Source organism: Microtus oregoni, unplaced genomic scaffold, assembly GCF_018167655.1.
Source record: "Microtus oregoni isolate MIOR12 unplaced genomic scaffold, Mior012 000002F_ref0000024, whole genome shotgun sequence".
Lineage (NCBI taxonomy): Eukaryota > Metazoa > Chordata > Mammalia > Rodentia > Cricetidae > Microtus > Microtus oregoni.
Genome location: NW_024543061.1, coordinates 75,488,135 through 75,560,223, shown reverse-complemented (window position 1 = coordinate 75,560,223; position 72,089 = coordinate 75,488,135). Strand labels below are relative to the sequence as shown.

At 44.2% G+C, this 72,089-nt stretch overlaps 1 non-coding gene across 1 annotated transcript; it reads right to left on the bottom strand.

The window, feature by feature from the left end:
- Positions 1-53,033: 53,033 nt before the first annotated feature.
- On the bottom strand, positions 53,034-53,223 carry LOC121443702. Its single transcript, XR_005973688.1, has one exon. It is a non-coding gene; the product is annotated as a U2 spliceosomal RNA (small nuclear RNA).
- Positions 53,224-72,089: the final 18,866 nt, after the last annotated feature.

The following is a 72,089-nucleotide window of genomic DNA, read 5'->3' as shown; positions in this document are numbered from 1 at the left end:
TCAGCATTAGCTACAGAGTATCATGTGTGTACAGCCAGCATTAGCTACAGAGTACGTTCTAGGCCTTGACCGAGCTACTTTGTAAGCCTCCATCTCAGAAATAACAACAACAACAAATCATAAAACAAACAAAAAACCCCAAACCCTCAAACCATGCAAAAAAGAGCACTTTAATACCCACCCGTGACTAAGAAGGCGGCTATCAAGAAAAGGACTAAGAAAAGCAGTATCTTTCTTTTCATAGCTTTCCATCTTATTTGTTATTTATTTTCTCTCTGGTCTTGCATACGTGTGGAGGTCAGAGAAGAGCTTGAGTTGGTTCTCTTGGGTCGGTTCTCCTCTTTCACCATGTGGGTCCAGGGGATTGAACTCAGCTCTTCAGGTTTGGTGGGTGTCTGTACCTGATGACCCTTGCTTTAATTTTTTCAGTCAGGTTCGTGCATTGTAGCACAGGCTGACCTGAAACCCACACTTCTCCTGCCTCAGTCTTCTGAGTTCTGGGACGACAGGCCTCAGTACACCTGGCTACTTGCAATCTTTACTTTAGCTACAGCAAAGAAAGTGGGAGGAGAAAAAAAATTAAGGAGAAAGAACCAAAAGTAAAGAGGACACAGAAAACCGGTTTCGAGGGCCAGTGAACCTCAGCGAACCTCGGGGCAGGACTCCCTCCCAGACTTTCCTTCTCCACGGTGCCTTTATGTAATGAGAACAGGCTAATGCTGGGTAGTCAGAAAAATATCACTCAAGATTCAACTAAAGATAAGTAACAGCAAAGATGTATCTAGTCCCTCGGCAAGCTACTGGCGTTGCATAGCAACAACTGCCTGGTTTTATTTCTGTCACAGGATTGCCATAAGGAAGCTTTGAAATTAAGTTTCTTTTCTTTCTTTTCTTTTTTTTTATTTTAAGCAAACAAGGTAGCCCGCCTCACTGTACCCATTCAGTCACCTGTCTCCTTCTAAAATTAGCCAGGTGGCTTCAAAAGAAGAGATAACCAAGGCTGGAGCGGGGGCGGGTGACACTCGTTGTGAGCGAGCTCTCAGGTCTGATCTCCAGCAACGCTGGCAGTAACCACATCAGATAGGTTTTACTCCCTTTTACAGTTGGAGAAACATTCTAATCTCTTGGCCAAGGTCAACAGCCAATGCAGGAAGAGTCAGGACTGAATCACCCCATCCCTTCCCGTCACCCCATCCCATCCCACTGACATCTTGTTATCTGAACTTCATCCATATTCTACACCATAGTGAGATGTAGACCAGCAGTGGGCTGATGCAGCCACTCCCACCCCTGCCGGGGTGTCCAGGGTCTTATCTGTGACAGGCTAGTTGTTCTCTCTCTCTCTCTCTCTCTCTCTCTCTCTCTCTTTAGTTCGTGTGTGCACTTGTTTAATGTGTGCGCATAGGCCCACATCCAAATAGCAAGAAGCTAGAGGTTGAACTCATGCCTTCCCCGTGGCTCTCACCCCCTCACCCCTTTGAAAAATATCTATTTTTGTTATTTTTAGTTGTATGTATGCTTGTGTGTCTGTGTGGGGGTTCTGCATGTACCCGTAGGCTCCCGTGGAGGCCAGAGGCACTGAGTGCCCCTGGAGCTGGAGTTACAGTTGGTTTTAAGTTGCCCACTGTGAGTGCTTGGAACTGGAGCCATGTCCTCTGGGAGTGCTCTTAACTACTGAGTCGTTGCTCCAGCCTAGCCCACTTATTTTTTGAGACAGGATTTCTCAATAAACCTGGAGTTGACTGATTCAGCTAGATTGCCTGGCCACAAAGCCCCAGGGATCTTCCTGTCCCCATCTCCACAGCACTGGGGTTACAGGCATACCAGCTTTGACACAGGTACTGGAGATTTGAACTCAGGTCCTTACACTTGAGCAGCAAGCACTTTACTGACTGAGTCATATTCCAAGTTCCTAGGATGACTTGAAGAATTTGGTCCCCTTTCTGATACTATGGGCTTGTTGCTCCATGGCACAGATTTACCTGGAGAAATGTGCATTGTTAAGAAGTTTAGTTCAAGGAATTCCAAAACGGCTGGAGTCTGTTGGGGGCACAATAGCTCTTCACAGCTCCTGTGCCTGACCCTGTGAGCAGAGGGCCCCTCCCATAGTTTCCAGTACAGGGATTTACACTCAGAGACTTAGGAGCTAATCAACGAAAAAAAAAATTCCTGGCCTTGGGCTTAGCTCATGGAGGATCATTCGCTCAGTTTGTATGAGGCTCAGGGTTGGATCTTTCACTTTCCAGGGCTGGGAGAAACTGTATAGTTATTATAGACACCTATAAATCAAGACACCGGCTGGAATTTCTAGAATCCCTTCTGCCCTTGCTCTGTGGTTGTTACCTGGAGGGGGAATTCAGGACAGGAAAACACTGGGCACCTTCATGTGTTGGTCATCAAGGTGGGTACCAGGGATAGAGAATGATCAGCCATCACCACAAATGTCAAGAAATCTTAGCTGGGCACAGTGGCACATGCTTGTAATCCCAGCACGAGAGAGTCTGGGGCAGGAGGATCACCATAAGCTTGGGGTCAGCCTGGGCTACATAGACAAGATCCTTTCTGAAGAAAAAAATTAAAGGAGGGTGGGGAGGGGGAGATGGTTTAGCCAGTAAAGTGGCAGCAGCCATACAAGCAAGGAGACCCGAGTTCAGGCCACTAACACCCATCTAAAAGACATGTACTGTAACCCCACTGCTGGTGAAACAGGTAATCACTGTCTCTTGTTCTTTGGCCAGGCTGGCCAAAATAGCTCCAGATTCAGTGAGAGGCCTCATCTCAAAAAACGTGTGGAGGAGTGTAGAGACGGCCAGTGGGTAAAGGGTTGAACGACAAGAGTTTGGATCCCCCAACCCACGTAAAAAACTGGGCAGGAAGGGGGGTCCCTTTAGTCCCCACCCTCCAGAAGCAGAGAGGTGGGGCTCCTCAGGGCAAGCTGGATAGCTAGACTACTCAGAATTGATGAGCCCTTGTTCAATGAGAGACTCTTCTTCAATAAATAGAGAGGTGAGGGGTTGAAGAAGACACCTTTAGTGTGAACTCTTGGCCTTCATGTACACGGACACACATGTAAACCCCTGCACATACACACTTTAATTCACACCATGCTTGTTAAACAGACTAACGAAGCAACAAATCAGAAAAAGCATGGTGGAGAATGTTGTCGGAAGTTGCCTGGTGTTGATATCTGGTCTCTGCATGCACACAAATGTGCCTGTGCACCCCACACAAGGGTGCACACATGTATGATACGAACATGCACACACATTCCCTGACATAACGCCCAACCCCCTGTGGCTTAAACACTGGGATGAATACACATGTCACACAAAGCATTAATCCTGTTGAAGGGCTGACTGTTGGCTTTGTGCAAGAACGTAAAAGCAAGTGTGAGTGTCGTCACGAAGAGAATCTACTTGATTGTATTACTGTGGGCGAGCGCAGATAGGAGGCCACCAAGGGGCCACGAATCAGGCACCTGAGGAGGTCAGCGAGCCTGGGGCTCCGTTGCTGGAGACAGGAATGGTATGTGCATGTGTTGGAACCGGTTCCAAGTGTAAAGATTAGGAGACGTGGTCCTCCGGATAAAGGGGAGCTGCTGACAGATTTATAACCAGGAGAGTAACTTGCAAAGATTTAACTTGTAAAGATTTGTGCTTTGAGGAGTTATATATGGCTGCAATTAGGAAGTAGATGCAGCTGGGCAAGATTCAATTCAGAAAGATCAGGAAAACAGCCAGGAAAACAAACCCGAAGGGATGTCTCCTCCCTCCCCAGAGGTCTCTTAAAAACACTTGGTGTGCAAATGAGTGCAGGGGGATGTCTCTGGTAGGTAGGCTAGGCTTCCTTCTTCTTGTTACGTTCATCCCAAAGTAAGGTAAAACTAGCAGGTTCAGAGGACAGGAAGTCTGTGACCCACTCTGATTGGGCCTCGGGTTGCCTATGACTCTACCTGAGCCGACTTTACTAGGAGGTTCCTTTTCTCATTCATTATTAATTTTTCATTCTTCAACCCGACAAGTAAAAATTACCCATAATTGCAAGTATAACATGTTGTTTTGAAGTGTGTGTGCCTTGCATAAACCACAGTTGATACCTCCCAAGTTATTCTGTGATGGGAGCAGGTGACCCAGTTTCCATGGCTACAACTCATTCTGGGGTCCAGTTCTCTTTTCTTCCTGTTCCACCAGACCCAGTGAGCATAATAACTAACCGCTCCCTACAGATTAAGGGGGTGTCAACGTCCTTATCCGTTCCTTTCACCTGCCCAGATCCATGTGATAACCCTACCGACTAAGTGTCTTGAGTTAGTGACTCAGACGCAGTCCTGGCAAAACGCCTGTGCCCTGCAAGCATCCCGCCTCATCCAGGAGAGAGACAGAGATAACAGGACATGCACCAAGACTGGAACAGTAAAGATGAAAGGGAAGAACACTGCTTGGAGCTTTGCTCATGAGACAGCACACACAGTGCAGTGAATGACTGGGCTTGGGCACAGGGAGAAGAGGAACAGATAAGGTTGGCTCATCGCCTCTAGCTCAAGCAGGTTGGTGGTGGCATCATTCAGCCAGTCACAGAACAAAGCAGGAAGAAGCGATATCAAGGGTGGGGGGAGGAACAGATGACATAATGGGATGGTTGGTCTAGATTTCCAATTTGATAGATTTAGAATCACCATGGAAACAAAACTTGTGGGCCGATCTGTAAAGTGGTTTCTAGATTAAGTTAATGATATGGAAAGACCCACTGTAAATGTAGGCGGCACCACGCCATGGGCTGGGGTCTTGGGCTTAATAAACAGGAAAAAATGTGCCAAGCACCAGCCCTTATCTCTCTGCTTCCTGTGTGCTGGTGTTATGTGACCAGCTGCTTCACCTTCCTGCTGCTGTGCCTTCCTGGCCATGCAATACCTTTGAACTGCCTGCCAAAATAAACCCTATTTTCTAATTTATTTAAAAGATTTTTCAAGGGTGTGAGTGTATGTGTGTGTGTGTGTGTGTGTGTGTGTGTGTGTGTGTGTGAGAGAGAGAGAGAGAGAGAGAGAGAGAGAGAGAGAGAGAGAGAGAGATTCAGAGACACAGAAAGAGAGAGAGAGAGAGCTCTCAGAGACCAGAAGAGGGTGTTGGATTCCGTAGTACTGGACTTATGGCTGTTGTGATCTGCCCCACATGGTAGGTAGCTGTTAAGTAAACTCCAGTCCTCTTTAAGAGTAGTACTCAATACTCAAAACTTAGCTGTGGAGCCATCTCTTCAGCTCCAAAACCTTTCTTTCTTAAGCTATATTTAAGTTGCTTGTTTTTTGTGACTCATAGATGCACTTTGGGGCATCATAAATTCATAGTTCCTGTGGGCTTTCCAGGTGCAGAGACGGGCACTTGCCCATCTAGTGAACAGAAAAATATGCACAGCTGAAATGGTCTTTTTAAGAAAATGGTTTTGATTTTGAGATTATAATTGCAACATTTCTCCCTTCCCTTTTGTCCATCCAAACCCTCCCATATATCCTTCCCTGTTCTTCTTCAAATTCCTAGCCTCTTTTTCATTAACTGTTATTGCACGCATATATGTGTACATTCCTGAATATAGTGTGTTCACTCCCTATAATGCTACCTGTACATGTATGTGGTATTTCAAGAGAAAATGACTTCCAAAGTTAGTGACAATATAAGTAGGTGTGGTCTTGTTGGAGTAGGTGTGGTCTTGTTAGAGTAGGTGTGGTCTTGGAGTAAGCATGTTACTGTGGGGTTGGGCTTTGGGGTTTCTTTTCTCAAGCTTCACTCAGTGTGACATCAGTTGACTTCCTGCTGCCTTCTGGTCAAGATGTAACCAGCACCTCATTTGGCTGCACATTGCCATGCTCCCCATCATGGTGATAATGAACTGCACCTCTGAAGCTGTAGCCGTCACCTCAATTAAATGCTTTCTTTGCAAGAGTTGCCCTGATCATGGTGTCTCTTCACAGCAGTAAAAACCCTGACTAAGACAGAAGTGGTTACCAGGGACTGAGGCCTTGCTGTGATAGGCCTGACATCGCTTTTGCTTGGAGTAATATGGACTTCCGTACTTTGGGTTAGGAAAGCAGTGGAATGCTTTAAACACTGCTTACTGGGCCATGCTAGTAGGAGCACAGAAGACTGATAATGATTTGAAATGTCAGAACCTGGCTCAAGAGGTTTCAGAGAAGAATTTTTCGTATGTTGACTAGAAATCATTCTTGTGAGATTTGGTAAAGAGAGTGGCTGGCAGCCTTTTGCTCTTGTCTAAAGAGTCTGCCTGAGGCTAAAGCAAAGAGTTTTGTATTGATTCCATTAGCTAAAGAAATCTCAAAACAACCTAGTATTGACTCTGTCATGTGTGGATATTAGTGGTAACTCTAATGAAGATTTATTAATGAAAATGAGAAAGGTGAGCAGGGTAAATTTAGCAAAATTTACTAAATAAAAATTTTGAGGACAAAAAGAGTACCAGAAAATGGGATGGTACTGAATCCTGTGTTCAAAGAGATAAACAGATTGAGAAATAGAATACAGGACATGGTGACCTCAGGGCAAGATCCGACCCAGCTAAGTTTCCAACTTGTGGAAAGAAACTGAAGACAAATTTAGAGCCAGCTGTGGTAATTCACACTTTTAATTCCAGGATTGGGAAGGTAGAGTCAGGAGGGTCTCTGAATTTGAGGCCAGCCTGGTCTACAGAGCGAGCTTCAGGACACCCAAGCTTAGGCAATGAAAGACAGGAGGCTGGCGAAGATGTAATTGTGCAGCCCCAGTAAGGAACAGAACTTGACAGCTTTGGTCACATGGTTCTGGATTTAGAGTTGATAGGGAAAAAGGAAGTTATGGAATAAAGCCGCTAAGGCTAGGCATGTGTCAGGGGTATCCCTGAATGGAGGCCATTGTGTTAAGTTGTGAAGTTGAAGCATGAATTGCCTTGGAGAACCCAAGATATTAGAGACGCGAGAGCCATGGGATACCTGCCGAGGAGAGCTGCTAACGGAGAATGGAGCCAGCCCAAGAGAAAGAAGTGTATTGCAGTCAACAAAGCTGAACGGAGTTGGAGATCTGAAGAACATTTTGACATCAGACATGAAGATGCAGAGTTTGGAGTTTGCCTAGCTGTTTTTCTGTCTTGCTTTGGTCAAGTAATTCTTCTCTAAGTTCCCTTCCCTGCATTTTGTAATGGTAAAGTATATTCTGTGCCAGTATATGTTGGCAATATGTGATCTGCTTTTTGAATTTGATTTTACAGGGGATTACAGTTAAGAGATTACATAAATCTCAGAAGAGAATTTGAGAACGTTGGACTTTCTTTTTTTTTTTTTTTTCAAGACAGGATTTCTCTGTAGCTTTGGAGCCTGTTCTGGGACTCACTCTGTAGACCAGACTGGCCTTGAACTCACAGAGATCCACCTGCTTCTGCCTCCCAAGTGCTGGGATTAAAGTGTGTGTCACCACTGCCAGTCTGAAAAAAATATATTCTTAAACTGGACATGGTGGTACACACCTTTAATTCCAGCATTTGGGAGGCAGAGACAGGGCTAACCTCTCTGAGTTTAAGGACACACTAGTCTACATAGTGAGTTTCAAGACAGCCAGGACTACATAGAGAGACCCTGCCTGTAAACAATTCCTCCCCACAAACCAAAATTAAAACCAAATATTCTTTTCCACTGCTGTCTAGAATCTGCCCTATTTACCTCCACAGTTCTTTCCTTACAATCTTCCTTAAATACAGACATATGCTGGATTGGAGAAATGTAGAGTATCTGATATCTTTATTATGACTTCATGACAATGGAGTTAGATATCAAGAAACAACAAGAACCTGGGGCCTCACAGATATTAAAATGCCCACATCTGTTTCTCTGCCTCTTCACCAGCACGTAACAGGGTCCCTGGAAGTCAGCACTGTGGTTGGAGTACCATTTGTCCTCCTGAACTATGCAGGAATCTTTGTCTAGTTAAGACTTCCCTCTGGCTTTTGAAATAGGGTCTTGCTATGCAGACAGGCTGACCTGAAACTCCCTGCACAGATATTAAAATGCCCACATCTGTTTCTCTGCCTCTTCACCAGCACGTAACAGGGTCCCTGGAAGTCAGCACTGTGGTTGGAGTACCATTTGTCCTCCTGAACTATGCAGGAATCTTTGTCTAGTTAAGACTTCCCTCTGGCTTTTGAGATAGGGTCTTGCTATGCAGACAGGCTGACCTGAAACTCCCTGCATAGCTCAGGCTGCCCTCAAACTCTTGATCCTCCATCCTCAGTCTCCCAAGTGCTGGGATACAGCCATGGACCACCACACCCTAGAGTTAGCTCCTGGGTGTTGTATAGATGGTAGGAAGGGGATAGGCGTGCAATCCAGATAAGGCATGAAGACACAAGTCCTTTGGGGAGGTAACGCGGAGCCCTCATGTCTCTTTTTTTGTGACAAAAAGAGAGCTTATAGAGTTGTGTTTATGGGGGCCTCTAACTTGGGTGGAGCAGTTGGGGTCTTTCAGAGGCTGCATGATGCTGTTTATTTTCCCCTCCTCTGAAACAATGAGCCAAATAATTTTGCTTCATTCAAAGCATCCCGTCATAGGTATTTTACATATGATAATGAAAAGATGACCAAGCATAGCCATGCATTAAAAAAACCATCAGTTGCTAGTCATCAAGTCCTGCTAAGTGCTGAGGCCCTGTTCCTTCCTCATTCCCAGAACCCTGCATTCATGGGCTACCTCTTCTCCAAGGACTTAAGAGGACCAAGCTTGCTTAGCTTCCGAGATAAAAATGAGATGTTATTGGACACATGCAGGCCTGTATGATGGTAGATTAGTAGCCCAGTGTCCACTCCTCCAGTTCAGATGGTGCAGTATCCCTGACTGACACAGGCTCGAGCACTGCTCAGCAGATATGCTCCAGTGCCTGCTGACATTCATGCTGCCTCTGAAACTTCAATTCTTATTTCTAACATAGCCTGAGCTAAAAAAAAAAAAAAAAAGCAAAGCAGCTCTCAACAATAATGAAAATAGAATTTAAATTTCTTGACCTGACAACTAAGTTACAGCCAAAACAAAAAAGAAGAGGTGTCTCCTGGGCTTTGGTAGGAATTGCTAAGGTAATTCAGGGACATTAGGAGATAAAGTCGCTTTTGTAGGATGCGTTCCCTGGCCTGGATTACCTTTTCAAAGGGCAGAGTTGGAGCTGACCAGAGGCCACTGCATTTCCATTGGTGGATTTTCTTTATTCCTTTCATCTTTATTTCTGCCAAGGACTGTTTTCTACTGTTAATTCAGCAGTGATGTGCTTACTAATTTTATTATAGTTTTTATATTTTTGGTTTCTAATTACATTAGTAAACTCAAGCATTTTATATTCCCCACAACCTACAGGTTATGCTTCAATAAATGTTAAGAAAGAAGAAAAAATATCTGAGTCACCAATAGAGAGCTCTGCTTGACCAGAGAGGCCTGAGGAGCCGCACGACAGCACTTTACCCTTGAAGGACGGCCCTGCTCCTTTAAGTCTCCATTCATCTTATTACCTCAAGGTCAGTGATGCCCGAGAGTGAGAAAAGATGATTTAAGAGTCACTTTCCAAAGTTACCGCACAGGCTCGAGACTTGTTTATACAAGTTTAAGCAATTGCCAAACCCATTTGGATTTTATTTCTTTACCTGTGAAGTCACCCAGCCTGGGAGTCAGCCCAGAGCATCATGGGAAAAGATGTTGGTGCCTTATCTCCCTATTCGATGTGATATCATCTTAGCTCCCTTCAATTTTAGTCCTTAACTCAATGTATGTTAACTCTTAAATATCTCAAGCAAAAATTATGCATGTGCTGTGAATGTGCTACCTCAGAAACACGGATAGACACAAATTTGTCTTTCCATAACGTTAGAATTTATTGAATGGTGATGAATTTGTTAGGGATGCTTTTTTCTTTCTGACTGTAATTTGCCAAGTAGTTGAGATTTCTCTGGGTAGCTGGCCAAGGCAAACACAGATTCTTTTATTATGATCATAACTGTATATTTATTAACTCTTGGAGCCCACATTGCATATCACACAGTAATTGTAAATGTGTAGGTAACTGGGGTTAAAGAGTTCGAAGCAGATTTGAAGGAGTAACCAACAGTCCAAGTGGAAGGTTGACAGGGATGTATAGGGTACCTGGTAGGGTACTGGGAAAGGGACCTTGCTGGAGATCTGATACAGCCTCAGCTGTGGAGTCAAGCAGCAGGTGAGAGTTCAGGTGAGCCTCAGGGTTGAGTTGAGTGCCAGAAGGGAGCTGTGTGAATACTGAGCCCCAACATTTAAACCACGTTGGGCAAATGAGGGATGTGAGGTTGTGAAGGCTGTAGAGGTGCAGGATAAGACTGGGCCAGGCAGATGAATGGGTGGCCAGTCCAGATGGAGGAGTAGGTAGATGAATGGGTGGATGAATGTGTGGATAAATAGGTGGACAATGGGTGGATGAGTGGGTGGACAATGGGTGGATGAATGGGTGGATGAATGGGTGGATAAATGGATAGATTAATGGGTGGACAAATGGGTGGATGGTAGGTGGATGGTAAGTGGATGAATGGGTGGATGGTAGGTGGATGAATGGGTAGATGAATGGGTGGATGAATGGGTGGATGAATGGGTGGATGAATGGGTGGACAATGGGTGGATGGTAGGTGGATGAATGGGTGGACAATGAGTGGATGGTAGGTGGATGAATGGGTGGACAATGGGTGGATGAATAGGTGGATGAATGGGTGGACAATGGGTGGATGTTAGGTGGACGAATGGGTGGACAATGGGTGGATGAATAGGTGGATGAATGGGTGGATGAATAGGTGGATGAATGGGTAGATGAGTGGGTGGATGAATGGGTGGATGAATGGGTGGATGAATGGGTGGATGAATGGGTAGATGAATGGGTGGATGAATAGGTGGATGAATGGGTAGATGAATAGGTGGATGAATGGGTGGATGAATGGGTGGATGAATGGGTGGATGAATGGGTGGATGAATGGGTGGACAATGGGTGGATGGTAGGTGGATGAATGAGTGGACAATGAGTGGATGGTAGGTGGATGAATGGGTGGACAATGGGTGGATGAATAGGTGGATGAATGGGTGGACAATGGGTGGATGGTAGGTGGATGAATGGGTGGACAATGGGTGGATGAATAGGTGGATGAATGGGTGGATGAATAGGTGGATGAATGGGTAGATGAATGGGTGGATGAATGGGTGGATGAATGGGTGGATGAATGGGTAGATGAATGGGTGGATGAATAGGTGGATGAATGGGTAGATGAATAGGTGGATGAATGGGTGGATGAATGGGTGGATGAATAGGTGGATGAATAGGTGGATGAATGGGTGGATGAATAGGTAGATGAATGGGTGGATGAATGGGTGGATGAATGGGTGGATGAATGGGTGGGTGAATGGGTGACGAGTTTATATGGATGAATAGGCAAATGCACAGACAGCATTTCAAGTAGACTGAGTTAGGAAGTCAAGCTGAAGTCACAGGGACAGTGGGCAGGTCTCTGCTTGTAGGTTCTATGCCATACACTCCATGTCAGATGATGTGTCTACTGGGGCCATCAGCATCACAGGGTTAGCTGTCTTCTTTATGAAGTCCAGGCAAGAGTGTTGAGTCCTTTCAGTACAGTGTGTTTGCTAAGTTCACAGGCCTGCTTTTTCTGATATGATTTTAACATCTCTATGAGCTCATATGGTCAAAAATAACTTTGCTAGTTTCATAGTATAACCCTTTTTGCTTTTCAGATGTTACCCATCAGTCTGTGTGTCATCGAGTGCTGGGGAAATGGTGCAAACATTGCTTACTGGTTCTGAATTGCCCTGCCTCTGTGTTTGCACTCAAAATGTTTCAGGGACCCTTGTTCCAAAGACGATAGTAGGGACCACTGTTCTAAGGATGTTTGCAGAAAGCCCCACTACCTTGAGAGCTGTTTGCTTACGGAACCTGCCTCACATCCCAACTATCATGATAGCAGGGACCATTGTCCTAAGAATGTTTGCAGAGAACCCCCACATCCCAACTATCTTGAGAGCTGTTTGTTAGGAGCCACACAAAAGAATGTTTCTGCTTACACCAGGGGTGCTGACTGGTGACCTTTGCTGCCCCAGCAAAGTTCCTTGTTACCCCTACCTCACCACCCCAAGCCAAAGTCCTCATTCAAGGGCTATATAAGCCGCAACCATTACACTAATAAACGGAGGCCTTGACAAGTGAATTTTCCTTGGCCTCGTTTCTCTCTCCCTCCCATGTTCTTTCAGGCAGCACCTCTTCAAGACCCTGGAATAACTGGACCTGCCGGGCGGGTACAAAAATGGAGTTCAATGCTGTTTGTAAGATAGGGGTCTGGAAAATCACCATCTTATATACATGGAGTAATGGGGAGAGAGAGCGAGACAGAGAGAGACAGAGATAGAGAGACACAAAGAGACAGTAAGAGACAGAGACAGAGAGAGACAGAGGGACAGAGAGAGACCGTGAGAGACAAAGACAGAGAGAGACAGAGGGACAGACAGAGACACATGGAGAGCAAGGCACTGCCTGGAAAATCACTGTCTTATACACATGGAGTAGGAGAGAGAGAGAGAGAGAGAGAGAGAGAGAGAGAGAGAAACAGAAACTCACAGAGAGACACAGAGACACATTGAGAAACACAGAAACTATTCCTTTGTGACAGGTCTCACTGTGTAGCCCAGGATAGAGTCTCAAGTTCATGGCGATCTTCCTGGCTTAGTCTCCTGAGTGCTGGGATTAGAAGCATGTGCCAACAAACTTGGCTCTTTCTTTTTCTTCCCCCCTCCGGATGTGGAAGAGAACTTAAAAGGTCTGGGAGTATGCCTCATCTCTTTACAGACGAGAAACCAAGATCCACAGAGGTCTCGTTAGCTGTGAGGTGTATGTCTGTACCTAACGTCTGGTCTCCGAACCCCGATTCTCTGTTTTCACTTCACTCTCTCTGAATCTGACTTTGTAACTTGGAATTATCCTTGACGCCCAATCAAGCAGTTTTGTTAATAAGTTACCTGCTCCTGGGTCCTGCCTTTTGTAAGGCCGCCTTGGCTCCATTCATCTGCCTTTCCTGCCACGTTTTCTCTTTCTGTTCTGTTCTCTTTCTGGTTCCTTGGCCCTAACCCCAAACATACTCAATGGCCAAGTTTGTACTGATACTAGGTTTGAATAGTGACATGCACATTATCTGTGCTCTGTTTATTTTTCCATTCTTGTGATATAGTTAATATGTCTGTATCTGAAATGAATTCTAGTTTAAAAAGCAAAAACCTTTCCATGGGATAGATTTAGTTTCTGTACCTCACCTTTTCTCCCTCTCTTGCCTTAGCTTGTGTGAGACCGCAGGCCCTCTAGAAGGAAGACCTCTTGCCTGCAGTGACTGAAACTTGAAGCAGCCCCATCCACTACTGTCTTTGATAGTGGCACAAGCACACACAACCATCACAACATGGTTATGTGAAGCTATTGTTTACGTGATTGTCTCTCTCTTTTTATTTATTTTTTAAATTTTTTTTTTACTTAATTTTTTTGTGACTGTCTCTCTTGAGGGTCGGTGTTGTGTCTGACTCATTTTTGAGTGCTCTGGTGTCGAAAGCTCCCAAGAAGAAGTCCTTAGATATTTGTCAGATTGAACCAATGACTCATTTTGTTTTTGTGTGCTTTTTTGAGACAGGCTCTCTTTTTAAAATTATTTATTTTTCAAAACCAAAATCAAAACAAAACCAAAAAAGCCCTTTATGCCTGGTGGTGGTAGCACATGACTTTAATCTACAAGAGCTAGTTCCAGGACAGTTAGGACTGTTACACAGAGAAACCCTGTCTCAACAAACAAAATAAAAATTATTTTTCATTTTCTCTTATGTGAATGGGTGTGTTTTCTATGGGTATGTTTGTGCTCCACTTTCCTGCCTCGTGCCCATGGAGGCCCGATAAAGTGTCAGATCCACTAGAACTTCTGTTACCAATGTTTGGGAGTCATCATGTGGGTGCTGGAAATCTATCCTCAGGTCCTCAGTAAGAGCGACAGATGCTAGGAATCCCTGAGCCATCTCTCCAGCTCTACACCAGCCAGCTCTTGGTGCTAACCTGACTTAGATGGAAGCACTCTCTTCCTAGTGGTGATAATTTGGTGTGGGACAATTGTCTATATTCTGTCAATTATGTTTTAAATAAATGCTGATTGGCCAGTAGCCAGGCAGGAATTATAGGCAGCACAACCAGACAGGAAGTAGAGGCAGGTCAATGAGAACAGGAGAATTCTGGGAAGAGGGAAGCTCTCTCTGCAGTCCTGCCCAGACACAGAAGAAGGAAGATGTGACCTGCCCTGTCGTAAAAGGTACCAAGCCATGTGGCTAACATAGAGAAGAATAATAAGTTAATATAAGCTGCAAGAGTTAATAAAAAGCCTGAGTTAATGGGCCAATCAGTTTATGATTAATGTAGACCTCTGTGTGATTTCTTTGGGACTTAATGATTGCGGGAACCGGGCAGGACAGAAACCTCAGACAACAATAATTCTCATGAAAAATCCAATCACACAGTTCCTGTTGTGTCTTGAGTAGTCCCCAAGCTTGGATAGAGCCATTTGAAAACCCTTCACCCAGCGTGCCCCTGTAACACCTCTCTTTCACAAGTGGGTATACACCCTAACCAACCCCTACTCACCAGAGGCTCGAAAGCATCTTAGTTCTTAAGAGGATTTCTTTGCAATCCAGATGTCTCCATGAAAGGGCTATGATTTGCCTTGCCTCTGCCGACACTTTCCAAGATTCATCTTCAGCAGAAAGAGCTACAGAACAAAGCAAATGCCCCATGGACTGGAGATGCATTTGAGGTGGACATGGAAGCATTGCTCTGAGCAGAGGGCAGCCTAACTTGCTGTTTGGAGCCACAGCTGCTGCAAACTTCCACCCGGCACTGGCTTGACTTCTCGCTCTGCTCTTCTCCTCCTGACATTTCTCCAGCTCGTGCTCCAGGCTGGAAAATTAGCTCGAGGCTGTTGGCCCTTACTACAACCACTGCTATGGGGGGGGGGGGCTTCACTCTTTCATCCAGCTCAAGTGAGCTGGGAAGCCTCAAGGGTTCCCTTTTGCTAGGTGGAGGGTGGGTGTAGGTTGCCTCCTTACTGGTGCTGAAGTTGGCTACTGGCTTTCATTTGTTTGTTTGTTTGTTTTCTTTTTTGAGATAGGGTCTCCCAGCTGATGGCCTCATAATGGAGTTTCCCTTAGACGTTTAGCTTGTCCATTTTCTTTATTTTAATTTTTTATTCTTTTGCAAGTTTCATAAATTTATACAAAGAGCATTGGTCATTTCCACCTACCACTACTCCGCACTAACTCTCGCTAGTGCTTTCCACCCTTATTACTTCGTGTCTTCTTTCAAAAAAATGATATTAAAAATCCCCGAGTTTAATTAGTGCTGTTGTTTGTAGACGTAACTCTACAGTAAGATGAGAGAAGTAAATAAAAGGGCTGTGAACAGGAAAAGAAGCTACAGTATCACTACAGGCCAGTGATGTTCATACATAAGAGACTCTATCGACTCCACCCATACCACTTATAACTGCAGCAAAGTGGCCGTATACAAATGAACACAAGTCAGTGCCTCCTGCCATCGGATTTTCCTGCTTCCCCATCCAGAGGGAGTGTCCACAGCCAGAGTGTCCACAGCCCGAGTGTCCACAGCCAGAGTGTGCACAGCCAGAGTGTCCACAGCCCGAGTGTCCACAGCCAGAGTGTGCACAGCCAGAGTGTCCACAGCCCGAGTGTCCACAGCCAGAGTGTCCACAGCCAGAGTGTCCACAGCCAGAGTGTCCACATCCAGAGGGAGTGTCCACAGCCAGAGTGTCCACAGCCCGAGTGTCCACAGCCAGAGTGTCCACAGCCAGAGTGTCCACAGCCAGAGTGTCCACAGCCCGAGTGTCCACAGCCCGAGTGTCCACAGCCAGAGTGTCCACAGCCAGAGTGTCCACAGCCCGAGTGTCCACAGCCAGAGTGTCCACAGCCCGAGTGTCCACAGCCCGAGTGTCCACAGCCCGAGTGTCCACAGCCAGAGTGTGCACAGCCAGAGTGTCCACAGCCAGAGTGTCCACAGCCAGAGTGTCCACAGCCCGAGTGTCCACAGCCAGAGTGTCCACAGCCCGAGTGTCCACAGCCCGAGTGTCCACAGCCCGAGTGTCCACAGCCAGAGTGTCCACAGCCAGAGTGTCCACAGCCAGAGTGTCCACAGCCCGAGTGTCCACAGCCAGAGTGTCCCCATCCAGAGGGAGTGTCCACAGCCAGAGTGTCCACAGCCAGAGTGTCCACAGCCCGAGGGAGTGTCCACAGCCCGAGGGAGTGTCCACAGCCAGAGTGTCCACAGCCAGAGTGTCCACATCCAGAGGGAGTGTCCACAGCCAGAGTGTCCACAGCCAGAGTGTCCACAGCCAGAGTGTCCACAGCCCGAGTGTCCACAGCCCGAGTGTCCACAGCCCGAGTGTCCACAGCCAGAGTGTCCACAGCCCGAGTGTCCACAGCCAGAGTGTCCCCATCCAGAGGGAGTGTCCACAGCCAGAGTGTCCACAGCCAGAGTGTCCACAGCCCGAGGGAGTGTCCACAGCCAGAGTGTCCACAGCCAGAGTGTCCACAGCCCGAGTGTCCACAGCCAGAGGGTGTGTCCACAGCCAGAGTGTCCACAGCCAGAGTGTCCACAGCCCGAGTGTCCACAGCCCGAGTGCTGCGACTCCTGGGCTGCCCACAGTCCTCGCAGGGCCTCCTGTGTGCTCGGCAAGCCCTGTACTAACTGAACTTCACCTGGCCACTGGTTTATAAAAATTGCATTTTGGTCTTCTGGTCCACACAGTGCAACCCATATATCGCTCACTTTCATTTCTCCCCCTACGGTCCTTGTGTTTATTTTCTGGGGCACAGAAAACTTGCTAGGGTCCTGTCCACTGAAGAAACAGGACGCATGCCCCGCACCGGGAACCGCTGATTGCCAATAGCTCCTTCTCTACAGGTGGGGTCAAATGTTTAATTTTGGAAAGAAGTCTTGAAATTATTATTATTATTATTTTAGTGTGTTTTTTTCTTCTTTAAATTCTCAAATGGAGCTTGAGATTCAGACGAGGTAAACTACCAGAATGGACAGACAGTGGTGGTGGGTCTCTTTTTGTAGCAAAAGATGTGTTTGTTGCCTTTCATTGTGGTTGATGAGTTGGCACCCTCATTTAGGGCTCTATCTGAGGTCTCAGGAAGAGATCTGCGTCTTTCGGGATCAGAGTGTGCGCTGAGCAGACCAACAATCATCTGGAGTTCTCACTTACTAAAGACAGAGCTGGACAAAAGTTCTGGACTGCCTATGGCCCTCCAAGGGCCTTCGAGACTCGCATCCAAACTTCAATCTAAGAAGCCCACAGCCGAGGGTTTCTGTAGATGATGTGTGTCTATGTGGTGACTGGCCCATCACTAGTCTGTCACATGGGACCAGATAAAGCATCAGCAACACAACCTTTACACCGCCTTTCATTGGTCAGGAATCTCTGCCCTGTGATTCCTAGGGCTCACCCTGTATAGCTGAGTAAAGGCCAGGAGCCTTGCGCTAATTTTTAAGTGTGGAGCATGATCTATGTAGACACCAGGCCCTTAGTTCTTGGCTTCTCGGAAATGGTCCCCATTTTCATCTCTGCCTTTGGAAGCAGAGGCCGACAGCCTTGCCTAATGCTTCTCAACATTCAGCATTATTGCACTTTTAATGTTATTCAATTTAAAAATAAACGTATTTCTACTTTGCGGCTCTTCTGTTCCCTCTCATTCAGCGGTTTAATAATGTCAAATGCTTAGGACTCAGATTAGAAAGTCTTACAATGCTCTCTGATTAAACCTCAATAGGAGCACCGTCAGGAGAATTCGTAATAGAAGGCACGCTAACTAACTATTGGAATCTTGATTTATATTTTGTAAGTCGAAAACTAATTTGAGGATTATGTCTTCAACTAAAAAAGCTTTCTGGGCACTTCGGCACAATATTAACAATAATAAATGAAATAAAAACACAATCTTGGGTAGTTTTGCTTGTTCACACATTTATTATTTTTATTTTGTTTCCAAAACAAGATTTGAGATAGTGTGCCGTGATTCTTTGAAACCCCGAAGGAAAAAAATGCCAGTAAAGACCAAGTAATGAAGGGCATTGTGTAATTGTGCCCACAAAGCTGGGCTGGAGAATTTTTTTTTTTTTAATTTCCAGGTCAGATTTCACCATATAGCATTGGAAATGGTTGTCATTCTTTGAGGGTCAGGATAGATAAACAATCATTTGTGGCTTTTGACTCACTGAAGACAGAACTGGGCAAAAAGTCCTGGTCTGGAGATGGATGTGTCCCTTCCCTGCCCCAGAGGACTCTATGACTCACATCTAAACTTCCAGACACATCCTAGATCTTGAGTAGATGGTATGTGTCTGTGCAATGACTGGAACTCACTGTAGAAAGCAGACCGGCCTCAAACAACAGTTAGCCCCGCCTCTTGCCTTCTGAGTGCTGGGATTAAAGGCGTACACACCGTACCTGGTGAAAATGTCTGTCTTTAGCAACAAGACGTAATTCTGGGCTTCCTTTTTGACAGTGCCCAGAATGAATCAAGCTGGGTCACACGGTTCCTGCTTCTAACATGAAGAAGAATAGCAGACAAATGTGCTCCTGGAATTTAACCTAAGGAAAAAATGTTGTGACTTCTCAGGGGTGTTGGCCAACACAGTGAGTATATCTTTGACAAAATGAGGTGTTCTTTTGTATCCTTTAAACACATTTTTTGGTAGAAAGCGAAAGCACAGTATTAAAATGCAGCTTCTGGAGATGTTTCTGTAAAGAATAATATCCAGGGGCACAGCTTTCTGGTGAAAGGGCACATTCCTCAACAGTCCTAACAAATATAAGAATGAAAGGTCAGACAGGATCTAAGCTGTCCCAGGTGAGCTTTGAACTCATGATTCTCCTGCCTTCGCCTCCTGAGCAGCTGGGGTTATAGATCTGAGCCATCAGGCTGGGCTGAAATTGCCATTCCCAAACAAGGTCTCCCATGTTCCAGCTGCCCTCACTGGCATGATCATGACCTTCTCTCTCTACCTGTGCAGTGCAGGGCCTTCTGATGGCTATCATTGCCTTAGCTTAGGTGGCCTGAGGGACTGAAAAGTGTTAGAGTTCTTGGAGTCCATTTTCAACTTTAGTGGCCAGAACAAGGTTTTGATTAGAAACTAACTCAGTAAAAACTATTGAAGTGGCGGGTGTGAGTGCTACATTGGAAATAATATTCGAGGGATTAATTTGGTTGGATTTTGGACACAAGGTTTTAGGTATTCATAGGTCTAGAATTCTCTGTGTAGCTGAGGATGACCTTGAACTTCTGACACTTCTGATTCGTAAGACAATCCCGTGTGTGATGGTGTCATCTGGCCCAGTCAGGTGAGACTTGAAGATTAGATGTTGCAGGTTAAGGAACGAAGTCCTGAGTCTTCTACAATGACTCTCTGGTAAGTGACCTTGTTAACTGTTGGGTAGTGCACACACCTCTGTCCTTGTCCAGCGTTTGAGATCCCTTTTCCCACTTCAAGTGTGTGGTCTACTACAGCTGTGCAGGCTCAGAGATTTTCACCCTAGGTAGATAGGTTTCTCAGGACCACTACCACAACACAATAGTTTCCTATGCCCTCATCATAGAATATTAACAACAAGAATTAGAATAATTGATACTACCATCTTTAACTGGATACTGACTATTGACAAAGCCCATTGCTATGAAAACAAACAGAAATGAACCCAGAAATGAACAATTACAGCTACCCAATATTTGGCATTATAAAAAGAACATAGCAGAGACAAGACAGCCTACTCAACAAACGATGCTGGGAAAACTAGACATTCACATGTCAAAGAATGAAACTAGACCCTTGCCAAAATTAATTTAAAACTGGACCAAAGATCTGCCCATTCTCATTAAGGCTATGGCTCTTTTAAAAACGATTAACTTTTTTCTTCAACAGTTTCATGTATGAACGTAATGCATTCTGATTCTTTTCACTGCTATCATCTCTTACCTCCTTCCTACCCATGTCAAACTTCCTGTCTTCTATCAAAGATCTTAAAATTCTGAAAATGCCAGGGAAAAATACAGGCAGATACTTATTGTGAGTATTTGCTCTGCCCATGACCTTGGCCTATTTGTTTCCCATAGAGGCGGTGCTTCTTGTTTGCCGACATGACCTCTTAAAAGGAAAGAGGGGGGTAGTTGCTTGTTGTCTTGAGTGGTGGTGGTTGGAAATCAGACTGCTGGTTCTACTCCCCTCCCCCGCACCCCACAGAAGGGAGGACGACATTATTTACTTTGTTGTGTATCCCTGAGTGTATCCTAATAAATCATTGATACAAATTTCAGATAAGCCTTTCTGTAGACTCAGAAACTGTCTACAACTGTTACAGCTAGTCCTCTTGAGATTTATCCGTTGTTTTAGTTTTTTACAGGATCCCATAGAGATACTGAAGATCCTCCACGTGGAACTTGTTTTATCCTTGGCAAAACTGGCCTATCCAGCATAGAACTGCCCTTGCCTCGACTGCTGACAGTAAGCATGCTGCCCAATCTGGACAAGCAGGATATAAGGAAAAGCGACTGCTGAACCTTGCTAAGACAGGGTAGAATAGTCATTCAAATTTTCTTGCTTCTGAAAATGGTCTGTCAGCTATTCTAGGCCTATAGCCAAAGTTGGTTGCCCCAACATTGCAGAGTGACTTTGGGTGACTGTCCAGGTAGCCAGCTGTTTCTGTCATTCCTTACATCCATTTCTTGCTTACTTAGATAATATTATTTTCCTCCTTAGGTCTTCGATGGGGTTGAAGACTAGATGGTCACAGTTATTATCCTTTCTTATGTTGTGGTGCCGCGCACTGCACCCCCGTGTCTGCACTCTGTACACTGGCACCCAGTTTGCGAGTTTCGGGCAAGGGGGCTGGAGGTTAAAATACACAGACACACTCAGACAGAGAGACAGCGACACGAGTCATCCTTGAATTCCCCAAGAATGCCCCCTTTATTGTGTTCAGGGGACAGATTATATAGAGATAGCCACGCCCCAGCCAAACCCACCAGAAACCACTCTCCTGCCATCAGGAACTCCTGAAGGTCTCGTGCTCAGAGCAGCTGTAGGCACTCAGATCAGGGGATTACAAAAAATTCAGGGTCTGGTGTCTCACTGCTCCCAACATTGTAGCACAATGGTCTTTTATCTTGTCACCAGTATTATTTTTAATAAAACACTGATTGGCCAGTAGCCAGGCATGAAGTAGAGGTGGGGTGACCAGGCAGGAAGTAGAGGCAGGGTGGCGAGAACATGAGAATGCTGGGAAGAGGAAAGGGCAGTTTGTGGTTGTCACCCAGACAGAGAGGAAGCAAGATGAGACTGCCTCACTGATGAAAGGTACCAAGCCATGTGTCTAATGCAGACAAAAATAATGGGTTAATATGTAGGATATAAGAATTAGTTAATAAGAAACCTGAGCTACTAGGTTAACCAGTTTATAATTAATGTAGACCTCTGTGTGTTTCTTTGGGGCTGAACAGCTGCAGGACTGGGTGGAACAGAAACATCAGTGAACAAATGGTGCCAACATGGACAGCTAAATTCACTTAAAACCTGAGAGAGTTTGGGAAAGACATAGAAACAAACCAAAGCAGAGTTAAGCACAGCTTAGTGCTATGGCTCCTTTAAGATAGGTTTTCCTGATTCAGCAGTCGCAGAAAAGAGGCCGTGGGGTTTTGAAGCTGTGGTTTCATGGGCTGTGCTGCCAGCACAAACTCTGGTTCTTTCAGGAGGCCAAGCTCGGACCATAAACTATTTCTCTGGACCAGAGAGGAGGCGTGGAATTAAAGACACAACTCACATGGCTCTATCAGGAGGGAGATTCTCAGTGATCCCTCATGAAATCCTTAGTTCACATCCTGAAAATTCCTCTGCATTTAGTATCCAAACAGCCTTTATACCCAAGCACATACCGAGGGGGAAATTCATTAGCATTCTGTTTCCTAGGTAACTAGGCAAATGTCTCTGATCACATCCACATCTCTGACCACACCTTTCTATGCCCATTTTGTCATGTCTCCTTATCTTCCTGCTATGTATACCAGCTCTGTCATGTAGGCCAAATTAACATCTCTATCCCAGGCATCCTCCAAATTCAAAGAAGGAGCAGAACAACATTTGCATATCCTGACCGTGGGACAGCCTGTGTGTAAGTGCTAGGTGACCACCTCCTGTGCTGCAGGCGCAAACTGTGGCCTGAGATTCTGGTCGCCATACCCTGTAGAAATATGTGCCTACCCTACACTTACTTGACGTTGTTTTTGTCAGTTGTAGTTCTATTTTTGTTTATGTTATTGCCCTTTCTTTTTCCTGGACAATACTTGATAATTGGTCTTATTGTATATAGTTTTGTATTAGGTGTAGAATCTTATTATTTAGACAAAAGGGAGAAGTGTAGTGGGTATTCACTCTACCCATGACCTTGGACTATCTGGTCTGATAGAGGCAGTGCTTCTTGTCTGCCCATGTGACCTCTTATGAGGAGGGCGGTTCATATCTCTCTCTCTCTCTCTCTCTCTGTCTCTCTCTCTCTCTCTCCCTCTTTCTCTCTCTGTCTCCACCCTCCCCCCCCCGCCCCGTGGTCAGAGATTGGACTGCTTGCTAGTCCCATTCACACTGGGCAGAATGAAGGACCCCGGTGGCTTTTTACCTTGTGTGTATCTGTGAGTGTGTCCTAATAAATCCTCGAAACCCCTTTAAACAGGCTTCTGTGGCTTCGCCTATAGCTACTTCAAGACACAGACAGGTAGGAGAGACTTTCTCAAGTGGCTCTGGCAGCGTAGGAAATCTCCAGAGGAAGTGACCCAGGAGCTGACAGGCCCTGAAAAACTTCTGCAGAGGACGACGAGAAGAATGAGAAGACAGTTCCCAGGGGCGGAAGAGAGGGCTCAGAAGTTAAGGGAGTGTGCTGCTCTTGTGGAGGACCCCAGTTTGATTCCCGCCTTCCATGGCGAGCAGTTGGGGCCGGTGTGAATCTCGCACCTCCGGCCTCCTAAGACGCTTGCACTCAGTGGCGTAAGCCCACACACAGACCATGCATGTACACACAATTAGAACTCTTTTAAAAAATCTTTTCAAAAGAAAAGACAGTATTCAGTGTGGGGAAAAATCTTCATCAACTGTACGCCTGGCAGGGAATTAATAGCTAGGATCTATAGAGGACTGAAAAAAGATTAAATTCCCCAAATCAAATTACCTAACCAACAAATAGGCAGTGAATTGAATAGACAATTCTCAAAAGGGAAAAAAAAAGATATATACAGTAAATATATGACAAAATGTTTAACAGCCTTAGCCATCAAGGAAATGCAAATTAAAATTGCAGCATGCGTCTCATTTGCCCCGTTTGGAATGGCCAATATCAAGACAGGAAGCACAAATGCTGGCTGGGAGGTGGAGAAAGCGGGGCCCTTATGTACTGCTGTCGGGGGAATGTAACTGCTGCATGGTAGAAACCTGTGTGGGACGTGCATGAAAAACTCACGGTAGATTACCATATGATTGAAGTAGACACCGTACCTGGGTATGTGCTATGACGATCTAATTAATAGGTATGCATACCCATGCTTATTGTGGTATTGTTCACAATAGTCAGGGCAGAACCAGTCTAGTGTCCAGCTGTTGATTAAGAAAGGAGAAGAGACTGGGATACATATATACAATGGAGTTTATTAAGTCATAGAGAACAATGAAATTGGGACTAGGGAGATGGCTCTGTGGGTAAAGGTGCTGTATTCGTTAGGGTTTCTACTGGTAAGATAAAACATTAACCAAAACCAGCTTGGGAAAGAAAGGGTTTGCTTAGTTAACATATCCGAGGTCACAGTTCATTGAGGGAAGGCGGGGCAGGAAGTCAAGGCAGGAACCTGGAGCCAGGAACGGAAGTAGAAGTCATGGAGGAACCTGCTTACTGGCTTGCTGCTCATGGCTTGCCCACCTTATTATCTTATACTCCCAGGATCACTTGAATAGGTGTGACACCACCCACAGTGGGCTTTGCCCTCCCGCATCAATCATTAAGCAAGAAAATGCCCTACAAACTTACTATAGTCCATCTGGTGGAGACCCTTTCTGAATGGAAGGTCCTTTCCCCAAATGACTCTAGCTTGTGTCAAGTTGACAAAACCCAAAACCAAACCAGAAAACAGCCAGAGCAGGTGCCTACTCTGAGCATAAGTACCTGAATTTGAATTCCCAACACCTACACAATGATGGGCATGGCTATGTGTGTCCATAACCCCAACACTGGGGAACTGAAACAGGCAGATCTTGAGGACTTGATGGCCAGCCAGCCCAGCTGATGTGAAACAGTGAGCTCCTGGTTCAGTGAGAACCCCTGTCCTGGGACAGTAAAGTGAGAGGTCAAGAGAAAGACATCTGACATCTTGACATCTGTTGTTGTGGCCTCTGCAGGTGTAGTGAGGACACACACACAGATACACACAGATGCACAGGCACACATACATACACACACAGATACAGACATGCAGATACAGACACACACACACAGGTACAGACAAACACACAGACACATGCAGACACATGCAGACACATGCAGACACACACACACACACACACACACACCCAGATACACACACATACACACACACACAGATACAGACCAACAGACAGACACAGATACATAGACCATGAAAGACACCCAACATCTTGACATTGGCCTCTGCAGGTATAGTGATATAATGAATCACACACACACACACACACACACACAAGCACACACACAGACACATACACAGATACACACAGGCACACACATACACACAGATACACAACACAGATACATCCACATAGATACAGATACACACAGATACAGACACAGACACACACACACATCTGCACACAGATAAACACACATACACACACAGACACACACACAGATACACACAGGCACACAATACACACAGATACACAACACAGATACATCCACATAGATACAGACACACACACAGATACAGACACAGACAAACACACACACACACAGATGCAGACCAGCAGACAGACACAGATACATAGTCCATGGAAGAAGAAAGCTGTATATTTGGAGTGAGGCCAATGGGTGGGTGTAGAGGGACAAGGAAGTGGGGGTACAAATGTGAGCTAAGAACAGTATGTATATGAAAATGTCACAGGGAAACACATTAATATGCTCCGTTTTGCATAACTAAAAACTTAAAAAACAAAAATGGCAAACATTTAGCGTCATAGATATGCAAAGCTGAAGCAAGGCCCAGCGCTAGAGAACGTCGTTTGTCCTTTGCCCTCCGTTTCTTAGATGTGAGATATTACGGCTCCCATTCTACAGATGAGGAAATTGAGGCTTGGAGAGGTTTACGTTATGGAGTTTCCTTAGATATTCATCTGGCACTTGCAAAATCAGAATTCCATCTAAGGTACTCGGCTGTCAGAAGTGTCTCCTGAAACCACGGTGTGCTAAGGCGGATGTTGCAGGAACTTACCAAGGGTCAAATTCTCCAGTGTGGTCTCTCATCCACGGAGTCAAAGCTCTGGTATGGATGGGGCCATCAGTGTGTTCCAAAGTCTTGTCAGTGGGATCAGATGCATACAGGAGATTCACAACCACAATGAACTCTTTTCTCCTCCCTACATAAACTGTCAATCCCAGGAACTTAGAGAGACCATGCACCCAGGATGGACATAGGCTAGAATCTTCCCGGTAAGACCGGTTCTCACAGATTATTAGAGATGGGTTGATCGGGATGTGAGAATTAGCCTGTAATGCTAGAGCTAAAGGGCCAAGCAGTGTTTAAATGAATACAGTTTGTGTGTTATTATTTCGGGGCATAAGCTAGCCAGGCGGCTGGGGTGCCAGGGACGCAGCCCCGCCGCTCTTATTACTACACCATGCTTGTAAAATGGCAATCTTTTCCAACGCATGTTGTCATAAACAGCATCAGGTATGAAGTATTCTTAGCAGGAGCCAACAAACAATGAAGCAAACTCTCTCTCTCTCTCTCTCTCTCTCTCTCTCTCTCACACACACACACACACACACACACACACACACACCTGGGTCCACTAGAGCCTGTAGTTTTGCCTGTTGACTGGCCATGCAGGAGACAGGGAGCATGCTCAGTAGAGGGTGCATTCTGCAAAACCCTGAGACAGGATTCTTGCCTTGCTTTCTTCAGTAAGTGGGGGTTGGGAAATACAGAAGGGAAGCACATAGTTGTAAGGGAGATGCGAACCTTGTTTTGGCTTCTGCTTTATTTATTTATTTATAGATTAAAATTGAAAAAGTTCTGTGATGATGTGTATGTCTGTGTGTGGGTGCATGCCTGCTTGAGTATGGCACCCACAAAGTCAGAAGAAGGCATCAGATCTCTTGGTGCTGCGAACTGAACCCTCGTCCTCTGTGAGAGCAGTTTGTGTTCCAAATTGCTGAGCCATCTCTCCAGACCCTAACCCCCATTTTTCCAGACAGGGTCTCACTTTGTAGCCCAGGCTGGCCTCAAAGTCAGGACATCTTTCCTGCTTCGGTCTCCCAAGTGTTGGGGATATAGGCCTGGATTCTGGTTAAGAACAAAGTAAACCAATGTAAACATATGGGCAACCGAGTAATTATGTACATTTAATGATTTACAGAATGGTAACACTTTTACTGAAAGCGTATTTACTCTTCTGTTGGATGCATGTGTGTGTGCAGTGTGTGTGTGAGCGTGGGTGTGCCACAGTGAGTGTGTGTAGAGGTCAGGGAAAACAATTGTGACTCAATCCTCTCCTACCTCTGTGGGCCCCAGGGCTCCAACCCAGGTTGTCAGGAAATCGATGGACCTGCTGAGTCATTTTGCCAGTCCCAAATGCTAAAGTGTAAAGTTTTAATAACAGTACTGTGATTTTTTTCTTTTAATGTTATTTTTAAATTAAAAATAGATTTACTTATTTCATTTTGTGGGTATTTTATTGGCATGTGTAAATGTGTACCATTGTATGCGTTTGGTGTAGGAAAGTTCAGAAGGGGATGTTGGATCCCCTGGAACTGGAATTATGTCCCATTGGGGGTACCATGTGGGTGTTGGGAATCAATTCTGGGTTCTCTTCAAGAGCAGCCAGTGCTCTTAGCTGCTGAGCCATCTCTCCAGGCCCTCTTTCGAAGTTTTTATTTATTTGAATAAACACACTAGGGTTGTTAGTTAAATAGAAGTTCCAGGAATTGAGTTATGCGATTTAGTGAGCATTATGTTCCGGTTGCCCCCACACCCAAACACATCTCCCCTTTTTCTGTATCTAGAGATGTACAGTTAAGACCCACACGCTTGTATGTCATGCAGCCTAAATGGTGGTGTCTGGGGTTCAGACCTGATTTCTCAGCCTTAAGCTCTAAGTATAATTTCTAGTTTGAAGATGGGCCAGCTGGACAGGAAGCAAGATCTTTGGAGGCTTCTAGAGAAAAACCAAATCCCTCATTAGTCCAGGAAGACAATAGGAAGACATTTGAAGGCCATAGACATGGTAGCCAAAACCTAAGAAGACTTTTCAGCTTTCATGGCCTAGGGCAACCTATGTTGAATCAGGACTGACCTATGGGGAAACTAGGGTAGAGCAGAAGTCATGATGTGTGGTTTTTATTCTTCCAAGAACAGAATGTCATGATGTAGCTCAGGCTGGCCTTGAATTCACAGTCTTTCTGCCTGAGCTAGCAGAGCCGTTCCTGGATTATAGGGGTGAATCACCATGCTCCACTATGATGCGTAACCTTAAATTTTTTTTTAACATTTATTTTCAAGTTGGGGGGAGAGTATATGTGCACATGTCTGTGCATATGTGGGGACCAGAGAACAACTTGAGGGAGTTGGTTTTTTACCCCTTTCAATGTTTGAGTTCTGGGGATTGAAGGTAGCTCACTAGGTTGACAGCATGTACCTTTAGCTAGCAAGCCGTCTGGCTTGCTCCTGATGGGTCACTTTTGTGTCGGAAAGATACTGCAGCATCGTCCTTATTTTCCTGCTCTGGGGAAAGCCAGAGGCTGTGTCATAGAGACCCTTGCAACACTGGGAGGGCCACATAGGCAGGCACCAACTTGCACAGGAGCCTCGTTTGGAGGAGGACCTTCTAACTCTGAGATAGTCTTCAGTGTCTGCACACTTTGATTGACATATTATTGCAACCTTATGTGAAATGATCTCACCAGAATCCCATGATCAGATCCTAGGAGGATTCCATATCCATAGCAACCAAGTTGATGGATAACCGTGTGGCTCTAAGATGCTAGATTTGCTTTGGTATTTTTGTGCAAATAAATAATACCAATGATGGAGGACAGAACTGGAGCCTAGAGAGCCTTGAGAAGGCATTTTGTGACCGTGGGAGGGAAAGAATTTGGAATGGAACTTCCATCTTAGAAGGCAAACCATGAAACCGGAAAGACACTGTTTTTTCATTTCTCATCAACGAAGTTAACCTCAGTTTGGTACTTTATTGGTCAAGCACAAGTCTAACGTGGGCCTAACTTTCTTCTGTCTGGTTGGAGTAGGTCATTTGATGGTTTTGATACTCTAAATAGAAAGGAGTTTGTGTACAAGAACAAGCACCAAGAGTGATAATTAGCAAATATGAAGGTGATCGATCCTTCGTACCTGATCTTATCAGCGATGTGCTGATGACCACAAACTGGGTGACTCAATACAAAAGAATTTAGTACTCAAATTCTGGAAGCCAGAAGTCTCAAGTCAGGTCACTGGTAAGTTTGGGTCCATTCCTTGCTGTCTTCTAGCTTCTAATGGTGGTCAGCACCCTTGGTATTTCCTAGCTTACACATGAGCACCGGAGGCTGCTGTCTCTTTCGTTTATATGGTTTTCCTTGTGTGTTTTGATACAGCTCTCTTATAAGGGTGTTGGCCCCTAGATTTAAGAAGCCCTGAAACCTGGTCTGACTTCATTTTAACTAATGATCTCTGGAGACTCTATTTCTACATAAGGTCACACTCTAGATTCTGGTGCCCATGAATTTTACGGGACACTCTCAACCGGGTACAGTCATGTTTTACTCAACAGATACTTTTGAAGGTAAAGCTCTCTGCTGGTAATTAGGGATAGCGTGATGAATAAGAAAGCCGTGACTCATAGCCCACATGGGGGTTCACAGTCGGCCTCGGCTCTGAATGGTTCACGTGGTAAGCGATGGTTGCACAGGGAGTACCGACGGCGGCGGAAGCACCAAAGGTGCTGATCGCACATGAAAAGAGATGCGGACGGTCTGGTGGAGGTGGCGAGGGTGCTTAGGAAGACTTCCTCGTGGAAGGACTACTTCAGCTAAAACACGAGTGGCGACCAAGGGACGAACATAAAGACCAGAAGACTGCAGAGAGATTTGCACTGCAACAAGCGTTTCAGTAATAGTTCAGTACGCTGGACACTGAGAACCCCCTACGCAGGGGCCCCAGCTGATCTAAAATGCATCTCAGTGTTCCCATCAGCCACCTACAGGAGCATTCTGGATGGTCTATGGCAGCCATACTTTGGGTTTTGAATGAGTTGTGTTTCTTAAATGTGTGGCTATCAACGATAAAAAATATATATAAATAGCAGGTAGCAGATAGCAGAGAGCCCAACACTATAAATTGGGTACTTAAAAAAACCCAGTAGAAGCTGACTGGTGAAGTTGAGACAGTAACTCAAGCTCTTGGCTGAACTTCTCATAGCGGAACTTTCTGCATCTTTTCCTCGCTGCAAGCGCCTTTGTTTCATGGGAGAAACGATGGGAGCATCTGCTGGAGATGGCTCATCTTCTAGCTGCCCTCAAGGATACAGCATTTTCACTCTTGCCGTGATTTCCTGCTCTCTTCCTTCTCTGTGACACAGTTTGGGGGGGGGGGCAGTCCATTTCCAGACCTTGGAGGGCGCTTAGAGACAAATGTGCTTGGGTCTGAAATGGGGCAGGGGACCCAACCCCATTCCCAGGGCAGCTTCGCAGGGAGTTCCAAGCACACAGCAATTTATTAACATAACACACATTACAGGGGGCCTCAGCCCTTTATCCTGCCACCTGGGGCAGAATGAGGGGGCTCCTCAGGCCCAGGCCTCTCTACCCATTTGAACCCATTAGGCCCCTTTTCTTCCCTGAGTTGAGTCAACTAAGTAAAAAAAGCGGCTTGGGTCTGGTTTAGATTTTTCTCCCCTCACAGCAGTCTCCCTGTCTCCAGATCAGGTTGATTTTCTGTCACAAGGCAGACCTAGTGCTTTGGAGTTTGACTGTCAATTTCTTTTCCATTGCATTTCAGGAGGCCACCTCTCTCCTGAAAGCAGCCCGAGAGCCTGTGGCCCACATTCAGTGTTTTCTATGAGGCAAAGGCAGAGACGGGCTTTCCTTGCTAATTTTCATCAGCAAAGGGGAGAAATGATAAAAGGTGCATTTTCTTTTTAATTGACATATAGTAATTGTGCATATTTACAGAACATGGTGTGCCATTTCAATAGACTTACGCCATGTGGAATGATCAGATCAAGGTAATTGGCATATCCATCACTGAAGACATATACCAGCTCTTTGTGTTGGGAACATTCAAGATCTGGCAGAGGAAGCTCTTAAAAACAGTATCTTTTCTTTAGTTCAAAAAGAAAGGAGACAGATAGTCCACAATAACATTTGAAAATATCACAACTGAAAAAAAAAATTGTAAGAAGATTTGAGCTCATTCTCAGGAAAGGGCTGGTAGGTTTTTAGCATTTGGCTCCTTGACAGCATTGGTAAAATAAACATTTAAAGTGATTTGATGGGAGATTTTGGCTTTGAGGCCTCTTGGAGATCATGATCATGGACACCCCCATGGTCATTTTTTTTTATTACATTCCAACCACAGTTCTTTCTCCTTCCCCTCCTCTCACCCCCTTTCTTCTCCCCCCCCCAGTCCACCCTCTATCCACTCCTCTCAAAGGGTAAGGTCAAATGGGGAGTCACCAAAGCTTGGCACATCAAGTTGAGGCAGGATCAAGCTCCTTCCCATTGCATCAAGGTTGAGCAAGGCATCCCACCATAGGGAATGGGCTTCAAAAAGCCAGCTCATGCACCAGGGATAGATCCTAGTCCCACTGCCAGGGTCCCTCAGATAAACCAAGCTATACAACTGTCTCCCACATATAGCTGGCCTAGTTCAGTCCCATACAGGTTCCTCAGATACAGGCCCCCAGCTGTCGGTCTAGAGTTTGTGAATTCCCATGAGCTTACTTCAGCTGTCTCTGTTGATTTCTCTGTCATGATCTTGACCTCCCCCTGGCTCATATAATCACTCTTCCCTCTCTTTGATTGGATTCTTGGAGCTTGGTCTGGTGCTTGACTGTGGATCTCTGCATCCAGTTCCATCAGTTGCTAGATGAAGGTTCTATGATGACAGTTACAGTAGTCACTAATCTTATTATAGGGAAGGCCAGTTCAGGCACCCTCTTCAGTCTTGCTAGGAGTCTTAACTTGTGGGGTCATCCTTGTGGATTCCTGGGAATTTCTCTAGCACCAGGTTTCACACTAACCCAATAATGGCTCCCTCTATCAAGAAATCTTTCTTTGTTCCCCTACTCAGTCCCTCCCCCAATTGGATCATCCCATTTTCTTATGTTCTCATCCCCAGTCCCCTCCTCTTTACTGTTCCGTTTCCCCAGTTTCCCCAGTTTCCCCAGGAGATCTCATCTAATTCCTTTTCCTGTGTGTAGGATCCTCCATGGTCATTCTTACCAGACAGTCCACAGCGCCATTATTTCCTTTCCTTTCCTTTCCTTTCCTTTCCTTTCCTTTCCTTTCCTTTCCTTTCCTTTTTATTATTCATTAAAAATTATTATTACTTTATGAGACAGGGTTTCATGGATTCCAGACTGGCCTCCAACTTGCTATGTAGCAGCTTAATCCGGTCTTCCTGAGGGCAGACATTATGGATATCACCATCACCCTTGGTTCTTTTCACTTATTTTTAGTGGTTGTTTTTTCCCTTCCTGCCTTGGTCTGCGTCTCTACACTACTTAAGCTTGGTTCCATCACTCAGCATTTCTCCTCATTTGTTGCCACTGAACTCCTAAGAACCCAGCGGCCCAGGTCTCTGAAAAACACGGGCCATGTGGTATCGGAAGTAGGATGCCATCCCCTACTCCCGAGCTCTGGCTTCTAGGTCTTTTTCAAAAGGTTATGCATGTCTTAATCACGTAGAAAAGAAAAAAAAAATTTAAAGCCGTTTTCATTCGTTGTCTCCGGTCTAAAAATAGGGTGACAGAGGGATCGTGGGATAAGCAGCCAGAGCAAGGAGAGCCGGTTACCACAGTAACCAGTGAGCCATTTCACTGCATTGCCTTGACTGTGTGATTTCTGGGAGTTTCCCCCCCTTTCCTTCTCGTGTGCGTGGGGTAGGGGTAGGTGGTGGGGGCATTTTTAGATTATATAATATGGAGCCAGATATCTTACTTCTGGCATCAAACTGTCTTTATGAAATTGTTATTTGGGTAACCCCTCCCCAACGACAAACAGCCCAGGGTTAGTTGACTTTGCCGGGATCAAAGGATTATGACCACACCCATTTTGACTTACATAAGTATCTTTTTTGAATACATCTCCATTTTTTTATAATTAATTTTTAAAGTTAGGATTCAGAGTTATGAGCTTCATGATGGCGTTTTCAGAGGCACCTGTCATGATACTCTGTTTTAACTTATCCCTCCCTCTACTGTCCTCCCTAACTTCCCCCAAATCATTTCCCTTCTGTTTTCCTGCCACACATGTCCCATTACTCTTTCTCCTGCCTCCCTTCAAATCTCTTGATCCCCTCTGTAGTTTCCTGACATGCACACATGTACACACAAACAAGTGCACACAAATGTGCAAATATACACAAGTGTGTGCACTCAGATTCACATGCATGCACACAGGCACGCACATGCACACCCATGTGGCACACACACATGCACACACACACATGCACACAGGCACGCACACCCATGTGGCACACACACATGCACATACACACATGCACACACACACATGCACACACACACATGCACACAGGCACGCAAATGCACACCCATGTGGCACACACACATGCACACACACACACATGCACACAGGCACGCACATGCACACCCATGTGGCACACACACATGCACACACACACATGCACACACACATGCACACAGGCATGCACATGCACACCCATGTGGCACACACACATGCACACAGGCCCACACATAGAGCCAGCTAGATGACTTTAACGTGGGCCTGCTTCTGAGGTGTCACTCTGACACAAGCCGTTGTTATACAGTCATGAAGGAAACAGCCTTGGGTTTGAATTCTGCACCAGCCACCACCTTGGGTGAAAATTGCTTAATATTTCTGTGATTTCCGTGTGGCCAGAAGAGAGCGCATGCAGAATGCAACGAATATGGTTTCTAGCATGAATTAGACTCTTAATAAAGGTTAATTTTAGCCCCACTTTTCCTTTCTGTCACCTCCTTTCATCTGCTCGGCTATTGCAGGCGGTCTCAAGTTAGATGGGAATTTAAAAATGCATATACATTGTAGGGGTCACCCTCTCCTTCTCTTCATTCACAGAGTGGGAACCACCCTCTTCTGCCTCTCTTTTGTCCTATTTTCTATGCATAGTCCTCATCCCCCGCTGCCCCTACCTCCCCACTGCCTGTGGCCTCATGTGGCACACAGTTCCTGGTCCTGGGCACTTTTCATATAAATACTTCTCTGTTCTCTCCCTGAAGGGCTCAGTGGGAGCCTGGATAGCTCATCAGGTTGAAATCAAAATGTAAAACTGTGTTCAATGGATCCAAATAGGTAGAAGTGACGCATGGCAGGCTCCAGTCTTTACTGCTTATTAGGGTGATGAAGTGTGAACGCGAGGCTGAATGGGAGTGTGACAGCGGGAAATAATCCCTCACCTGTAGGAGGGAAACGCTGCTCCCCTCAGGGGGAACAAGGGGGAGACCTGGGGGAAAGGTACTTGCTGTGCAAACCTGAGTGAGGAGCTGAGTTTGGGTCCCCAGACCCCACATAAAAGCCCTAGCCACAGGGGGAGAACTGGTCACCCTGTGCCCCAGGAGGGAGACTGGGAGATAGGGACAGGAGACTCTAGAAGGGCATGGGCCGGCTGGTCTGGTGTATGTTGCAGAAAGACCATAAAGATACTTTGTCTCAAACAAAGTGGAAGGTGTCCTCTGACCTCCATCCACATACCTGTACACACACACACACACACACACACACACACACACACACACGAGTGGGAGGACAGGAGTACCTCAGAGACCCAGTAGCTTCAGAACTTGTGTGTATTAACTCTTTTCCAAGAGGCCTTGTTCTTGCTCACCAAATGGCTTTCTTCGATTGGTATTGTGCCCTCTGGTTGACCTTTTCCCACCTTCCAAGACTTTTCTAAGATAAGGGCTGGGGAGATGGCTTAGTGGGTAAGCACAGATTGGAAGATGGTCTTGGCCCCTTCACTTCGGTGGAAGAGTGGAGTTGGCTGGGCGACATCTGAGATGAGTAGCCACCAGGATGTCGTGACTCAAATCAGGGTGGGTGGGTTTCCCAAAGAGTTGTAACCAGAGTACCAGGGATCAGTGCTGCCTCCACTGCCACTCCGAAGGCCAATGACTGGGAACAGACACCGCCCTGAACCTGTGCCCTACAGAGTTGACTTGTCTGAAAGGGTAGCAGGTGACAACCCTAAAATTAGGGAGAAGGGGCAGGAATAGACAGGACAAAGGCAGTTTGTCACTCTGGAGCTCATGCTTACCTCCCGAGTCACTGTGGTGTCTTTTTCATGGTCCTGCACTCAGTCCTCTGGGTGTCTGGGCTCAGGCACTTCTTGGCATAGTCTTGTTAGCGTTGCGTGGCATCAACCTTGTGCTCCTTTTGTGGAGTCTAGTTAGTGCATGTCACTACTCAGTTAGTGCATGCCACCGCTCAGTTAGGTCACCTCTCAGTTAGTGCATGCCACCTCTCAGTTAGGTCACCTCTCAGTTAGTGCATGCCACTGCTCAGTTAGTGTGTGCCACCGCTCTACTTGGCAGTATGATAAACCTGGGAGAGTTGAACCTGAAATTGATGCAGACTAAAGTCTCCTGCCATAGCCAACTTCCTGTAGAGCATCAGACAGTTTGTATCCTGAGGGCATTCTGAGGATTAAGCAGGGTCATGTGAGCAAAGTTCACAGGAGTTCAAGCGGTAGGCAGCCTATAGGGGCAAGATTATTCACGTGGGTTTAGGCTGCAGACAGTCACGAGGATAATAGTGCTTGGAAGCCTCATCTAAATAAGAAGATGATGAAGTGAACCCACTTCTACTTACTGCCTCTGGGAGGGGCAGGAAGCTCTTTCCAAGAACAAACACATGATTTGGAGAAACAGGGCACAGAACTCTTGTCTTGTTTTCTTGGAGTTTTCTCATCAGCTCCTAGAATTCGCCCCACACGGCTTCATTCATGGATTGTGTTCCTACAGTAGTAGCTGGTATTAATCTTGTGCTCCTCTACGGCCATCTGGGCCGTACATGTGCATGTGTGTGTACGTGTGTGTATGTGTGTGTGTACACGTGTGTGTGTGTGTGTGTGTATGAGAGAGAGAGTATGTGTGAATGTGTGTAAGTGTGTGAGTGTTCCCTCTGAACAAACAAATCTGTAGCACTAATAATAAAAACCCAGAATTAGATATTGGGGTTCAGCCTGAAGATCGGAAAAGCAAAAGCAGTCAGACTACTAGAAAGCACCTACTTTGAAATCTTCAGACTGAAAGAGAGGGAGTTCCTGTCTCATCCTGCCTTGTATTTCTCTCCAGTGCTGGGATTAAAGGCGTGCACCACCACTGTGCGGCCTCTATGGCTAACTAGTGTGGCTGTTGGGATTACAGGTGTGTGCAACCACTGCCTGGCCTGTATGGATGACTAGTGTGGCTGCTTTGCACTGATGTTCAGGCAAGCTATATTTATTAAAAATACAAATGAAATATCACTACACTTCTCCCTTTGTGTCTAAAATAAATGAGCAGGCTATAACTAACATAAGGAAAAGTATATACAGTAAGTATAATAACTATATACAATATATACAGGCAATAAATACATCAACAATGTCTTGTTCATTTGCATTTTACAAATTCAGAGAAAATACTTCCTATCTATCCTATTTCAGGGAATATAAAGTGTTGTATCTAATTTACTTTCTATCATAATTTGCTTTCTGAGTCTGGTAAACAAGGAAAACTATAACTATCTAGTCTTCAACTTCCTCAGAGACATAAGAAGGAAATAATATTAACTGAGTAAGCAGGAAGTGTGAGCAAGCAACTTCTAAAAATTGTGAGAAATAACAGAAACAGCTGACTGCCTGGACAGCCAACCAAAATTCCTCTGCAATGCTGGGGCATCCATCTTCAGCCTATAGACTTTTCTATGAAGAAGAGTTTTCGAAGGACTGTCCTGCTTTGTCTGAGCAAGGTTTGACAGTCACTCTCTTTTGTGTCCTGATTGTCCCATTAGGACAGCATACTGTCAGCAGTTGAGGCAAGTGAACTTTCTTGCCCAATGTTTTACTTTTGCCACAAAGAAAGCAAACTCCATGGGGATCTCTTCCATCCCCTATCAAAGACACAAATTGTTGGTCAAAGGGACAAATAGCAGAGGGTCCCTGGGATGTATATTTTTACATTGGCAGTGATAAAACACCAGGTTTTCACAAACATGTGGCTCTGGTTTGTGTTAAGTTGACAAAAACTAGCTGAACAGCTTGTGTATATCTGAATGTGGGTTTATGCATATGGATGCAATGTCCTTGGAGGCCAGAAGTTTTGGTGTTTTGCTTTGCATTTAAGTCTTCTTTGTTTTGTTTTTGAGAAAGCATCTTACTATGTAGCTCTCACTGGCTTGCAATTTTCTGTGTAGATCAGGCTGGACTTGAACTCAGAGATCTGCCTATGTCTGCCTCCTGAGTGATGGGATTACAAATGTTACAGGTGTGTACCCTATAAATGGTCAACATTTAAGTGTGTTGTCCTATATTTTAAGTTTTCCTTTGCCTGAATAGTGAGGTTTCATTCAAGCTATATAGATATTATATTTTACTCATGGGTATTTAGATGTTATGCCACCATTTGTTGATAATATCACCTTTCCTTTATTCTGTTGATTTTACACAATGCTAGAAAGTTGCTGGGTGCTTTTGTGGGGCTTACTTATGTGTTATCTATCTTGTTCCCGGTTCTGTATGTCCATCTCTCTGTCCATACCACACCCTTTGTATCACTCTAAATAGGCAGTGAACAGTGAAAAGGTAGCTGGTCTTTCCCATTTTATTTTTTCTTCCCAGAAGTGTAAACAGTTCTAGTTCCTCTACTTTTCCACTGTCATGGTTTAGAGTGATCTTACCTAGAGCTGTAAAATCTCCTCCTGAAATTTTGATTAAAATAGCATTAAACTTGAAGGCTAACAGGAAGAAAAACTAGTGCCGTCATTTGTTTGGTGGTTCAAGTGAGGAGCACAATGCGTCTTTCAACTTTTTTAGGTCTTTGATTTCATTCATTGAGTTTTCTAAGTTTTAGCCTTGTACATCTTCTCCGAGACTCACACTTAAATATTTATTTTAAGTTTTAGCTATTGTAATTGATGTTCTCATTTTACTTTTGACGCTCATGTTTTCATTTTTAGTTCTTACAACTGAATTCCGTGTATTTACCTCATATGCTACTTGCTTACCTGGACTCATTAATTATAGATTGTTGTGTGGAGGCCATTTGTCAGTTCCCAGCTGCTCAGTCCCAAAATAATCAGACAGAAACCATATTATTTAAATCACTGCTTGACCTATTACCTCTAACTTTTTATTGGCTAACTCTTACATCTTAATTTAACCCATCTCCATTAATTTGTGCATCACCATGATGTCATGGCGTACCAGCAAAGTTTCAGCGTGTCTGACTCTCCATGGCTTCTCCTTGACTCTGTCCTTTTCTCTCCCAGCATTAAGTTTAGTTTTCCCCACCTACCTCTATTCCCTGTGCAGGTCCAAGACAATTCTTTATTAGCCAATGGTATTCACAGGATACAGAGGAAAATCCCACATCACCTTTCCTTTTCTGTTTAAATAAGAAGGAAGGTTTTAACTTTAACATAAAAATTACATATAACAAAACAGGTATCAAGCAATAATTAGTTACAATATTTATATCTACTCTATCTTTTATTATAACTAGGAAAACTATAACTATAACTATAAATTCTTTAACCCTATCAAAGACTCCAGAAGAATATAATATTATGTAAGTAAACAGGAAGTGCATTATAAGCAACTTCCAAAACTCTAGAATTGACAGACAGAGACATCTTGCTACCTGGACAGTCATTCAAAGTTCTCCTGTACCATTGGGGCATCCATCTTTAGCCTACAGACCCATAGTATCTGGCAGACTTTTCCATGAAGCAGGAAATTTCAAAGACAGTTTTGCCTATGTTGACAGTTTGTCAGTCATTTTCTTCTGTGCCCTGCAGAATGTTTTGCAGACTCTTTCATGAAGCAGAAACCCTGAAGGATGGTCTCACCTTTAGAAAAGTTCAGCTGTCATTTCTATGTGGGTCCTGCATGTTTAGTCCATCAAACAGTCCAGGCAAAAGCAGTTTCTTGCCCAAATGGTTAGCCAACTTCCTAAGGAACCTCTTTGATGCCCATCTTCCTCTTGAAGTAATTGGTGCTGCTAGGAGAAGATATGTCTCATTGTCATGAAAAGTTCCAAGTTATTAAAACATTTTAAATGTCATATTCTGAAGGTCTTTGAAAGGTTTGAAGATTATCTAACTAAAACATATCTCTCTATATCTAGAAAACCTAACATGACTAGAAATTTGATTATTATAGATGACTCTCTATTAACCTATATTTATTAATTATGCATTACATTTTAAAATGAGCTGCACAAACACAATACCTTAATCAAGAGAAGAAATATACATATAACAAAATTGACCTTAAATTTGTACCAATAAGCCAAGCTCCACATCAATGCAAATCTCTATAGCATATTCCCCCCTTAAATGTAAACAAACATTTATAAAAAATATTTGGGAATATGGGCATAGTTCTCTAGACTAATTCCTGCTGATTGGTGGTGCTGTTAATCAGGTCTTTCATGGTGTATCTTGTGTGCTAGATTAATCTCAGTCAGCAGATGGGCAAAGTAATATTTTGGGGGGTGTTTATAGCGACCTTTTGAGTGTTTTGGTGCATCAAACCATATTAGTCTGGAAACAGTCCATCCTCTGTGGTTCTTATCCTTTGTGGAAACAAAAGAAGAACCTCTTCTTCAAAGCAACATATCCTTAGACTCAAATTTAAAGTCAAGATACCTTTACATTGGTTTAGCTTAGCAGCCTATACAATTAAGTGTCTCTTTGTACTTAGCTCCTTCACAGTCAAAAACTTCAAAGATATCACAATAATATATACAATCCAGACTCTCTTTTTATATTTTATCTTTATGTGGATTTTCTTACTCTATTACTTTTTAATATTTATTTTATTATCTTTACTCCTTTAATCCACCACTGTCTGTACTCTGTCTCTTTAAAAATTTTGTTTAATTTTTTAATAACCATTTACTTCTTTTTATAATTCTCTATACCCTTTATTTTCTCTTTCCCAAGCCTACTTACATTTATCTAACACTGTGACCCATTTAGAGGTCTTTTTTAAAATCTGGATTTGTCTTTATTATGTATCTGTATTTATTTTCTGACCAGAACTGCTTCTTAAAATGTTAAGCATTTCTTAAAAAACAAACAAACAAACAAACAAACAAACAAAAAAAAAACTAAGCTGTGGCATTACTAGAGTATGTACAGTACTTCCTGCTTGCTCTGCACAGTCCAACATGGTGGAAGTCCATTCACTACCTCTGCAAGTCATGAACATTGCCCCAGTTTTAGGCACACAGTACATGTTGCCGTTAAGCAAGTCGTAGTATATTGCTCACAAACCCCATTTAAATGCTTGGTCTCCTGAAAGAGCCAGAGTTCACACAGGCAGCACAGCCCAGAAAGCCAGCAGCTTTTTTTTTTTCTACCACTGAATCAGGAAAACCTCTGGCTACCAAGAAGCCATGCTTAACTCAGTTCTTCTGTGTCTAGAATTTCTTTTCAAACTCTCTCAGGTTTTACGTGAATTTAGTCAACCTTGTTGGAGTGGCAATTTGTTGTGTGGAGGCTGTTTGTTGGTTCCCAGCTACTCAGCCCCAAAATAATCAATCACACAGAAACCATATTACTTAAATCACTGCTTGGCCTATTAGCTCTAACTTCTTATTGGCTAACTCTTACATCTTAATTTAACCCATCTCCATTAATCTGTGCATTACCATAAGGTTGTGGTCTACCAGCAAAGTTTCAGCATGTCTATCTATGGCAGAGGCTCTGTAGCTTCTCCTTGACTCCACACTTCTCTCTCACAGCATTAATTTTCCCTGCCTCTTCCCTGTGCGGGCCCAAGACAGTTCTTTATTGACCAGTGGTAGTCAGAGCATATAGAGGGGAATCCCACATCACTTGATGAGGCTTTTGTGAAGTTGTTTGGGATTTTTCATGTCCATGAGGCTATATGCCAACTCACGGGCAGTTTGGTATTGCTTTTACCATCTGTATGTTTTTATTTGTTTTTGGCCTTACTTGCATTGGCTAGAGATTCCAACATCATGCCAAAGAGCAGCAAGAATAGTCAGCCTTGGCTTGCTCTTGACCTTGGTGTAAATCATTGTGGTTTACCAGAAAACATGTCATTTGAAGTTATTCTTGAAGTTGTTCCCTTTCAAGTTGAAGATTGCCACTCTTCTGTATTTCTGTGCTTTTTAAAATCATGAATGGTGATTTTTGAATTTTGTGATTTCTTTTATCCATTGTATACCATGTAATTTTTCTCCAGTAGCCCAGTTAATGAATTGTGCTGGTTGTTTTTCAAACATTGCCCCTGTCTTGCAACTCTGAAATCAATTCCCCATGTTAACTACAGTTATTGCTCTCATCATTGTGACCAAATAACAGAAAGCACCACTCAGGGGGAGGAGAGGTTTGAGGAAACAGTCCACCAAGCCAGAGATGGTGGCAGGGGTGGCTCTGGGCTGTGGCCAAGGGAGCTTGTTTGAACCTGGACCAATAAAAAAGCAGGGGAAAGTGGAGCAGCAGCCAGCCCTATGGCGACCTGCTTTTTCCCGCCAGGCCCCTGCTCCTGAAGGTTTTAAAAACTGTTGCACAAATTCTAATCAGTCTTACTAATAAAAACCCAGAGTCAGATATTAGGGTAAATGCTGAAAGATCAGAGAAGGGAACCAGCCACTAGAGAGACCTTTTACCTCTACAGAATCCTCAGACCAAAGTGGTCAAGATCCTGTCTCCATGAATCCTTAGACTGAATGCTCTGAGCTCCTGTCTCCTCCTGCCTTAGATTCCTCTGTCTTCCCAGCCATATCCCTTCCTGTCTCCCCACCTCCCTAGTGCTGGGATTAAAGGTGTGTGACTCCAAGAGTACTGAGATTAAAGGTGTGAGCCATCAATGCTTGCCTCTGTTTCTCTTTTAGACTGGATCAATCTCATGTAGCCCAGGGTGGCCTTGAACCCAGAGAGAGTCTTCTGCCTCTGCCTCCTGAGTGCTAGGATTAAAGACATATGCCATCACTGCCTGGCCTCTGTGGCTAACTAGTGCCTTGGCTCTGCACTATGATCTTCAGGCAAGCTTTATTGGTTAGATCACAACCAAAATATCATTACAGAGAACCTCCCCAAATAGCACCCCTAGTTGGAGACCATGTTTTCAAACACCTTGGGAAGACATTTTATATACAACTCTTAGTGAGTCATGGTGCTTGATTATGTTACAAGTAGTATTTGCTAGACATTTTTTCACTGATTTTTATGTCTATTTTTATGAGTGATATTGGTCTTTAATTTCTCATTTCTTTTTTTTTTCCAAAATGTCTTTTTGTTTGTTTGTTTGTTTATCAAGACAGTGTTTCTGTGTAGCCTTTGCTGTCTTGGAACTTACTCAGCAGACCAGGCTGGCCTTGAATTTAGAGATTTGCCTCCTTCTACCTCCAAAGTGCTGGGGTTAAAGGAGTTCACCAACTCTACCCAGCTTTTCTTTTTCTTTTGTTTTTTATTAGCTAAATACCAGCTTTATAAAATGAATTGGGAAATAGTCTTTCCTGTATGTTCTGGAAGGGACTGCATGGTATCAGCCTAAATTTTTCTTTAAATAATTAGTTGGTTTGAGAGAGAGAGAGAGAGGGTCTTATGGAATCCAGGGTGGTCTTTGCCTTACTGTGGGGCAGAGGATAACCTTGAACTCCTGATTCTCCCTCCTCCACTTTCCAAAATGCTAGGGCTACAGTTGTCTATCTCCACTCCCTTTCTCAGTGGCAGAATTTTCCATGAACCTAACCAGATCTGGAGATTTCTTTTTGGGGTGTGTGTGGTTTTCAAGTCTCGTGGTTAATTTTCTTAGTGGTTATATATAAACTCACATTATTTATTTCATTTTGAGAGAGTTGTGGTAGTTTCTTAGTTACTTTCTTTCTGAAGTGGTGGTACATTGCCTTTAAAGCAGTGGTTCTCAACCTATGGGTCGTGACCTCCTGGGGGAGGTCAAATGACCTTTTTACAGGGGTCGCCTAAGACCGTTGGAAAACACAGGTATTCACATTATGATTCATAACATAATGAGATTACAGTTATGAAATAGCATAAAATAATTTTATGGCTAGGGGTCACCACAACATGAGGAACTGCATTAAAAGGTCTCAGCATTGGGAAGGTTGAGAACCACTGCTTGAAGGTGTCAATAGTGTCAGTTTGTGCTTAATTTTGTCTTCAGCACTGCATTGCTTGCTCCTCGGTGTCCAGGGACCCGGATGTAAGAGCGCCCCCTTCCTGACATTTGTTTGTGTCTTTCCCCCTCTTTCCTTTGGTAGTTGTGGCTCATACATTTCATTAATTTCCCAAAGAAACAAGCGAGTTGTTATTGATTTTTCCTTAGTGATTTTCTAGTTTCGATTTCACTGATTTCTCCTCTTACCCTTTAATTTTCTGGTTTTCTTCTTGCCTTGCGTCAATGCCTCTTTGTTCCCCAGGTTCATTTTTAAAGACTTTCACTTACTTATTTCAGGTATGGAGCCGTCTCTTCAGCCCTTCACCTTATTATTATTATTATTACCATTAGTTTTGAGACAAAGTTTCTTACTGAATGTAGAGCTGCCGACTGGCTAGACCGTGATGGTCGACAAACCTGTTTCTGCCTCTCCAGCGCTGGAATTACACGTGTGCACTACCGTCTGTGGCTCCCAGTTTTGTCTTTAGCCCTGACGCCTTTCCTGGGTTCCATACATCACCCCACTTCCCACCATCCACAGACAGACCCTCAGCGAAACTTTGTAGTTCTTGAAGCTCATTTGGATTCATTTGCTTTCCCGCTTTGACCACTTTTGCGGGGTTAAATTTAGTGCAACGTTTGCTCTGAACCAATCAATAGTTTTCTGAATTGTGTCCTGACTGGCCTGTTCTTTTGTGCTTATAATCAATTCTCCATTGGCTACCAAAGTGGCCTTTAAAATATATCAACTTATTTCCTACTGAAGTTAGAATCAGGTGCAAATTTAAAAACAGCGTGCTACAAAAGAAACAGTCCCTGCTTGATTTTCCGTCCCCCCCCCCCCCCCCCCCCCATAGCTTCCTGGGCCTGCACAGGGAAGCCCCTTGCTTCTGCTTGCTTCGTGAGCTCAACTCAGCCTTGGAGCCTCACTCCTGCCTCTTCCTCCTGCCTGAATTGCTGTTTTCAGTTCATCTCTCCCTGACTGTCTTTCACAGGGGTCTCCCCTTAATTCGCGCATGTTGATGACCAGCTATTATGCTTCCATGGACAGCTATGGTCCTCAGCTGTTGAATCAAACAGGAAGATGTGTGTGGCTTTATGAAGGGATTTTAGAGACACGGTTAACATTTACAACATTTTCCTTTAATTAAACACGTACGTTTTAAACATTAAACACTTGACATTTCCCGCAATAATGCGAGGGACCTTAACTAATCACTTGAGAGAATTTAAGAACAAAACCACAATTACCCTGAGCGACCAAAAATTCTGCCCCAAGATGATACAATTGAGGGACTAGAGAGAGAGCCCGGTAGGTAAGAGAACTGGTTGGTCTTGCAGAGGTCCCAGGGCTCAGTTCCCAGCACCTACATGTGGGTCACAACCGTCTATGACTCTAGTTCTGGAGAATTCGATGTTCTCTTCTGAGCTCTGAGGGCACCAGCCATGCAGGAGGTGCATGCACATACATGCAGGCAAAATACTCTTATTTATAAAATAAAAGAAATCAAGCTGGAAAAAAAAGAAAAAGAAAAATTGGCTCTCGCCTGAGAGTCCCAAGTGGCTGCGTGCTCTGTGGATTTTGTACTAACTTGTTCCTGTAGTCAGATCAGTTAGTTCCTTAAAATAAATCTCAGGACACAGAATATTAATATATTATGTACAGATATAAACATATTAATTCATATATATATATATGTTACACTCTCCATTTAATGTATCGTATAAAATGTGAAATTTTCTCCTATCGGTTCATTCTTACCCTCCAGCTCCAGCCTGGTTTCTGACAGTCTGCTAAAGACCCCAGTGATAAAGATTTATTCCTCAAGTGATGTTATTAGGAAATGATGGTACCTTCAGGGGGCAGAGTCTTTTGGGAGGTCTGTAGGTCATTGAGAGCTTGTTCCCCAAAGATTCTGGGAACCCAGCCTGATGGGACCCCTGCCTGATGGGACCTCAGCCTGATGGGAGCCTGACCTGATAAGACCCCGGCCTGATGAGATCCTAGCGCCTTTTATTTTTGCCTCCTAACCATGTGGTGAGCAGACTGCTCTGTTCCATGCTTCCTGTCATTGTCATTCAGCATTCTGTGTATCTGATCACAGGCTGGAACCTCAAAACATGCAAGCCCGAAGAGACCTTTCCTCTTTCTGACTTAGCTCTCCCAGGCACTGCGTGATAGTGATGGAGAGCTGAGGAGCAAACTCGCTAGTAGCCCTTCCCCATGACATTCCCAGCACCTCCCATGGCCTCTGCTTCAGTTCCTGCCTCAGGCTTCCTGCTTCAGCTTCCTCTGGTGATGGACTGTGACCTGCAAGCCAAAGAAACCCTCTCCTCTCCCCAGTTGGTTTGAGTCGGTGTTTTAGCACAGCAACAGGAAGTAAAATAGGACAGCCTATAATCCCAGCCTGGGGGGGCAGAGGTGTGTGGCTCCCCCAAGCTCCCAGGCCCACCAGCCTTGCAGAGGCAGTGAGCTTCAGATTTGGCAATATGGTGTATGTACTGTAGATACAGCTGAGAGAGTCAAACTGTACTGATGTCACAGGACACTGACTTGGATAAGCTGTGCTTCCCTCAAAGTATGAGAGCCAGCCTGCCTCAGTCACCTCCTGTTGTCATAACAACCTACTCCTTAGAAGTACCATCTCTCCAGAAACCAGGGGTTTAAACCTTAGGCATCTGCTTGGTCTATGAGTAGGCAAGCTACAGACTGGTTGTCCTGGCTGTTCTTATCTGTTTCACTCACATGAATATCAGTGGCCTGGGTATGGATGAAGCATGCTCAGGAATTTAAAAGAAATATTGTATTCATTATTTGTGTGTGTTCACATGCACAGGTGAGCACGTATACCTTGGCATGTGCGTGGAAGTCGGGATAACTACGTGGGATTGATTCTCTCCTACTTTTATGTGACTCACAGGTATCAAACCTTAGCTCTGGAATTGTCTCTTAGATCTGACTAACTTAAAGATGCTAATGACTCTATTTCCAACATGAAGGAAGCAGCAATAATCCAAGTATGCTCTCTTTATGGAGAAGCACACAGTAGTTTTGATCCTGACTAACCCCTGGGAAAGCAGGGAGCTGGGCGATTCCGTCCATGGTTCCTTTGAACAGTTTTGGAAAATTAAGAATATAATGATGATGGTTGGTTGCTCTTAATATTCTTGGGCAAGAGATAAAGGGAGAAGACGAACTCAGAGGCTCACGTTCCCTGACTAATAATTATCTCTGGCGGAACATTCTGGGGATTAAATTGGAAAGCTGCAGCGCGTACAGGGCTCAGTATATTGGCTATTCATTTATATACACAGGATGTAGACATTCTCTTTCAGGGAAGGAGGGAAAATATGCCTCCCTTTAATTATATGGGCACAGTCATATGTAACACTAAATTTCATTTCATGGATATAACACGTGCAGCAGAAAGTTTGGACACAGTCAGAAGTCAGAAATACTGGAAGACACCCAATATTGTATTATTACCACTGCTCTAAAAGACTATCTTTGAAAAATTTTTAATTGTACATGTGCATGCGCATGTGTGTGTGTATGCCTGTGCAAACACATGAACACGAGTGCAGGCACTTACAAAAGCCAGAGGCATCAGATTCCTGCTGAACTGGAGTTACAAGAAGTTGTGGGTCACCTAACATGGGCGCTGGGAGCCAAACTTTGTCCTCTGGAAGAGCCCTGTGCACTCTTACCCATGAGTCATCTCTCTAGCCCAGTATCATAGCTATCCTAACCCACAAAGATGCAGTATTTTTATGACTTAAAACATTTTTTCCAATTTAATAATTTAACTCTCCTTTTGTTATGTATACCACTTCAATGTCGTTCTCTGCAATGGAGCTGGGTGGTGATTTTTACAGATGGGACAGAGGTGTTAGTGTTTCCTCTGTATATGCAGGCCGGAGACTGCTCCTTGGGGAAGTGAGACCTTCATTAATTGCTAAATACAGAAGAGGCTGCATAAGGATCAAGGGGGTTGCATATAAACAACCCCCCTCCCCTCAGTCATTTGCTTCAAATCTGTTTAGGAAAGATAATCAGGGACAGCGTTTTGAGATTTTATTTTAATTTTAGTGAGCGTGTGGTAAGACCATTAAAAACATTTGGTTATAGAGCTTAGAGATGAACACAGTTTATCTGCTTCTTCTAGCAGCTTCTTTAATGCAGTCTTGTCTCTGTAATTTCAAAGTGGAAAGCAACCTCTAAATTGAAGTTGCTTTTCACTGGCTTTGCAAACTCTACCTGTCCCGAGTCTCAACAGCTGCCCTGCCTCTTCCTTGACTGATGTGCCCGTGAGGCCCTTGGTCAGGTGGTGAAGGAAGAGTGGGAGACACTCGCCAGCTTCCTTATCATCCGCAGCTTTTTGTGGTGAGACTTGCCTTTCAGAGGACAGCACCTCTGAATGTTAAACAGAAACGGTGTTCCTATTTCTGTCTGACCTAGGCTTTCTTTCAAATTTAAATATTTTATTCAGTATAGGTTTTAAAGAATTAATTTTGATTTGGGTGTGGTCGTTCATGCCTTGAATCTCAACACTCAGAAGGCAGAGGTAGGGAGGGGGGGAATCTCTGAGTTCAAGGCCAACCTAGTCCATATAGGGAGTTCCAGGGCAGCCAGAGCTACATAGTGAGACTTCCTTTCAAACAACAACAAAAAAATCTTGTACTAATAAATAACGTTGCATTGAAGCTTCATATGGTGGTACAAGCCTGTAATCCTGGCACTGGGGAGTTCAAGACCAGCCTCAGCTACCTACCTTGAATTTCAAGGTCTGAGGTGATTGTCTCAAAAACCTAACCAATGACTAAAGCAGTCAGCTGCACCCCGCTTCTCCCCCACAGCTATCTTAGAGCATTGTTTATATCAATGGCTGACTTTTTAAGGTATCGTCTTCCACTTGAGGTAAATTCCTCAGTCACTCCATGTTTGTTCTGATCCCAGGCAGCAATGCAATGTTGAATTCAGCATCCGGCATCCACCACAATGACAGCTTTTCCGAACTTCTCTGGATCTATGGAGCGTCTTGAATGAGGGCATCACCGTTGTTAGCTGTTGTCTCATTATAAAGCGCTTTCCAGCTTATTAGCCTAAACAGTTGTATTCAGTTCACAATGCTGTGGTTTGGCACTGGGGATGGTGATCAGCTGACTGGTTTTCCTGGTCTCAGCTGGCCTCATTTGTCTGTGGTTGGAAGATAGCTTGGCTGCACATGGCTAGCAAGGTGGGGGCGGAAGTGAAACAAATCAGGCATCGGGACATCAGAAAAGCTTTGTGTTTAGAAAGCTCGCTCAGAGAGCGAGGATGAAGCTGAGCAGAGCTTACCAGACTGCTCTGTGGATTCAAGCAGGAAATCTTTAGGGTTTAACGAAAGCATCAGCAACTGGCAAGTTAAGGGAGGGCCATGACTCCATCGCATAAATAAAGGCATTTATGTGATCCGGGACCATACTTTGTATTTCACCGCCAGACTCCTGTAATGTCCTTTAATCCTCGGATTTCCCCTAATTGTCCTGATAGTAGCACTTTAAAAATAACAAGCCACTTCTTTTGTGTAGCGTCTGTGTAATCTGTGGTATTTGGTAGTTACGAACAAGGCTCCTGTCAATAATTTTGCTCATGCATTTTGGTATTGTACATTTGCATTCCCCTCAGCTATCCACACTCCTAAGAATGGAATTGCTACATCAAATAGCTGGTCTGTGCTTAATTTTGTAGATTCTGCCAAGTTCTTTTTCTCAGCAGTGGTGGCCATTTGGGACTGGTAAAGACTCACTTTGAGGACTGACTAGTACCCAGCCTGAGGCACTATTGCTGGGTAATTTGGTCCGCATTTAGGAGGTGGGGGCTGGGTCTGGGAATGTTTTATTTTGCCCTGGTTCCTTCCTGTTTGTTCTGTGTTTCCTGCTGTCAGAAGGTGAACGAGCTGCTATGCCTTATACTCCCTTCACTATGATTTCTGGCCCATGGCAGGCACACAGAAAGCAGGATGTTTGGCAGACCCTGGAGTTGAGCCGTTTGGACAGTGAGCTGAAATACAGCTGTCTTTTTCTGAAGCTGCTTTTGTCAGGTGTTTCGTGAGACAGATGCAAGCCATTGTGCCAGTTCTCAGCCCCTCAGTGGCTTCATGACCATGACGTCATGTGGAATTGTCAAACTTAATCCCACCTATCGCGGTGGAGGCAGAGGAGGACCTCGTGGGTTTAATTTTATAGACCATTTATCTTTGAATTCACAGTTAACAACAGATCTTTTTTTTTTTCCCCCTTACTGAATTTAGCACAGTCCTAACAAACTGAACATCTGTCTTTATACCCAAAGGTAAGGGTGGCTTTTACCACTCATTGAGGAAGCTCCCCCCACCCTTTTTTCTTTTGAGACAGGGTTTCTCTGTGTAGGCCTGGCTGGCCTCGAACTCAGAGGTCTGCGTGCTTCTGCCTCTTGAGTGCTTGGGTTAAATGCATTGGACACCATAGCCTGGTAAAGAAAGTTCTCTTTGTAACAGAGATCACTGCAGAAAACGACAGCCAATCAAAATGCAGAGTCATGCAGCCCAATTCCAGTGGATACAAAATGATAGCCAATCAAAATGCAGAGTGGCGAAGTCCAGTCCCAATGGCTACAGCTACCAAACACTCCTGCGGCTAAGGCTGGGGGAAGGATTCTAAGAGCCAGAAAATCAGGGAGTTTGTTGTGAGATTGCATAATCAGAAGCTGCAGCGGTGAAGTCTCACCAGTGTGACTGCCTGAACGGGTGCCGGGCAAGGACAACAGCAATAGACAAATAGTCAAAGTGGACGGGGGAAAAGCACCCAAGGCCTCAACCCTATGTAAAGAACTGCAGGCCAGGAGGCAAGCTGGGAGCAGGAAAGTTGGTCATTCCCTGGGGAGCGCTCAGTAACTGGTTATCTGACACCCAACGAACAGCCCCGAAAACATATACACAAGTCATAGCATTCAGGCTGGGCAGGGTATATAGGAATATAAGTATATTTGCATGTACATGTGTGTGTGTATGTGTGTACACATGGAAGAACAATTAATGAAAAAGAAACCATGAATTTGAAAGAGAACAAGGAAAGGTATATGAGAGGGTTTGTAGGGAGAGAAGGGAAGGGAGAAATATAATTACATTATAATCTTTTTTTTAAAAATATTTATTTATTTATTATGTATACAATATTCTGTCTGTGTATATGCCTGCTGGCCAGAAGAGGGCACCAGACCCCATTACAGATGGTTGTGAGCCACCATGTGGTTGCTGGGAATTGAACTCAGGACCTTTGGTAGAGCAGGCAATGCTCTTAACCTCTGAGCTATCTTTCCAGCCCCCAAAATAAATGATCACTCTGGTATGTGATACCCTACTGATTTTTGTCTTTGGATCCTTTCCCTGTAGTATGGAGGTTGCTTGTTTGGTTCCTGGATGCCCGGCTTGCTTAGACCCAAAATAATCACACAGAAACTATATTATTTAAAAACACTGCTTGGCCCATTAGCTCTAGCTTCTTACATTTTAACTTAACCCATTTCTATTAATCTGTATATTGCTACATGGCTGTGGCTCACCGGGTAAAATTCCCAGCATCGGTCTCTGGCACCATCATGGCCTCTCTCCCTCTACCTTCCTTCTCCCAGCACTGAGTCCAGTCCCCACCCCCATCCCGCCTACCTAAGTTCTGTCCTATCAACAGGTCAAGGCAGTTTCTTTATTCATTAACCAATATAAGCAACACATAGACAGAAGGACCTCCCACACCATTTCCCTTTCACTCTTTCAGCCAATCTCTCTTCCTTCTGTTCCCTCCGGTCTCTTCCTTCCCTTCCTTTCTTCCTCTCTCCTTCCCTCCCTCCCAACAGGATTGTTACTAAGTAACCTAGACTGGCCTTGAGCTCTTGGTCACCTGGCCGGAGTTAGCTCTACAGCCATTCACCACCGTATTTAGCTCTCCTGGCTCACTCGAGAAACCAGAGTTCCAACTTTTAATGTTAGAATAGCACAATGAGCTTTGCTTCTTCAATACTATTATGACTTTTCCAGTTTGGCAAGAAGATTTGGGCTTTCCCTTCCGGAAAGCCGATGTGTGGCACTGTATTGCTTTCCCCAGATACAGCCGTGCTTCTTGTCCAGAGCTTACTCATGCTGCCCAGTCGGGACCTTACCTGTTTTGTTTCTCTGTCTTCTCTCTGGCGCCCACTGCTGTGTTTTTAACATTCTTTGTCCTACAGAAGGTTCCATGTACACTTAAACTCACCTATTCTGATTCCGATGTTGCTTGGAAGTATGTATATCCTGGTTCTATAATCCACTGTTTCTGCTCTGGTCACTTAGCTATTATTGAGACTTAGGACTGAAATCCCTGCTCATGATATACTGTTAAATATTCCTGTCTTAAGTTCTTAAGTTATGTCAAGGTGGAGATTACACACACACACACACACACACACACTCCATTTTTGTCCCTTTATTTTATCAACTTCTTCAAAATTAAACTTCTAGTTTAGTTAATTTCTTTATTTTATTTATTCCTCTCTCATACAACACACACACACACACACACACACACACACACACACACACACCCCTCTTTCTATGTAAACCTGGCTAGCTGAGTATTTATTATGGAGTCCCACTGACCTTGAACTCTTAGCAATATTTCTGCCTTGATTTCTAGAGTGACAGGATTATAGGTACCTCAATGATTTCAATATTGCTGTTTTTAAATTTAAATTTAAACTTTTTGTTTGTTTTATGTGCATGGGTGTTTTGATCACATGTGTGTCCACTATGCACTACACATATACCCTGGGCCTGGAGTTACAGTCAGTTGTGAGTCACCACGTAGGGGCTGGAAACTGAAGACAGCCAGTGCTCGTAACTGCTGAGTCATCACTCTATACTGGGTATACACAGGGTTGTCATTGCTTTGTCTCGTTGGATTGATACTTTCGTCTCTATAAAGAGCCCTGAGTGTTTTCTGGGAGTCTTTAACTTGGACTTGAAGTCTGTCCTATCTGACAGAAAGATGGCCACCCCACTCTCATTTGGTGACCACTCGCTTGGCATATTTTTTCTTCTATCCTTTCTTTCAGCCCAAGCAGTCCTGAAATCGAAAGCGAGGCTCTTGTATGCACTATATAATTGAATCTGCTTTTGATTTATTTAGCCACTCTATGTTTTTTTGTTTGAAGAGCATCATCCACTTACGTTTAAAGTGACTGTTGGCGAGGAGGATCCCCGTTGTCTGCAGGACGGTGTTCGGTCTGCCACGTAGTTCTTGTCCCTCACTGTCACTACTTTCTCCCAGTGTTTTTTGCATTGATGTGCGTGGCTTCCTTGTCCTTTTATGTGCTGTCTATAGATGTCTTCTCTGCGGTTGCTACAGGACTGCTATGGAACAGCATAGAGAGGAACCAGTCCATTCTCGGAGGGCACAGCTTCACTGACATTTGGAATTGCATATCCCGCCCCCTCCCCAGCATCGCCACTGATCTCCATTTATATCTGCTTACATTACCTGCCCAGGAATGACATCTGCTTCATCCTTTGAGTACTTTCGTCTTCTAAGTTTTAGAGTAGAATCAAAAGTCATTCACTTGCTTCTCTTATGGCAATGAAGTAGTCTTTTAAACATTTCCTATTACACGTGGAGGTCAGAGGACAACTTGGAAGTTGGTTCTGTGTCCTGTCCTTCCACCATGTGGGTCCTGGGACTGAGCTCAGGTTGACAGGTGTGGCAGGAAGCTCCTTTACCTGCTGAGCCGTGTCAGTGGGCCGCAGTAGTGCAATGCTCTCTATGTTTCTTCAATCAGGGAGTGCCCCACGTACTTATTGGATTGTTTGGTCATTTAATTCTCTTTTATTTCTACTGGGAGACGCTCTTCAGCATTTCTTCTAAGCAGGACCAGTGGCGATGAAGCGCCTCATCGTGACTTTAGTGCTCTCTTGCATTCTTTTGAAAGACGTTACACACTTTTTTCCTTGCATCTTTAACACTACTTTAAGCTATGAGTCTCCCCCAAGGGCATGCACCTTCCCTGGAGGTTCTGCAATATCAGGTCAATGGGTATAGTGGATAGAACCAATTTCTAGTCAATGGATTTGCTCTAAAATTCATTTATTATATTGTCTTCAGATAGAGGACCCAACCAATGTTAGAGAGACAAGAACAGACCTTCTGCTTGATCTTAGTCAAAAGGCTCGGAAGTGATGAGGATGCCCTCCAATTTCTGATCCCCTCGCCATGGTTTCCCAAGTGCTGGAGGTGCTTTCCCCACACTGCAGGTCCATACCACCAAATTCATCCTTCCCCACACTGCAGGTCCATACCACCAAGCTCATCCTTCCCCACACTGCAGGTCCACACCACCAAACTCATCCTTTCCCCTCTTTTTCGTTTTCTTTATTCTTCTCTCATACAATACATCCAACTACATTCTCCCCTCCCTTCTCTCAGTTCTCCCCACCTTACCTCTTCCCCAGATCCGTTGCTCCTCTGTTTATATCCCTTCAGGAAAGATCAGGCCTCCAGGGGATATGTATCAGCTGAATGGTGTAACAAAATGCAATAAAGCCTGTCTTACAAAAATTTTGAAAACCTTTTTAGCTATTTTGAGTATATCATTTTGCTTCCACGTAACTTGTACATTTTCTGCTAAAAAGTAAAATTTGCTTGTAGCCTGATAGAGATCCCTTGTTTATAATAGCTACTTCTTACCTAAATGGCTAGTCTTTGTCTCTGACCTCACCCTGAGATTGCATTGTGAGCCCTAAGCTGGCCTAGAACTCACCATATATCCTGGGGTGGCCTAGAACTCACCTTATAGCCTGGGCTGGCCTAGAACTCACCATATAGGCTGGGCTGGCCTAGATCTCAGCATACAGCCTGGTCTGTCCTAGAACTTACCACATAGCCTGTGCTGGCCTTGAAGTCACCATCTAGCCTGGGGTGGCCTTGAACTCACCATATAGTCTGGGGTGGCCTTGAACTTACCATGTAGCCTGGGCTGGCCTAGAACTCACCATATAGCCTGGGGTGGCCTTGAAGTCACCATATAGTCTGGGGTGGCCTTGAAGTCACCATATAGCCTGGGGTGGCCTTGAACTCACCATATAGCCTGGGCTGGCCTTGAACTCACCATATAGCCTGGGCTGGCCTAGAACTCTCCATACAGCCTGGGCTGACCTTGAACTCACCATATAGCCTGGGCTGGCCTTGAAGTCACCATAGAGCCTGGGCTGGCCTAGAACTCTCCATACAGCCTGGGCTGACCTTGAACTCACCATATAGCCTGGGCTGGCCTTGAAGTCACCATAGAGCCTGGGCTGGCCTTGAACTCACCATATAGCCTGGGCTGGCTTTGAACTCACCATATAGCCTGGGCTGGCCTAGAACTCTCCATACAGCCTGGGCTGACCTTGAACTCACCATATAGCCTGGGCTGGCCTTGAACTCACCATATAGCCTGGGCTGGCCTTGAAGTCACCATAGAGCCTGGGCTGGCCTTGAACTCACCATATAGCCTGGGCTGGTCTTGAACTCACCATATAGCCTGGGCTGGCCTTGAACTCACCATATAGCCTGGGCTGGCCTTGAACTCACCATATAGCCTGGGCTGGCCTTGAACTCTCCATACAGCCTGGGCTGACCTTGAAGTCACCATAGAGCCTGGGCTGGCCTTGAACTCACCATATAGCCTGGGCTGGTCTTGAACTCACCATATAGCCTGGGCTGGCCTTGAACTCACCACATGAGTTGGTGATTTGCAGGCCGAATTAGGGAGGAGCTGCTCTTCTTGCCCCACTGATTCCAATGCTCATCTCATCTAGAAGCACAGCCACACCCAAGACAGTGTTTGACAGACGTCCTGGCATCCTGTGACTACTCGAGTTAATGCATAGCTAGCTGTCACAATTCTGTGCTTGTGCATTTGTTTTCTTCCTTCTTGAGCCTTTCTTCTTGAATTTTTCCAGTTATCAATTCAGTGACTTCTCTGTAAGTTATTTGGGTTTTCTAGATACACATCATATTATCAGAAATTTTATTTTTCTCAACTTTTATAAGTTTTATTTATCTTGTTTTACTTACTTACTGTGTATGCATGGGTGAGCTTACATGCTTCAAGGCACATGTCCAGAGGTCAGAGGACAATTTGCAGGAGTTGGTTCTCTCTCCCTTCCAGATCTGTGTCCTGGGGACTGAACCCAGGCTGCCAGTCTTGGGCACATTTTCTCATGTGCCACTATAGACAAGGCTTGTTTTCCCAAACACTTGTGCAGCTAATTAACAATTTTAAATGCATTACAATAAAGTATTTAAAAATATTACTTGATTGTATTTTTATATCTTGATGATATTTTATAGCTTGATGTTTTTATTATTAATTTTGTTTGCACATCATTTCTATTTTTGTCTTAATTACTTTTTCTTTCTCAGTAATGGCCTTTTTGAGATCATGCTAGCATACCCCAAAATTCATATGCCATAAAATTATAAAATGTGTGAGTCAATGTTTAATATAATCAGAACTGAGCAGCCAGAACTAATATCTAATTTCATGACTTTAAAAAAATGTTTTTCATAAATTTTCTAACCATGTATATGTATGTGTGTGTATATGTGCATGTTAGCGCAGGTACCTGTGCAGGCCAGAAGAGGGCAGAAGATCCCCTGGGGCTGGGGTTTCATCCTGTATTGAACAACCTGATGTAGATGCTTGGATCTGGAATTGGGTCCTCTGCAAGATCATTATTCATTCTTTTTTTTTTAAATATTTATTTATTTATTTATTTATGATGTATACAATATTCTGTCTGTATGCCTGAAGGCCAGAAGAGGGCGCCAGACCTCTTTACAGATGGTTGTGAGCCACCATGTGGTTGCTGGGAATTGAACTCAGGACCTTTAGAAGAGCAGGCAATGCTCTTAACCACTGAGCCATCTCTCCAACCCCTCATTATTCATTCTTAACAATCCCTGAGCCATCTCTCCAGCCATGTCAGGAAGTTTTTTTCCTTAACCTAAAGACTACCAGGAACACTGCATGTCCCTTGGCTTAACCCTATGCAGTTGTTGTTTCCAAGTTTATTCATTCTGGATATTTTATCTAAATTGATTAATGCAAAATGTGGCCTTTTATGCCTGCATTTTTCTGCCCTCAACATTGCATATTGTCAGATGATCCATCATAAGGACATTGCAAATTTTGCTTTCCCGTTAGTCATTCGACACGTGCTGGGAGTTTCCACACATTTTGAACATTGCACTATGAACATTTGTATGCAAGTGTTTGTGTTCACATAAACTTTAATTCTTTAAAAAAATATATCTAGGGGTAGAGTTTCTGGGCCATATGCTGCCCCTAGGTTTAACGATATTAACTATTTTGCCAAATAAATACCTATGGCCAGTGTGGTTTGAAATTCCCAGTTTCCCACCAACTGTGTATCTTAGCCATCCTGCCAGATGTAACGTTTATTTATTTTTGTAGTTTTCATTGCTCTTTCCCAATAATTAGCAGTGTTAGGCGTCTTTTTATGTGCTTACTGGCAAGCTTACTGTCTTTGGAGAAAATCCTTTCTGAATCTAAAACTTAGAAATTATTTGTCTTTTTATAAGGTGTAAGACTCCTTAAACATTCTGGATTCAGGCCTCTTACCACATGAATTATTTATAGATATTTGCTTCATTTTGTTGGTTTTCTCTGCAGGTCGTTGATGCCTGAGAACACGAATGCTCCTGTGATAACATCTCGTCTGTTTGCTTTGTCCTTTGCCAGTTTGGACTTTGGTGTTGTATCTAGGAAGTCAGAGCTGATGCGTGGTCATGAAAATGGACTCATATTTTTAAAATGTCATAGCTGTGGTTATTGTAGGCAGAGTATGATCTGCTTTGAGCAAATTTTTGCATATCACCATTTGCAAGGGAGGGGTCCAGATTCTTTTTTTTTTCCCTGCATACGGATGTCTAACTCACTTGTTGGAAAGAATATTTACTTGAATTTTCCTGACATTTCCTGTGAATCAGCCCATTATAAATGCAAGGGTTGATCTCTGATCTTTTGATGGTATTTCATCGATCTTGATGTCATCTTTCAGGATTGTTTCTTTGCCTTTCGCCTTCATCAATCTTCTATGTGTAATATGATTTCTTTGTATTTATTGTGTGCTGTTCATGAGCACCTTAAACTTGTGACTTCATGTTTTGAATTTTTTGGAAAATTGCCTCCGATGTTTCTTCATATTACTGCTTTTGCCTCATTGAGTATGGTTAAGTAATATGCCATTATAATTAAGTCATATTTCTTGAATAGAATTGAAACCACACACAGAGACACACATACACATACATACATGCACACACATACCTTCACATGCATATATGTATACACACATCACACACACACACAGCACCTGCTTTTGGAAGGCACTTCTCCCTTGCTCTATCCCTTTCTGCTTCTTGATAACTCATGCCCGTCTTTTCTAAGTGCAAACACAAAGCCATAAAAATTCCCTGGGAAAGATTTACTCTCTTCCTTGTGTTTACTCTCTTCCTCATCGGTTTTTCAAGCCCCTCCTTTGGGCAGTTGTTGTCACGGTTTGTGAGCATTAGTTTGCCTGTCTATGTATTTTTCTCCCCAATGCAGACCTCTTATGATCAAGGGTCACGCCTGAGTTATTTTTGTCTGCCAGTTGCCTAGTGAGATTTTTTAAACCAGTAAACACTCAATAAAGACTGAATAAATAAATAAGCCTTCCCCCAGAGATCTCTGTCTTCCTGTTCTTCATGCTCTGTGCATTAATTGCGTCAATTACCTTAAGTGTTCCATTGCTGATTGCTGAAACCGGGCACAGGCCTCAGACCGTTTATAACCACACAGCAGTTTTATTGAAGCAAGAATACAGGGTGACAGTGTCTGGAGAAGGATATGCGTATTTAAATAATCACGAGATTTCATGTTCGGGCTTCTGTCCTTCCCCTGCTGTGTTAAATAAGACACGCGTTGTCTCCGACTCTGGAGCCATAGTCATTGTGTCTGGAAGGTCCCTTAACACCAGGAGTGCAGAGACTGTTGGTCTAAGTTAGGATGTCTATTGCTGGGAAGAAACGCGATGGCCAAAAGCAAGTTGGGGAGGATTTGGCTTACACGTCCAGATCATACTCCATCTTTGGAAGAAGTTAGAACAGGAACTCAAGCAGGGTAGGAGCTGATGCAGGAAGCAGGAGCTGATGCAGGATCCATGGAGAAATGCTATTTACAGGCTGGCTCCCTTGGTTTGCTCAGTCTGCTTCCTTCCTTCCTTCCTTTTTTTTTTTTTTTGTTTTTTTAATTTCAAGACAGTATTTCACTCCGTAGCCCTGGCTGGCCTGGAACTCACTCTGTAGACCTGGCTGGCCTCAAACTCGCAGAGATCTGCCTGCCTCTGCCTCACAAGAGCTGGAATTAAAGGCATGTGCCACCACCGCCAGCCTCATCCTCCTTTCTTATAGAACTCAAGACCACCAGCCGAGGGACAGCATTACCCACAATGGACTGGGTTCTTCCTCATCAATTAGTAATTATAAATTACTCTATAAAGTTGCCTATAGCCTAATCATATGGAGGCATTTTCTTGAGGCTCCCTCCTATCACATGACTTTAACTTGAGTCAAGTTGACACAAACAAAACAAAACAAAACAAAACAAAACTATCTAATACTCAGCCCCTGGGCCATGCCACTCACAAGTAGCTTGCCATACAAGCACGCTACAGTCATGTGATCAAGAGTAACAGTCAAGTTGCCTGGCTCTTCCAAAACTAAGTTCAAGCTACCTATGTCATGGATTCCACTCTATGAGTTCAGCTAACTGGAGATGGCCATCTCTACTGAGCATGTGCAGACTTTTCTTGCCATGTACACTAACTTCAGCATAAAACTACTTACATAGCTTGCATAGAGTTAGGTATTCCAAGTAATCTAGAGAGAATTTAAAAGTGTATGGAAAATAATGACATATACATCAGTGAATTAGCATTGAGAGTTCCGAAATCAACCCCTGTATCTATGGTGAACTGATGTTACACTATACACAAATACTGTGTCACACTATATATGAGCAACCCAATATTCCAGTTTCAATGAAAGAGCCTAGAACCCAGCTGTCAAAGACACCAAGGAAGACACAAATCCAATTACTATTATTTTCAAATGCTCCAGGCTGATCCATCATGCCCACAAACAACTCACAGAATCACGGCTATAGCCTCACTTCCTTTTAGTTGGTATAACATGAGGCGAAGGTCAAGGTGAAGTATCAGGAAGGTTTGGAGATGAGCACCCTGACCCAGTTCAGATGATTTTCAAACACTGGGAGAGGTGTGATGTTGGGACAGCTCTTCTCGCTTTGAGAGCAACACGCGCCCTTCAGTCCTTGACCTGTGAAGCATCAGCGTTCTGCTAAACCAAACCCAAGTTGCCTTGTGAGGAAATCCAGATGTACTTTGAAATATATTATCTTGTCAGTAGCTACTTGGTGTCAGAATCATGGATATCCACTTAGACAATCTAACCAGATGTTAAGTAGCTCAAACAATGGCAGAAGGAAGAGGAAGCAATAATTTGACCACAGTTTGGGAACCACTGAAGATTTTAAGTTACAGTTCTAGCTCATCTACCCTCACTTAAGTTCTTAGCTAAGAACTCTCAGAAGGACGGGTGTGAGGGGAGTCTTCATTTATCTGAGACTGTCTTTTTTTATTCCTTTAAGATTTATTTATTTATTTATCATTTGTATTCGTGTGTCTATGAGTCTACGCACACTGCTTGCTTGCAGGTGCCTGTGAAGGCCAGCAGAAGCTGTGGGATCCCCAGGAACTGGAGTTCCAGAACGTTGTGAATGCCTGATGTGGGAGCTGGGACCTGAGCCCCAGGTTTTCTGCAGGACCAGCAAATGCTCTAAACTGTTGAGCCATCTCTCTGGACCCAAAGACTTACTTTTTAAAAATTGTTATATTTGTGCTCATTTTAATGCAATTACTAAAGGGCATGCCTATCTCATTTCCCTTGGAGAGAAACCTTTATCTCTTTCACAGCCCTTTCCTCGCGTGTATTCTACGCTTGGTTCCACACCCCCTCCCTCCATTGTGCATGCTTTCTGACATGCCGTAGGTATTAAGTAGATGCTTCCTAAATCACGTAAGGGATGTGAGGCAGTTGTCATGCCACAGAAAGCTCAAATCTTTCCCACCACTGAATTTCCTACTTTATCTTCCAACCTGTTAAATGTTGTTGGAGGACGTGATCCTATTGGGCTGATAGAATGCTGCATTTAATTCCCGCTATTAAATCCAGCTGGGCCTCTGGTGCGACCGGGCAGTCTTTTTTTTTAATGAGGTCTTGTTACTTTTTTAGAACATTCACAGTCCCAGCTTATTCCACATACTTTAACCCATCACTGATCCATACTACCTTCCTTTACCCTTGGCAGCAAAGCTGTGGAAAATGTCTCACTGCCTGGCCCTTCCTCTAGAGGTATTTCTGCATGGCCATGTCTAGGTATATGTCCTAGTTTTTGCCTTCTGATTGCAAACCTCCCCATCTTTTATTGTCTGTTACTGTCCCCTTCCGACCTGCCTCTCCACCCATTAAATACAGAACAGTGATTTGCTGGTAAGCCAAGGTCACTTGCTCTGGTTATTACCCATAACAAACCACTCCAAAGTTATTGGTGTAGACCAGCAATCATTATCTGTGAGTCAGGAAGTCAGGAAGGGCACAGCAAGTGAGAATGACCGCTTGTTGTGTGAGTCACTTTCATGGCTGTGACAAAATGCCCAACCATAAAGCCCTTCTGGAAAGACAGGTGTATTCTGACTTGTAGTTAGAGGGTATCGTCCACCATGTTGGGGATGGTATGGTCACAGGAGCGAAGTGGCTGGTCATATTGTATGCAATAAAGATTAGCCATCATGTTTTTGCCCCATGATACTCATGCATTTATTTGGAAAGACAAGATCGCCTAAATGTTCGTTACACATGATGAGAGAAACAAAGGCAGGACTGGGCACTGGAAGCCTTCCCGTGGCTCCTGCCTAGGGGTTAGCCTTCTCATAGCATGGAAGACTCAAAGCCTTTGGAAGTCTTCAATGGTAGGAGTTTAAGGTTTTATGTGTGTCTCACTGTCTTTCTTTCTTTAAATTAAAAATATGTATTTATCAAATGGTGGTGGCACACACCTTTAATCCCAGCACTTGGGAGGCAGAGGCAGATGGATCTCTGTGAGTTTGAGGCCAGTTTGGTCTACAGAGTAAGTTCCAGGACAGCCAAGGCTACACAAAGAAATCCTGTCCTGAAAGCAAAACCAAAACAATACACACAGACACAGACACACACACACACACACACACACATCTATACAAATATATTTAGAGTTATTTATTTCATGTGCATGAATATTTGCTTTCTGCATCACATACACATATGTGCCTGGTGTCATGGAGGTCAGAGGAGGGCATCGGGTCCCCTGGAACTGGAGTTGCAGGTAGTTGTGAGCCACCGTGTGGGTGCTGAGACACAAGCTCACTGGTGTCCTTTCATGCTGAGCAGCTTACCTGCCCTCTGATTCTCCCTTAGATGCAAGTTTCTCCTAGCTTCCATATTTGCTGCACTGTGTTGCTTGAAAGAATGAAGACTTTTACCTGTGTTCAAGGGAGAAGGGCCTGAGCCCTTACATTTCAAAGTCAAGAGAGTAGGAAATCGAATTATGGACCAGGCAGACAGCAGATAATTTGCGGCAGCCACTGGAGAAAATGTGCACTTCCACGTCGTTTGTGCTTACCACCTGCCCAAATCCAACCTAATCCTTGACCTAAAAGTCGGAGAGCTTCCCAATGATGAGGCTCCTTCAATGACTCTTTCTTTTCCACTTGCCTGTGTTATCCGCTGCCTGAAACTTGATCTTGGACCATGATCACGGACTTCCCCTCCTTAAATTCTTTCATTGGTGCCATTTCCTCTTTCAATTACACTGCTATAATTTTCTTTCTTATTCCCCCTTGTCTTATTGAGGCATGAATCATTCTTGCCATGATCTCCTGCCTTCCTTGTCCTCTATGTTCCCTGGCATTGCCCTGTGAATGTAATCCTAATTTGCAAAATGCAAAGGGCCTTTTGCTTATTATTATCGGAGATGAGATCTTACGCAGTTCAGGTTGACTTTAAACTGAAGATGGCTGAACTCCTGTTCTTGTCCCTGCCTTACAAGTCCTAAGATACAGGTACATACCACAATTCTCGCCTAATCCCCCAGGGGGATTTTTCAAAGCTCTCATACCCTTGACTATCTCTGTATCATTTTGTACTAGTGACATCTACACATTTGTATAATGGAGCTAATTAATAGGAACTTTCTGAAGAACCTTCCTTCCTTCCTTCCTTCCTTCCTTCCTTCTTTCCTTCTTCCCTCCCTCCCTTCCTTCCTGTAGAAGGAGCGGTGGGCTGCTTCCTGCCACCCAGCTCCCAGCTGCCTGGCTAGCTTATGCCCCAAAATAACAACACACAAATTGTATTCATTTAAACACTGCTTGGCCCATTAGTTCTAGCCTCTTATTAGCTAGTTCTCACATCTTGATTAACCCAGTTCTGATAATCTGTGTAGCACCACGAGGTTGTGGCTTACTGGAAAGGATCTTAACCTGCGTCCATCTTGGAGCGGAGAGCTATATCGTCTGCCTCACTTCCCTTCTTCCCAGCATTCTGTTCTGTTTACTCCACCCACCTATGTTCTGACCTATCAGGCCAAGCAGTTTCTTTATTAATTAGCCAATGAAAGCAACAGATAGACAAATGACCTTCCCACATCACCTTCCTTCCTTTCTTTTTTGAGGTTTCCATGTGTAACCTAGGATGTCCTTGAACTCACAACCTTCCTGCCTCAGGCTCCAAAGTGCTGGAACCACAGGTGTGTGCACACATCCCTGCTCTTGTCCTCAGAGTGTTCTCTTCATCAGAGGGGCTTATTCACTATCCCCAGCTTTGACTTTCTTCCATATCTTTAAGACCTATCTCTGTAAAGCCGTTCTCAACTACTCTGTCTCTGCTGTCTGACTTTCCATTTTTTTGTGTTTTTTTTTTAAATCATTAGGTGGTACTGGAGAGATGGCTCAGTGGTTAAGAGCACTTGTTGCTATTGCAGAGGAACCAGGTTGGTACTCAGCACCCACATGGTGATTCTCAACTATTGATAACTCCAGTTCTAGAGGGTCCAGCTCTTCTGACCTCCAAAGGCACAGACATGTACACAGCACACATACATACATAAAGGCAAAACACTCTAATACATAAAATAAAAATAAATTTTAAACAGCAGCAACCAAACAAATTAGGCATGTTAGAATTCTTCGGAGTCTGTACCCTTTGTTACTGTGAGTTTGGAAGAAGTAACAGATTTGGGTCCCAGTTTTATTATACAAATCTTAAACAACGTAGTAACACTTTATATAAACATATAGTAACAAAAAAGTAGACATTTCTAGACTTAACTATGCATGGTGACATATGTTTGTAATCCCTGTACTTGGGATGCACAGACAGAAGGATCAAGAGTTCGATAGGAACCTGGGCTGTGTGGTGAGTTCGGAGCCAGAAATGAGCTATGTGAACACACTGATTTCATTTCACTTGGGTCTATATACAGCCGTGAAAATATGGGGTTTTGTGGTAGATCTGCAAAGTCTCATTCAAGTAGTCTGAGTTGTATCCCCGAGAGCTTGATTCCTATGAGACATTGTAGCTTGTTTGACCTGGTAGAGATTGTTGCATTTTGCTTGAACCTTTGTTATCTATGGATGTAGCATAGACCATACAGAACCATATCTTGGCACAGGAGATACTTCACAAACCCTGATGTCTAGAAGTCTAAGACATGGCTGCATGGTGTGTTTGTGGCTTAGGCTTTCTTATGATGGTGCAATCAAGAAGTTAGCACGGCCTTGATTGCATCTTGATAGCCCAGCACTTCTAAGTTCATTCCCATGGATGCTGACTGGACTACAGTTTCTTGCCATGCAATCCCTCTTTGTAGGATTATACACTACAAGACTGTCCTTCAGTAGAGCGATGAAGAGTAAATGAGCCCAATAGCAAAGGCACAGCCTTTATACTCTCAAAGGACATGAGGACTCTTGCTGTCCTCCTCCAGAATGCTACAGGAAGAAAGGGTATGAACACCAGGATGCCAGAGCACTGGTGACCATATTGGAGGCTGGCTGCCAGCTGAGGCATCCGGCCCAGGTGTGTTTAGTCTTCCAATACCACCCTGTTGCTTCAGGGCTATGCCAAATCATCTCAGTTTCCATATACGTTGGACTGTTTTCTGAATCTGCCCCATGTTTGCACTGCAGAGGGAGCCATCAGGAACCTGGGTGGAGTTTGATCCTGTAGTTCACTTCTTAAACTGTCTTACAATGTCTAGGATCATGTGCCTCTCCAGACTGAGCCCTGGATTTCCTTACAGTTCTCTGGGTTATTTTTTCTTAACTACTCCATCTCCTCAAACTCTCCAGTCCTCTGTTTTTTTCTGGTCCTTTGATGGAAACTGGGAGATTTGCTCTGCTGACTTGACCATAAACTTCCTGCAGCTGAGTTGACTTCCACACCGAAGTCTTTCGCACACACAAAAGGTTTCCCCTGCATGAGTCAGCTCACAGATCCTCTTGTCCAGGAAAAGGGTCTCCTAAGAGTTTTGGGTGTCTTTTTTTATCAACCCTACGGTCACTGTCTGTTTACTCTTAGGCTGAGCTGGGGCTATAGCATGTGGCTTGCAATAATCTTGATTAAGATAGAAAGGAGGGAAAGGAAGAGGAGGAAAAATAACATTCCTTACTTTATTATCTTTGGCAGGACCTTATTTTCACTCCATGGGTCTGAGAGGGAGGACTTATCTCGGGCTCTTGTGTCTGTTCTGAATTCACAGCTTTTTGGTGTGGAGTGATTTCAGTACAGGCTGGGGACAAGAAAGGAAAAGAACAGTCTCAAGAAATATATCAGATGGCTCATGATTTTCTTTCATTGCTGGGACTTTCAATCTTTAGTAACTTGAAGCCTTTCAGCTGAGATTTTGGTTATATTCAGTATTAGTTTGCCAGATAAAATACAAGCCATCCTGTATCTTTTTTTTGTCTTAAATATTGCACAACACACACACTAAAAACATTTATTATTAAAGGGGAGAGGAAAATCTACTAAAATATACTTCATTTGAAAATTCCTTAATGATATCTGATACTTTGTATGCTAATTTAAAAAATAAAGTGTATCAGTATTATTTATCTGAAAAAGAAATTTTGCTAGGCATGTTGCCCATTTGGCATATAAGCCACGCAACCCCAATGGGCAGGAAAGGATAGAACATACTTACTCCCCTTTACCTAGATCAGAAACTTCACCCCATTATCTCACCAGCTGCCTCCTACTTCCTCTTTCTGTGGAAGAAAAGAATGTATTTAGCCTCTGCACTGTTGATAGATGATGTGAACAGCTTCCAGTTTTCTCCCTCCTTTGAATAATGCCACGGTGGCATTCATTTACATTCATCTTTGCATACTTTTAATCTCAGTTGCTTTCTGCCAAATGAGGAAGTGCAACTGCCTGTCTCAAGGGGCTGTTGTGAGAATCAAATGACAGGGTAAGTGTGACTGTGCCCAGGAAGCTGTCAAATGACAGAGAAGATTGTTGGGCACTTGCCTTGGGTTGTGTTGGACTCACACACATGCAAGCTCAGTTTCCTTGACTGCTGTGGTTTGAGGAGGAAATGTTCCCATGGGCTCATGTGTTGAACACTTGGCGCCTACTGATGGTGCTATTTTTGGAGGCAGAACCCAAATAGATCACTTGGGGGAGGTGTGCCCTCGATACCTGGACCCCTCCTTAGTCCTGTTGATTGTCCACCACGAAGCAAGCAGCCCCTTTCACTACACACTTCCACCGCCAACATGATCAGCCTGACATGGGCCAAACCAATGGACCCAAGGACTGCACACAACCCATCAGATTAAAAAAAACAAAGAAACTTTTCAGAGTATAGTTTTTGCTATTTGGCCTTGTAATCTATTCTATCAAATTCTGGCATGGGACTTTAAAAATTTGATTCTATATAATTAAAAGATGAATAACAGAATTAAGTGTACTTTAAAAAATATTTATTTATTTAAACTAATGCTGTGTGCATATGTGTGTGTGTTGGGGGTGGTACCTGTAACGATCAGAGACATTGGATGCCCTGGAGCTAGAATTACAGGTAGTTGTGAGCTGCCTGGGTGCTGGGGATTGAGCTTAGGTCTCCTGGAAAAACACTTTAAAAATGCTCTTAACCACGGAACCATCTCCAGCTCCTATTCGTACCCTCTGCATTTACTTTTCCCTTCTATTTCCTTCTCCCTCGGGTTATTTTTTTCTGAGATCCCTTTTCCAAATCACCTGTTTAGAAAGTGATTTCCTAAACTTGTCAGCCCTCAGAGTTTTCTATCTTCTTTTTGGTGCGGGAGGAGGAGAGGGTTAGAGGGTATCACTATAGAGCGCAGACCAGCCTTGTAATGTTATCCTTATGCCTCAGCTCCCTGAATTACAGGTGGGTACCCCATGCTCAGCCTCGTTTTCTAGTTTTACAGGAGTGTCTATCAAATTCTCAGGCGATTCAGCCAGGCCCAGGAACCCCAGGTCCCAAACACCATCTCAGTATGGCAAGTGTTGGCAGTAGCTCGACAGAGTCACACACCGGAAGACATTTCACTTTGATATGGCCAAAATTATCTCAAAGCAAAACGATGAATATTCATGGTTGAATAATCTACAGGTGTCTCCAGAGTCTCAGAATGACTCCGATTAAGCCTCTGTGGGGGTTTGTTTGGCCAACTCGCCTGGATCTAGGATCACTGAGGCTCACCTAGGACCATCTAGGATCACACATCCAGGCAGGTCTATGTGGGTGTTTCTGGAGACGCTTCACCCAAGAGGGAAAGCACACTTTGAATATGAATGACTTCATCCTCAGATTGGAATCCTAGACTAGCATGAAAGGAAAGACAGGAGAAAAGCAAGCTGAGCGAGAGCATTTGCCCCTGCTTCCCGGTGGATACTTGATGCAGTCAAGTTCCTCCTGTTCGCACCACCATTTCTCCCTGGGACAGAGTGGCCCTTCAAATAGCAGATAAATCGATCATTCCTCCCTTGAGTTGCCTTTGTGAGGTGTGTGATAAGAGCAAGGAGAAAAGTGACCGGAAGCAGGAAATGGGTACGGAGGCCTGGAGCTCTCGCGGTGGCCCACTGGCCACACTGTTCACAGGTTCACAGGCCTTTACAACCGGTCCGTGGGAAAATGCGGAGTATAGAGCTACTGGCCTCAGAGCCGCGGAATACTGCAAGCAGAATTTAGTGGGCCGTTCTGCTGAGTTCAGAAGAGCAGGATCCTGGAGTTTCATCTCATGAGGACTCTGCTGAAGCCTGGGTCAGAAGATACTAGGATAATATTGTCAAGCAGTTCGGCTGCAGTGTGTCCATTTTCTAGAAATCTGTGAGACGGAAGGCGATTGCGCACTAAGTGGTTCCGGTGGTGGAGATTTCAAGATGGCGCAGCACTCTGGCTGTGGTATGATTTTTACGCACTGAGTTTATAATGAGGATTCAAATCAGAAAGAGATGAAACATATAAAGTTTGCTCATGAAAATGGTTTGAGGTTAGTTACAGACCATGGGGTGCAGACAGAGCACCTGTAGTCATTAACTCTTTTCAGGAGAAACCGTGTGTTTTGCATGTGCAAAACGGGCAAGGTGCCTTGAGAGTAAGACCCTACCCAGCACGAGGTTCCAGTGTCTAGAAATACAAATTCAGCTGAAAAAAGAGAGACTAAATTAGATGGCCGCCGAAGGGAATCGCTGCTGAAAGACAGCTGTCCCGGGAGGTGCTTTCCTGCTTCAGCCCAGGAGAGAGAAGGCCACAGCAGTGACTGAAGGCCGCTAGACTGCGTTTCCAGCCGCCGACAGAGCTTGCCATTGTTATCCACCTCGGGTTGGTTTTGCAGGAGTTATGAAGTCGTGGAGGCTTGCAGCAAGATTCCGTACAGCTGCGAGGATCAGATGGTGTGTGGCAAGGTAGGGTTTCCTGCAAGGAGGCTGTTAAGGCGAGACCCAGGCTTCAGTGGAGATTCTGGATTATGGGACACCACTAAGGGATGGGTTTGGTCTAAAAAGGAGATTACCGTTGTGTGGTGGACTGCAAGGCCACAGGGTTGGGGATCCCCTAGACTGTTGGGGATCAGGATTTGTTACTTTCCCTCATGGGGTTCATCTGTGCTTAAGCCTGATCTTTCCTCACTATCCTTGCTTCTTCTGGAGCGGGAATATTTATTCTGGGACATTGTATATGACAAATATTATGAAGTTTTGATTTTCATTGGGTCTCACTTAAGAGATTGCCATGAGTTTAAAAAAAGCAAACTTTCGAACAATATTAGAACTGTTAAGATTTAGGGTACTCTTGAAGACAGGCTAAATGCAGTTTTGTTTGAGATAGCCAAAAGCCTTTTGGGGAACCAGAAGTGGACTGTTATGGACTGAAATGGGTGTCACTGACAAGAGTAGACTTGTAATAGTTAATCATCAACTAACAATTGACAGGATTTAGGATTGCCATATGGGTGGGTGTGTCTATGGAGGTGTTTCTAGGGGGATTTAACTGTAGCAGAGAGGCCACCCTACACGTGCGCAGAATGGGCTATCACAATAGATAAATAAAAAAGGCAATAATGAAAAAATAGGCTAAGAACTTAAAATGATTGTTTTCTACTTCCTGGCTGTGGATGCAGTGTGACCAGCAATCTCCTGTTCCCACCTCCCGTGTCAGGGATGAGAAAAGTAGCCAAGGCGGTCATCACAGTGGCCCTGTTTACTCCATACCTTGCTGCTTGATTCAAAAGGTAGAGTTACTTAGTCAATGAAAAAAATGAAGATATGACTGATTCTAGGTATGACTGAGGGAGAAGACAGCCAGAAAGCAGCTGGAAGGGTTCACACTGAACTGGGCCACGAGAGGAGACTCACAGGTGGGGGTGAGGGTGGGGATGGGGTGAGGAAGGGAAGAGAAAAGAGAGAGGAGGTAAAGAGAAGAGCTATGGGTCAAAAAGCACCAAGAGAACAAAGAGGACATGTAGCCAGAATGGCTGGGGTTTATAGCAAAGGAGAAGCTGCGGGGAGGGACATGAAGCTCAGGGGCTACATAGGTTTAGGGTAGAGGTCAGGGGATGCCAGCCAGGATGACTCTGTAACAGGTACTTGTGAGTAGGGCCTGAGGGTAACTGGTGGCCAGAGTCCACGCCTCAGTCAGTCACTTGTCCCAAGTTTCTTTGAGACTTAATACTTAGAAGTCTCATATATATAGTTTTTCTTTTTAAATGAATTTTTTATATAATATATTTTGATCATGCTGTTCCTCTCCCCAGCACCTCTCAGATACTTCCTGTTTCCCTCCCCACCAACCACTCCAGGGCCTGAAGCCTGCCCTGGAGTGTGGTTGGAGGACACGCCATTAGGAAAAACTGATTTTCCATTTGTTAGCTGGTACCAACTGCAAAGAGAGTTTTGATTGCACTGGGATCTCATGTCCACTTTCCTCTCTCAGTTCCGAGACCCTGTCAGGTTTGAATCTATGCAAGTCTTGTGTGTACTGTCACAATCTCTGTGAGTTCAAATATGCATCAGTCCTCTTGTGTCTGGAAGACACTTTCTCCTTGAAGTCATCCATTACTTCTAGATCTTACAATCTTTCTGCTGCCTCTTCCGCATAGATTCCTGAGCCTTGATGGGAGAAGGGGTTTGGTAAATGGCATGAGAAGTCGTTCTGTATATGTATTACTTTTATTGGTTAATGAATAAAGCTGCTTTGGCCTGTGGCAGGGCAGAATAGAGCAAGGCAAGAATTCCAAGCAGAGATAGAGGAGAAAGTAGGCAGAGTCAAGGAGACACCATGTAGCTGCCAAAGGAGAAAGATGCCTGTTGGAGCCTGCTGAAACCTGGAGGGTAGGTCATGAACTTGTGGTGATTCACAGATTAATAGAGATGGGTTGACTTCAGATATAAGAGTTAGCTAGAAATATGCATAAGCTAATAGGCCAAGCAGTATTGTAATTAATATAGCTTCTGAGTGATTATTTCAGATCTGGGCATCAGGGAAACAAACGAGCAGCCTCCACTTACAGGTAAAGGCATTCCATTTAAGACTGAGTGTTCCAGAGTCTTTCATCCTCTGAACATCTTCAGGTTATGGGTCTCTGTGTTTTCAGCTACTCAAGAAGGAGCTTTTCTGATGTGAATTGTGGGAAACACTGATGTATCAGTATAGCAGTGTGTCATTAGGAATCATCGTATGGCTATGTTCTTTTGGCAGAACAGTAGTAGTAGGTTTTCCCCTAGGCTCATGGCTTGTCTAGTCTCAGGTACTTGGCCACTTTAGCAGTGCTGGATATGGCTTTCATCTTGTGGAGTGGGCCTTTAAAAACTAGTGGTTGGTTGCTCCTACAACATTTATGCCACTATTGCACTAGTATGTCTTGCAAGAAGGTCACTGTTGTAGTTTACAGGGATTTTAGCTGAGTGATATGATAATGGCCTTTCTCCTCCAGTAAACTGCAGAGCATCTTCCAGCACCTTGAATGATAGTTAGTGGGTGTGAAGCTTCTAGATGGACAACCGCTTGTAAGTCATTCATTTAAAGTCCCCAGGAGGTATGTGTGTGTGGGGGGTCTCTCTATGGAATTCCCAAAGAGAAGATAATTATTTTTTCCTTCTCAGAAGTTCCAGAAAACCTGTCATTGACTCAGATTTTATGATATCACCAAGGGCAGGAAAACAGAATATTGGTTTGAATCAGGAAGCCTCCCCCACCTCCTGGAATGGAAACAGGGTGCAGAAGAAGTACTGGGAGTCAAACCATGCCGAAGGTCCTCCACAAGAGCCTTCTGTGTTTTAGTCAAACACCCTCTAAAAACATTGCATGTTCTTTTCTCATCCCTGTTACTGTATTTCCTTGTGTCAATACCAAATCGACGTGCCAGAAGCCCATTTAGTGGTAGATTCTATTTAATGGAAATGTTTTTCTAAGATTTAAGCAATTTCCTTTCAGACACATGTAAATTATAATTAATCATTTGAAAAAGAGGCGAAGCTCCTTAACTACCTCCATTGAAAAATCTCCTGTCATTATGCACCTTTGCATTTAATACAAAGTGAAAATACCCAGTTCCTTATCCAAAAGCAGATTTAACATATGGTTGCAGGTGGGTTCTCACTTTTAAATTGAATTTAATTATAATGATTTGCCTGGGCAACAATTATCCCAACTGAATGGAAAGAGGATAGTGCTTTCCATTAAATTGCAGAATCAATTGAGCAACTGAAAGCAGCAGTCTTGGGAGTGCACCCAGACAAAACCATAGACTTAGGAATGCCCAAAAGCCAAGGCAACAAAGGCAAATGTGGTCTTTCACTCCTTGGGTTCTTTACAAGTGTCTTGAAGCATATTTTAAACAAACAGACAAACAATGAAGAATAACAGTAAGCATTCTCTCCCTGTACTCAGGATCGAACCCAAGGTCTCTGCACGGAGCTCCATCTACAGCCCCCGCAGCATGGAACTGTAGACCAAAATTGAAGTAACTGCAGTCTCATTATCTGAGACCATTGCCAGGGCTCAGACCAAAGGACAGCGAACTATGATAGGAATTTTCCTTTTCCTTTTTAGTTAAATTTTTACTTATCTTTAGTGCATGTGAATGTGTGTGTGTGTGTTCGAGTGTGTGAGTACACGTGCTCATGTGTGCATGGCATGCGTAAGTCAGAGGACACTTCAGGGGGGTTGTGTTTCTCTTTCTACCATGTGGGTCTCAGAGATCAAATCCAGGCAGTCAGGTTGAGTGGCAGGTACCTTTACTTGCTGAGCCATCTTGTCAGCCCCCTGAAAAGCGACAGGAAAATTGATGCGAATTAGAAGAATGGGAATTTTAAGGTAATTTCTGATCTTTTCCTTCTTAGTGTCTCTCTTTTGTTGTC